At 35.0% G+C, this 72,089-nt stretch overlaps 5 protein-coding genes and 1 non-coding gene across 10 annotated transcripts; 3 read left to right on the top strand and 3 right to left on the bottom strand.

Moving 5' to 3' along the window:
- Positions 1–1,591: 1,591 nt before the first annotated feature.
- LOC115981444 (cytochrome P450 85A1-like) lies at positions 1,592–8,278 on the top strand (the record flags this gene model as incomplete). Its single annotated transcript, XM_031103593.1, has 9 exons — positions 1,592–1,779; positions 3,533–3,854; positions 4,414–4,563; positions 4,819–5,064; positions 5,157–5,243; positions 5,612–5,690; positions 7,821–7,927; positions 7,998–8,122; positions 8,191–8,278. Coding segments are annotated over 9 exons (1,392 nt in total), but the record flags the coding sequence as incomplete, so codon positions are not given.
- Positions 8,279–12,905: 4,627 nt separating this feature from the next.
- On the top strand, positions 12,906–17,881 carry LOC115982460 (probable UDP-arabinopyranose mutase 2). Its single transcript, XM_031105068.1, has 4 exons — positions 12,906–13,289; positions 16,393–16,643; positions 16,746–16,914; positions 17,456–17,881. Exons 1-4 carry the CDS (start codon positions 12,966–12,968, stop codon positions 17,780–17,782), a joined length of 1,071 nt encoding a protein of 356 aa, XP_030960928.1. The 5' UTR covers positions 12,906–12,965; the 3' UTR covers positions 17,783–17,881.
- Positions 17,882–37,307: 19,426 nt separating this feature from the next.
- LOC115979046 lies at positions 37,308–48,609 on the bottom strand. 4 transcript variants are annotated; one of them, XM_031100996.1, is made up of 14 exons: positions 48,346–48,606; positions 47,073–47,180; positions 46,832–46,963; positions 45,595–46,200; positions 44,889–45,033; positions 44,419–44,742; positions 43,754–44,269; positions 42,453–43,375; positions 42,248–42,333; positions 41,952–42,170; positions 41,024–41,170; positions 39,280–39,642; positions 38,546–38,661; positions 37,308–37,707 (listed from the first exon to the last, which is right to left on the bottom strand). In XM_031100996.1, exons 1-14 carry the CDS (start codon positions 48,448–48,450, stop codon positions 37,595–37,597), a joined length of 3,903 nt encoding a protein of 1,300 aa, XP_030956856.1. In that variant the 5' UTR covers positions 48,451–48,606; the 3' UTR covers positions 37,308–37,594. The 4 variants fall into 4 exon arrangements, with proteins under 4 accessions (XP_030956856.1, XP_030956857.1, XP_030956858.1 ...); XM_031100997.1 differs by having other exon boundaries at positions 41,024–41,152; positions 48,346–48,605; XM_031100998.1 differs by lacking the exons at positions 37,308–37,707; positions 38,546–38,661 and adding an exon at positions 38,675–39,162 and having other exon boundaries at positions 48,346–48,608.
- Positions 48,610–48,713: 104 nt separating this feature from the next.
- TRNAD-GUC lies at positions 48,714–48,785 on the bottom strand. Its single transcript has one exon. It is a non-coding gene; the product is annotated as a tRNA-Asp (tRNA).
- A 10,195-nt stretch (positions 48,786–58,980) lies between these two features.
- On the top strand, positions 58,981–61,966 carry LOC115982988 (protein CRABS CLAW). Of its 2 annotated transcripts, none has more exons than XM_031105758.1 (7): positions 58,981–59,206; positions 59,782–59,910; positions 60,364–60,469; positions 60,569–60,617; positions 61,327–61,402; positions 61,553–61,609; positions 61,741–61,966. In XM_031105758.1, the coding sequence occupies exons 1-7, from the start codon at positions 59,114–59,116 to the stop codon at positions 61,744–61,746; spliced, it is 516 nt and encodes a 171-aa protein (XP_030961618.1). In that variant the 5' UTR covers positions 58,981–59,113; the 3' UTR covers positions 61,747–61,966. The 2 variants fall into 2 exon arrangements, with proteins under 2 accessions (XP_030961618.1, XP_030961619.1); XM_031105759.1 differs by having other exon boundaries at positions 58,988–59,206; positions 60,373–60,469.
- A 4,564-nt stretch (positions 61,967–66,530) lies between these two features.
- LOC115979044 (squamosa promoter-binding-like protein 6) lies at positions 66,531–71,768 on the bottom strand. The gene is made up of 5 exons (XM_031100993.1): positions 71,607–71,768; positions 70,319–71,056; positions 68,927–69,063; positions 67,396–68,166; positions 66,531–66,894 (listed from the first exon to the last, which is right to left on the bottom strand). Exons 2-5 carry the CDS (start codon positions 70,999–71,001, stop codon positions 66,890–66,892), a joined length of 1,596 nt encoding a protein of 531 aa, XP_030956853.1. The 5' UTR covers positions 71,002–71,056; positions 71,607–71,768; the 3' UTR covers positions 66,531–66,889.
- Positions 71,769–72,089: the final 321 nt, after the last annotated feature.

The raw sequence follows: 72,089 nt of genomic DNA, 5'->3' as shown, positions 1-72,089 counted from the left end.
AAACTTGGGGAGAATTTAACCTAACTATTCTCAAGGTAAACTTGAATCCACTATGAAAGAATCGAAGTTTTACAATAGCGACTTAGACTACTAACATCCTATTACTACCCACTAGTAGAAAACTTACTAACATGATCATGTGCAAGTTTCGAGACCACAGACTCCTTCTTTCTTGGATTCTCCAGCCAGTACAAGCACTCCCGCTTGTATATCTTTAAGCTCTTAATGCAGCAACTGAATCGGTCACCAAGTTCTTGACATAATCTTGAATCTTGGAAACCCTAAGTATGTGTGAAGGCAACCACCTCATAATCTCACAAAAGATTCACACACACAGCATAAGGAGCAACCACAAAACGTGGCTAGGTTTTTCTCTTTTATACTTAAGACAAAACATAAAACTCTACACGTCAAACGGGCTTGGACTGAGTTGGAAAATTCTGTAGAAAAAAATTCTGCCCAAGTTTCGATCAATCGAGTTTAATTCTCGATCAATCGAGCCAGACAGAATTGCACAATAAATTCTGCAGTAATTCGATTTCAACTTTACATAAAACGCATACACTTTGAGCAAGTCTAAACAAGACTAAAACCTGTTTCGATCATGGTTTGCCAACAATACAAATTAGAGTTCTAATACATTAGTTCTTAATCCTTAGAACCTAACAAATACTCTAAAATAAATCTTGATAAAGTTTAGATTATCCACAATTTTATTGTTATCCAATTATCTCCTTTATTCCTATGCAAGCAATCCTATTTTAAACACTAATTATCAACCAATCACAAAATTATTTAATTAATTTTAATTGTTTAACCAATCAGAATTAATCTAAATTAATCATGCTTGGTCGACTCTACCTATACACAATGCATGCTGACCGTGCAAATTTGATCTCGTAATATCTTTCAATCCGACGATCCGATTTGGAAACCGAACATACCTTCGCGACCATTAGAATCCTAAGATTATTTTTATGATATGCAATAAATGAATTAATGCATGTAATGCAATCATGATTTTTGGGTACTTGGATGGTCACTTTAATCATTCTCCTTGATTAAATCATGGGTGCAAAATCGAGTGTCTACAATTATTAATTTAAAAAAATAAAATTAAATTCTAATCATCATTTAGCTAGTGCACTTGATATTGGTCGGTACCACTTGATATTTTAACCAATACAAAACATAGGGTTCCTACATATTTTGGTTCAACATTGGTACAAAAAATATTGGTTGTACTAGTTAAGATGAAGAGATATATGAAGGTTTCGTTCGGAAAAAAAAGGTATGCAATTATTGTATTTGTATATGATGTTGTCGCTAAGGATAAGGCTTGGAGGTTAATTTTGTTACACAATTAGTTCTGACTCATCTAAGTTTAGACTTTAGAAAAGTTTTTCTAAGTTGAATACATGAATGCCAAGTATAGCTCATACACGGGAAAAAAAAAAGGCGCATGGCTTGGCCTATTTAAACTGCAATACTCTCCTTTTATTTTCACATAGTATGAGTTGTTCAGAGACCACAAAACACACACCATTGAAGAAGTAAATCCTGATTGTTTGGTACTATAACATCGAATATTCAAATGACAGTCTTGGTGTTTTGGGGGCTAATTTTGGCCTTCTGTATTAGCTTTGCTCTGCTGAAATGGAGTGACTTAAAATATAGAAGGAAACGCTTGCCACCAGGAACAATGGGGTGGCCAATTTTTGGAGAGACTGTAGATTTTCTCAAGTATGGACCGGATTTCATGAAGAAAAAAAGAGCAAAGTGAGCTTTTTATGATGAATTTCTTTTTGTTATTATTATTCTAGATTTTATTATAAATATTATTAATTACGAGTGGAATGTCACCCCATCTTTCATAGATTTATTAGTGAATGAAAAATCCCACGACAATGCATATAGTAAATTAAGATCTTCTCCATATCAAAAGGAATGGACCTTAATTCATGGTCAAGGACAAAACTAAATTTTAATACATATATATTTTTTAAATAGTACATATAAACATATATGTTTTCAAGTTTGAATCTAAAAAAATTAATACTTAGTCCCCAAAACTAAAAGTTGACCTAAATCTCTCTCTCTCTCTCTCTCTCTCTCTCTCACACACAAAATTAATTTCTTATTTATCTAATTGTCTCAAATTTCATTAAATACACACAAATGACTTATATATGACAGTGTGCTTGGAGAGGAGGCATCTTAATTATGAAGCAACTCTCATCTTCTCATAGATGTGTACATGCTATGAAAGAGTGGCTTTATGAAGCCATTTCAAAAGATAATTTTTGTGTTAGATATGTCACTTTGACTATTTTTTTGTCACTTTTACAAATGCGTGTTGTACTCAAGGGAGTCAATACCATATCGGAAGCTGTATCGGTCTGACCATCGATACGATATATTTCAAATACCGGTCAATACCGATGTACCGTTTCGGGTTTACCTTTAGTGCAAAAATATTATAATATTAGAAAAGCTTGTGGGTGGTAATGAGATATGAGACACTGCTTGTGGGTGGTAATGGTAAACCCAAAAAAATAAAAATTTAAAAAGCTTCCTATTCTGCCGTTGGAACTCACAAAAATTGAGGAAAAAAAAAAGAGCCAACCTGTCATCACGGCTTCCAAAGTTTATCAAGTTTTTCTATGTTCACACGTTATTGCTTGTATACTTCCCACTTCACATTTTCAGATCTCAAAACACACTCTCTCTTTCTCTGTGTTCAAGTTAAAACTTTTAGTTTCAGCCTCTCTTTCTCTATCTATTACTCTAAGCTTTAAGCCCCATTTTGCAACGTCAACGAATCGATGGTGCCACCATTCACCTCCAGTCAGCAATATCGTCCCAGTGTTAAGCCGGAAAAATCAATGGCGTAAAGGGCAAAGAGCTGGAGAGAGTCTATCCGGCGTGAAGAGGAGAAAACCAGTAGATTAGATGGCGTTTTTGGGTCAAGTTCAATACCGGCCGGAATCCGATATTTACCCCGGTACGGCCGAAATGATCCCGGTATGACCGATATTTAATCCGGAACGAAATCACTACATTTCTGTACCGGCCAACCTATCAGAACGGAAAATACTGGCAGTATCGGCCGGTATGGTACGAAATCGTCTTCCTTGGTTGTACTTGTATATTACATGTAAATGGTGTAATAACTAACTTTACGGAGGTTTTACTTAAAAGGTTGTAATAATAATAGTAACAATAATAATAATTACAAATTATTAATGATGTTGTGGAAATCATGTCCACATCACATGATTAATCCATTTATCTTTGAAGGAAAATATTTTTTAAAAAAAGGTCTGATTTGTCACAAATTAATACAATGTTCTCGGGTATAATTGCTTGAATCAAAAGTCCAAACTCCAAACACTAAAATGACTTTCATGTCAAATTCTAAGGTAATTAAAAAAAAAAAAAAAAAAAACATAAAAAAGGGAAATTAATTAGATTTATGTTGATAACGATTTGACAAAAACGAAAATACATTTTGTGATTTTTGTGTTGACAGGTTTGGAAGTGTATTCAAGACCCACATATTGGGTTGTCCTACCGTTATCTCTCTGAATCAAGAGCTCAACAGATATGTCCTTATGAATGAAGGAAAAGGACTTGTTCCTGGATACCCAAAGTCCATGCTGGATGTAATGGGGAAGACCAATATTGCTGCTGTGCATGGTTCTGCTCACAAATTCATTAGGGGGTCATTGCTAACTCTTATTGGTCCTGAAGCAATTCGAGATCAACTTCTTCCAGAAATTGATAAGTTCATGAGAAATTTTATCAACAACTGGGATGGCAAAACCATTGACATTCAGGAAAAAGCCATTGAGGTATATAATCACGATATATCTCTAGAAAGTAGAAACACAAGTTTTCACCATAGTGGTCCAAACCCGTTCCATTGTTCTTGGCGTATTTTAACCAAGTATGAAATATCAAACCTACTTTTGGCTACAAGAAAATTAGGGAGAAGTATATATATATATTTTTAAACCTCATAGTTTAGGAAAGTAATAAATTAAACCCTATTGTTTAGAGGGTAACAAATTAAATTGTGAAATTTCAAAAAATAACAATTTTTTATTTATTTGAGAAATACACACACATATATAGGAGAAGGAGAATGAGATAAAGGAATACACTCGCACGCACATATAAACTCTAACCCATTTTAACTGGAATGATGACATGTTTGAAGTTTAATATGGCTGAGGTTTAATATGTTTATTTCCGAACCTTGTATTTAATTTGTTACATTTGAATTGAAACTATATGATAAAAATTGATATATGCCAAAAGTATAGGATTTAAAATGTATTTTTTTTTCCCAAAAAAATAAAAAATGATGGCAACAATTCATACTTTTCAAAAAAAAAAAATTTTATGCAGATGGCTTTTTACGCAGCCTTCAGACAGATTATAAAAGCTGAATATGATTTAGTTTGTAAGGCTTTTAAAGCGGAGTTTGATAAGGCAGCAACAGCATCACTTTCTTTGCCTATCAACATTCCAGGCACAAATTACTACGAGGGTTTACAGGTATGTAATTGAAGATGCATCATGTCACATAATATTTCTATTTCATGTACATGTATATATATATATATATATATATATTGGAATAGACAAAGTTTGGCTCTAAACAAGTTTAGAGCCTTAGATTCCGATCACCAATAGGAAGATAATACTAGTAAGTCATGTGAATTACATATGATGGGACACATGTCATATTCTTATTGGTGGATATTTTTGGAACATTTTGACCATTGTGAAATTGAGATTATTCCTTTACAGGCAAGGAAGAAGATCCATAAACTTTTGAAACAAATTATGGAAAAGAGAAGTGCTTCTGGGAAAACTCATGATGACATGTTTGCCGAGCTTATAGGAAATGAGAAGTCAAGATATCATCTATCCGAAGAGCAGATATTTGATCAAATATTTGCAATACTGTATTCCGGTTATGAAACTGTCTCCGTTACTAGCATGATGGCCATCAAGTTTTTACATGATCACCCTAAAGCTCTTCAAGAACTTAGGGTGAGAGTTTTACTAATCAGCTATGGTTTATAACTTTTTTTTTTTTAATCATGAAAATGTTCATAACTCTTTTTTGGCTGAATCTCAATCAGGAAGAACATTTAGTAATACGAGAAAGAAAAAAACCGGAGGAGCCAATTGACTGGAATGACTACAAGTCTATGAGTTTCACTCGTGCCGTAAGTAAAATTGAAATTTAATTAGAGTTTTCTTCCAAACTGATCTTGGAGAAAATTCTTTCAACTCACTATATGACGATTAAAATAAGTATCCAAGTGTATTATAGGTCACAAAACTTATTTAATGAGTCATTTGATTTAATACATACATACATATACATACATATATATATATATATAATTTCATCAATTAATGCTACATAATGGGTAGAAAATTCCTTCAAATTGGTTTCAAACAATGTTACATATATGCTTCTTTTCATTCAAATAAAAAAGAAAAGAAAAAAGAAGGACCCCCATTTAAAAAAAAGTCTTTTTAATTTTTTCAATTTTTAATAAAAAAGATATTTCGTATTTTCTTCATATAGGTGATCCTCGAAACCTCAAGGTTGGCCACTGTTGTTAATGGAGTACTAAGGAAGACAACACAAGATTTGGAATTGAATGGTATGTTGAACAAACTTATAACTTCATTTTTAAGCCTTTGCAATGTGCAGCGGTAAAACTGAAAGAAGAAGTTTTTTTTGACAATATTTTTCATGTTTATCCATATTTATATATATCTAAAAACTTAAATGTAACATTTATAATTACTACGCTCCTGTTGAGTCACATCATCCACTTATTTTCTATATTTTCTTTTCTCTATTTAAACTTTTCTTCCCCTATTCTCAACAACAACAACAACAACAACAAAAAAAAAAAAAAAAAAAAAAAAAAAAAAAAAAAAAAAAAAAAAAAAAAAACTCTTCTTCTCCCTATTAGTTCACACTTACAATTACATTTCTTCCAATATTTTCCCTTCTTTTTTGTCTCTTTCCCACTACTCTCTATTTTATTGATACACTTCCTTCTTCTTTCTTTTGTTTTGACTTTGCTTCTCCCCATTTTATTTTCCATAAATTTGATATTATTTTCCCAATTCAATCCATATTTTTCCCACAAAAAACTGTGAGCTCTCTCTCTCTCTCTCTCTCTCTCTCTCTCTCTCTCTCTCTCTCTCTCTCTCTCTCTCTCTCTCTCTCTCTCTCTCTCTCTCGGTGGATTTTTGTTATTTCTTATAACTCTAATTAAGGTTGATGGTTCTCTTTTATTTTCTTTTTTAATATGTGTTTTGGCATTGTATGTGTGTGTGTGTGTTTTTTTTTTTTTTTTATAATTTCTCATCAAAAAGTCTTTTCTTTCCCTTTTATAACTTTGGTTAAATTTTGGTTTGGGTTAATACTTAATTTTTTTTTTTTTTAAATGGGAATTTGAATATGCCTACCAATTGTTTGAGTAATAAATTATTATAAAGTCTATTTTTTATTCCTTTAGTTTCATTTTAATTTTGGCTAAGATAACATTGTAATTTTGTGATGATTTTTTATTATTATGATAATTTTCTTATTTCTTAATAGATGAGAAATTTGAAACTTATAAAATTTAGTTGTATATTAGGCAAATATAATACACTACAAATGATATATTTGTAGAGAGAAAAAGATAAAAAAATACTTGTAAAAGTCCTTTTTTTTTTTTTTTTTAAATTCTTCTTCTACTTGTTAATTCACATCTACAGTTACACTTTTTCAAAACTTTCCCCTTCCTTTTTGTCTTTTTATCTTTTTACTATTCTCTACTTTACCGTTACACTTTCTTTATTTTTCTTATGTACGTTTTGACACTTTTTCTTCCCATTTTTTTGGTATAAATTTGATATCATTTTCCCAATTCAATTCGGATTTTCTCCACACAAAACTGTGAGTACTCTCTCTCTCTCTTGGTGGATTTTTGTTATTTCTTATAACTTTCATTAAGGTTAATGGTTCTTTTTTCTTTTCTTTTTTAATGTGTGTTTTGGTATTGTGTGTGTGTGTGTGTTTTAATTTCCCATCAGAAATTCTTCTCTTTCCCTTTTATAGCTTTGATTAAACTTTGGTTTTGGTTAATATTTAGTTTTTTTTTTTAAAAAAAATAGGAATTTGAATATATGCCTACCAATTTTTTGAGTAATAAATTATGATAAAGTCCATTTTTTATTCCTTTAATTTCATTTTAATTTTGGCTAAGATAACATTGTAATTTTGTGATAATTTTTTATTATTATGATAATTTCCTTATTTCTTAAGAGATAAAAATTTTCAATAATAAATTTGAAACTTATAAAGTTTAGTTGTATATTAGGCAAATATAATAATACACTACAACAAAAGTTATAATAATAAAATGATATATTTGTAGAGATAAAAAGATAAAAAAAAAATATTTGTGGAATTCATTTTTTTTAAGACAATACTTGAAGTAACTTTTACTTTTTATATATTATGCCTCATTATATGATATTTATATTCCCATGCATTGCATGGATCTGCGACTAGTTTTCATAATTATTGATATGGTATGTTATGATGTGTGCATATATATATAAAATAAAAGTAGTGTTATTGATTGATCCATATAAAAGTAATGTTGCTTTAATCACAACATATCGATAATTGTGAAAAAAAATGTGAAGAATGTTATGTCCCTAGTATCATTCAAATCATTGTGGGAAATGTTGTCTAACCAGTTTATAACATTCTATTGGATTTTCAGGATTCTTCATTCCAAAAGGATGGAGAATATATGTTTTCACAAGGGATATCAATTATGATCCACTCCTCTATCCAAAGCCTTTTACATTCAATCCCTGGAGATGGATGGTTAGTTACTTAAGCCAAACATTTCATTTCTATATTCTTAAAAAGTAATTATTAATGAAATGGAATACAGGATAAGAGCTTGGAGTCTCACAGCTATTGCTTCTTATTTGGAGCTGGAGGCAGGCTGTGTCCAGGAAAGGAATTGGGCATGGTTAAAGTTTCTACATTCCTTCACTATTTTGTTACTAAATACAGGTTTGTTGCATTTTTAGTTTTCTTTGGAAAAAGTGAAACTTTTGCTAAAGAAATTGTCCTGGTTACAGATGGGAGGAAGTTGGAGAAGTAGAGATCATAAAATTTCCCAGAGTTGAAGTACCAAATGGGCTGCACGTAAGGGTATCAAAGCACTAATGTTTATACAGTAAGGATATATGAAATATTAGAAGGAACATAAAGATATGAACAGTTTATCCAAAAAATGTATGGAATAAGTTTTTTCTTCCTTATGCATTGTACTAAATACTAATGGGAATCAAGATTTCCTTTGTTTTGCCATTTTTGAGTTCAAAGCTTTAAAATTTAGGCCATTTTTTATATATCTACTTTCTTTATGTAAATTATAGAGGATCAAAATTAAAGTCCCACCTGTTACTAGACCTACTGGACTCTCTCACTGAAGCCATTGTCCCTTCCAATGTTATATACTTGCTCCATCTTTCTTTCTTTTTTCTCCCCCATTCTAGGTTCCCCCCCCCCCAAAAAAAAGCAGTCTTTGTTTTAGAAGTCAAATTGATTAACTTTTCTAAACTTATTCTTTACTTTCTTTGAAAGATTGATAAATATTTTACTAGTTTTATTTGAATTTAATTTAATTTAATTAAAAAGTGGCAAAAGTTTTGTAACTTAACTGATACTTTCTAATATTTTTAATGGAGATGTCCATTTCATGTAATATAAAGAAAATTCAAAATTATCTACCTGCATTTACAATAGGAATCACCCGTAAGCATTCAATTTTTAGCCTAAAGTGCAATTAATCATACCACAACTCAAATGGTAGAAAATCCACAATTTATAGTGATCAATACTTCAACCAAATACTTTGGGATAAGGGTACATCAATATGGATAATCATGAACATACATTAAAAGATGATTTTCTATTAAAATTAGAGTAAAAGGAAAAAAAATAAAATAAAAAAAGAATGGAGCAGCAAGCCTTTGATGCTGAAGCGATAAAATCGGAAAGCAATGAGCTATCATGGACAAAAAAGAACGACAAACAATTAATTTTTCATTTAATTGAAGAGATGAAGAGTCAACCGAGAGAATTAGGAGGCTGCCAAGGAAAAAAAATAGAGTTACTATGTTGGTTCATACTTTAAAACGATGTATTTGTTATCTATTTGAATTCAAATACTTCAATTATCTTTTCTTTTAAAAAAATACAAAATGATTGCTTCAAAAAAAAAAAAAAAAAACCTACCTTACTTAAATAGTAAACACTATTCATTCTTATCCTAAAATTTCTATGTTTTTTTTTTTTTTTTTTAATTCTTTAAAACATTTTAAAATTTTTGTTATCCAAATTATATATAGTTATCATAGATCTCCATCTATTCACACTAAAGTATATCATTTTTCTTTTGTTCAAATCTCTTTTTTTTTTTTACTTATAACAATTCTTATCTTAATCAATAAATTCAAATATCTCATTGGGTTTCAACAAAAAATACACACGATTATATATATATATATCACTTTTAAGCATTATAACACTAAACCAAAAAAAGAGAGCATCTAGTATATATATTTACACATGGACAAAGTCTTGTGTAAATATTAAATTTGATAATTATGATAATTATTAATAATTAGGGTAAAACTAAGCTGTTAAGCATAGTACCTTAGGTGTAGTACATGAGGTTTTCCAGTTAACTCAATTAGTAAAGTCTCTGATGACTGAATAAGAGATCTAAAATTCAATCTTTGCCTATAGCAAAAACCAATTAGTGTCTTGGTCTAATAATAAAGAATTATTATCAAGAGCGGACGCCATAGGTCAAAACTCTCTAAAAAATAAAAAATAAAAAAATTTTCCAATTTAATTCAAACACTTTGTTGAATTAACCAATAAGACACAAATAATATTATCTTCTCAAAAAAAAAAAAATGGAAACCTAATGCATTGCACACCTAAGGTGTTATACCTAACTTTAACCGTAATAATTAATAAATATATAATATAATATAATATAATTAGTTTAACAAGATAATTAATACATGATAATATATGTATTTATCTCATTAAAACATAACAATTAATTAGTAATACTTCTCCCATCCTTCCAACTACCATGGTTTTTTAGTAGAGTTTATGGTGTGTTTTTATGTTAGAATTTTGTTCAATCTCCCTTGTGTGAAGAAAAAAAAAAAAAGTAATTCTACAACCACAAACTATTTTATAATATTTTTACCTTATTGGTTTTCATCTAGGCCTGCCAATAATATCACTTTTTCATTTACCAATAATTACTCACCATATCAGCAGTTTGTAAATTTTTTTGTAAAATAGTTTGTATCCTTAGTGATATTAAAAAAAGTAGTAATTAATGCATAGTTATATATATTTATTGGGAATAATAATTCATTTTGATTAGAGAGGATCATATTCCAACCGATTACACCTTGAAAGTTTTCCATAATTATTTCATAGGTGAGATAAAAGTATTAGAAGTGCGTATCCTACACTCATAAGTATCTCCATTATAATGGTAAAGTCAAAGTAAGGAAGTAATAACTCAAGTCATCCTCTCCTACCGTTTTTGTTTATGGCACATAGTTACTCCAGACATGTTAGGACAAAGTCTAATTAAGGAAGTAATAACTCAAGTCATCCTCTTCTACCATTTTTATTTATGGCAAATAATTACTCCAGACATGTAAGCTCAACATCTAATTAACGTCAATTAGACCAAATAGTTTTATATATTTATATTAGAATTTACTAAATAGTCATACTAAATAGTAAATACCTTCCATTGTTACAAACCCTTCGTTTAGGTTACTATCAAAAAAAGCTTTTCATGTTCGATCATTTATGTGGTGAGCGTTTTTTTATTAATCTTTTAAGCCGTGGATGTGTAGTATTTTTTTTTTTTTTTTTTTTTTTAAATTGAGAAGTACTATATTCATAATATTTTCACAACAAATTCTATGTAATTAGTTGTAACGTTTACAATTTGAATCTACCACTTAAATTACTTTTTTGCCAATGAGCCAGACTGAGCTAGCAACAACCTACCATTTAATATTTATAGTAAAATTGTTATGAAATTGTTGTGGATAAAACATTTATTTTTATTTTTATTTTTTTATATCTTTGGTAGTTTTGTTTTTGGGTGTTGTCACTAGTTTTAATGAGCAGTTTAAGAAATAAGAATCACACTTAAATGTCCAAATTAATTTAGACAAAATCTACCAATTTTTGGGAAAAATTAGTGGAAATTGAAATTTGGTAAGAAATTACAAAAGGTCTTGTAATGGAAGACCTTATGGGCCCCTTTTTTTAGGCGTTTAGAGAGCAAAAAACGGTAGTTTAGCAAAACACAATTCTAATGATACATTTGGCTAGGCAATATCTGTGGGATTGCGTTTTTAATTTCGTAGATTTTCTCAATGTAAAAAATGCAAATTTTCTCTGCTTTTTAAGCATCAAGTGATTTGCAAGATTGCGTTACCGCTCAAATTTATGGCTAAAAACCTAAATTAGCCTCAACTCCATGAGAAATTATTATTTACATTGGGAGGACTGCTAATGGGGTCCTCCCTGCCCAATGAGATGATGTCATCTAAGCAAATGTATATGTGAACTTCCTAATCATCATAAAGAATAAAAAATAAAAATTATCAAATGATGTCACATTTGCATAAATAATAGCATTTTATTGGTTGGGAGGTCAAGGAGGACCACAATAGCAGATTAGCAGTCCTCTTGGTGGACCTAATAATTTCTCCAACTCCACACTTAATGCACATTTATATATATTTATTGGGAATAGTAATACATATTGATTAGAGAGGATCATATTCCAACCAAATAACACCTTGAAAGTTTTCCATAATTATTTCATAGGTGATATCAAAGTATTATAAGGGCATATCCTGCACTCATAATTATCTCCATTATTATGGTGGAGTCTAATTAAGGAAGTAATAACTCAAGTCATCCTCTCCTACCAATTTCGTTTATGGCCAATAATTACTCCAGACATGTTAGGGCAAAGTCTAATTAAGGAAGTAATAACTCAAGTCATCCTCTTCTACCATTTTTGTTTATGGCAAATAATTACTCTAGACATGTTTCGTCTTCAATTTTTGGCAGACCAAAATATCCTCATACAAATTCTGAAATAACATATCATTTAGTTTAATTTTTTTCCTACAAAAAAGTAATAAAGGTTAAAACAGTAATACTATCTCAAGTACAAAAGGAAAAAAAAAAAAACCGTCATTCTCGCCATCAATTTGTATTCAAATGTCTAAATCCTATCTATATTTGTTATTTATTTGAATTCAAATACTTCAATTATCTTTATAAAAATATACAAAATTACTACCAAAAAAAAAAAAAAAAAAACCTACCTCACGTAAAAAGTAAAAACTACTCATTCTTATCCAGAAATTTCTATGGTTTTTTTTAAAAAAAAAAAAATTCTTTAAAACATTTCAAAATTTTTGTTATTAAAATTCTATACAATTATTACAAATCTTCATCTATCCACACTAACGTATATCACCTTTCTTCTGTTCAAATCTCAAATTTTTTTACTTATCATAATTCTTATCACAATCAATAAATTCAAATATCCTATTGGATTTCAACAAAAAATACACACAGTTTTATATATATATTACTTTTAAGCATTATAACACTAAACCCAAAAAACAAATAAATAAATAAAAGAGCATCTAGTATATATATATATATATATATATATATAAACACATAGACAAAGTCCTGCTTTCCTCATCCAACCCAACTGTCTTTCTCTCAAAACCTCTACAACTCTCTCTCTCTTTTTATCTGTTACTTACCAATGGCAGAGCCTTCGACAAAAGTCACACCCCCCTTGAAAGATGAGCTAGACATAGTGATCCCCACTATCAGGACTCTAGATTTCTTAGAGAGTTGGAGGCCTTTCTTCGAGCAGTACCATCTGATCATAGTGCAAGATGGTGACCCATCAAAGACCATAGAGGTCCCAGAAGGCTTCGACTATGAGCTATACAATCGTAACGATATTAATCGGATTCTAGGTCCAAGGGCTTCTTGCATTTCTTACAAGGACTCAGCTTGTCGTTCCTTTGCCTTCCTTATCTCCAAGAAGAAGTATATTTTCACTATTGATGATGATTGCTTTGTAAGTTTTTTTTCCACTCTTTCTCTCCTTGTTTCTCTTTTGGTGGCTAAGAAATTTTTTTAAATGTATGCCTTGATATAATTAAGAGAAATTGGTTTGTTGAACTGACTTTTGTGTGATCGTGTTTTTGTTAGCAAAATTGAGATATATGAGCATATAATATTCGCTAAAAATCATGAACATGGGCACACATATAGATTCTGAAAAATTAGAATATGACAAGGTGGTGATACATACATACATACATATATATATATAATTATTAGATTTTTTTTATGTATTTTTTTTTGTCTAATATTTTGGATATATTGTTAAGCATTTATTTTTCATATATTGTTAAACATATATCAATTTAAGAGTACTAATGGATAATAAAGTGAATTTATGACTATTAAATGATGTTTAGAATATAATTAATTTTATAAAAAAAGAGTCTAACCCGTCAAATACAAACAAGACCATCATTTATTAATAACCAAATCTTAACATTTTTAACAATTAAAAAAATATTAAACAAAGAATTGAAGTTAAAGTTAGTAAAATAATTTTTGAAAAAAAATTAATTTTTGGCCAAATACATTGGGGACATGCATGCAACCATGTTCAAGGTGTATTCATGTCAGACAAGGACACAAAAGGCGTATTCGTGTCTGACACAGACACACAATTGAGGTTGGTTTTAAGTTTGGTATGGAGTTTTTTTATTTTTTTTAGATAGTTACAATATGGTACTAACCCTACAACTTGAACTCTTTTCCTCTAGACCCCTAAATATTTTGTGCATGAAGAGGTGCCAATTAAGCACTTTGTACTTGGTACTTTTTTATTAAAAGAAAAAATTGCTTGTTCATGGTATTTTATTTAGTATGTGATATAAAAATTATGCTTTTCTTTGTGGTTCATTTGGATTGTTAAAAGTATTAAGCCCAAATATAGACAAGACCTAAGCCTAATCCTTGATGTTTAAACCAAGGATATTACGTATACTACTGGTCCATTAACCATACTTTATTTTACGGTTAATTTAGTATTTAGCTCTAAATATCCTCACATTGGATTTATTGTAACACAAAATTGAGGATACTGTAAAGACGTAGCCCTAAAAGGTTTTATCTCCTGGATGTAGGTCGCTAGGCTGAATCACATAACCTTCACGATCTCTCTCTTCTCTCTTGCTTCCACTTCTCTACATCAATCTCTACAATTTAATATTTAAATTTTATCATTAAGAAAGGAATTTTAAGATAAGATTTCGATTTCAATCTTTAGTTTAAATGACTTGAATAGGTATAAGATGACAATAGATTTTTTTTATAGTAATGAAATTTATAAAAGGCTTTGTTATATCACTAGGTGTAAGATGTCACTTGAATTTCATAATATCACAAATGTTTTTTTATCTAGCAAAATTTTGAAAGCTTTTAATTATAAATTGCAGTTTATAGTAGCAATATTCTTCAAAGAAGAGAATATATATAAATATGTGTGTGTGTGTGTGTGTGTGTGTGTGTGTGTGTGTGTGTTCTCTGTTGTCTATCTGTGTCTACCCAAAACTTTGATACTCCTTTGTTGTGTTCCTTTTTTACCATCATTGGCGCCATCTTAGTCGGAAAGTGAATTCCTAGAACCAAACAGTAAGGCCCGTTGAGCTAGAGAGAGCGTTAGGGCATGAGAGGTATAGGGTTGATTAGGGTATGTGTTACGAAATGCAACGGTGTTAAGAAAAACATGATAATTGAGTATTAAAACTAGGATAGTATGGAAAGATTGTGGAGATCCAACTCCTTTGTCAGCTCCAGGACTGATTTTCCTCCTGATATTGTAAATGAAGAGAATCACACTATTGAAGAAAATGAGTTTTCGGATTTCCGAAAATGGAATATCCCCAAAGTTGATACTAAAACTGTTTACAAAACTAGTTGGGCTGAAAATACTTTCTGTTCTGCTTACAAAGTTAGAACCGTTGAACAAACATTTTATATTTCAAAAACTCATGAAAAATATTGCTTGTTTACAAAAATTACCCATTTCATATTTAGCTTTTCTTTTATTTTTCAATTGGTATTTTAACAGTTTTTCATCATTACACATATTAATACCAAGTTTTTTAATAGTGCTAAAAATATCACCATAAGTTAAGCTATCACAATCAATAGAATCATTTTTGCCAATTAATTCTTGTTTTACCTTATGAGCAACGATAGGAGGCAGACCATCAATAAACTTTTCTTTCCAATAAGGCTTGTAGCAATCTTTCCAAAGCATAACTCTGGAAATGAAAACATCTTGGTACCATCTGTAGTCAGACATAGTAGGACATCTCAAATTATTCAGATAATTAGAAATCCGAGACGAATATTAGATGGAGTACCAACAAAGTGTTTAAGAACAGTATAGATTAAGGTATTGACACCATTAGGAATACCCCATGTTAAATCTTCAAATCCAAACACAGCATTGATTTGCATTGCTGCAGCTTATGGCATTGTCATGTCTTGAATTTGCCTTAGATAATGGCTTCTTGTTTTTGGTCCTCTATTCATATGCAATTGAGTACAATTCCAGTATTTGATTTTTTTTTTTTTTTTTTGGGTCTTTTTTTGGAAATAATGGCTGGTTCTACTTGATGGAACTGGTGCATATTGAAAATGCTTTCATGACATTTTCAGCATTCTTTATGCTTCGGAAAAATCGCTTAAATGGTATATCAAACTTAGATCTCCATTATTCTCGTTCCTCTTTATATTTTTTATGTGCTTAAAAAATGTACCTTGAATTTAAATATTCCTTCTTCCTTTTCTTCCCCTTAATTTGAATCGATGCAATTTGCTAATATGGTGTAGAGTGGACAGGCAATCCTCCAAGTTCCATGATCCATCATTGGTTTACAAATTTATGATAACCTTTAATCTCCTTTTCATTTGCTTCTTGGATGGAGATAGTCTTATAGCCATTAACCAGATCTCAACTACTTGATAATGAGCTAGATCTTTACAACATGCCCCTTTCATGCTCAAGAAATCTTTTATTATTTTCATCATGAATCACATCTGGTTCTTTGCATTATCTAAAGTTGTTGTAAGATTTCACATTTTATATGCAGGTTGCTAAAGACCCATCTGGGAAAGACATCAACGCGCTTCAACAGCACATAGAGAATCTTCTAACTCCATCCACTCCATTTTTCTTCAACACTCTTTACGACCCATACAGAGAGGGTGCTGACTTCGTCCGTGGATACCCTTTCAGTCTCCGCGAGGGTGTCCCTACTGCTGTTTCTCATGGCCTCTGGCTCAACATCCCTGACTATGATGCTCCTACCCAGCTTGTTAAGCCAAGGGAGAGAAATACCAGGTATATGTATACATCTGTCTAAACACTCCATTTGTTTCGCTGTAAAATGTTTTCAATGAAAATTTGTTTAGCTATGTATGCCTTGACCAGTTTTCTCCCTAGGTATGTTGATGCTGTGTTGACAATACCTAAGGGAACCCTATACCCCATGTGTGGTATGAATCTAGCATTCAATCGTGAATTGATTGGACCTGCAATGTACTTTGGACTCTTTGGTGAAGGTCAGCCAATTCAAAGATATGATGATATGTGGGCTGGCTGGTGCTCCAAGGTACTTTTCTTTTTAGTCGTTATTCATATTATTCTCTCACTTTTTTCCTGTTCATTATTTACCATGGTTCTATTTGAAAATCTAGTAAGTTTAGGATGATTATTTCATCAATAGTCTTGTAATTGAAGAGTTTTAAACTTTAAATAACAAAATTATTTAGAAATAAGGATTTGATAGTGGGTTTTGATCATGACAAAGTCTTCCATTGAAGTTATTTCTTCAATCTAGCAGGAAATCTGTAGTCATCATAATTTTGTTAGTGTTTGAAACTACACTAGTCTCTTTCTAGATAACATACATGACCTTGTTTAGACATAAAGTAGTACTAATAATTCCTATATTTCATCTCAACAAGCAAAATTCTCATGATCGAGTTTGTCCTCATTATGGTGTAAAGTATTTTCCTAGTCTTTTAAATGATTACTAGGTTATATCGCCTAGCTCAATCTAATTTCCTTTTCAATATATTGTTCAAATCTAATGTGTCAACCTTTAGGCTTACTTCTTCACTAATATACTCATCATATTGATGCACTTGTAGGTTGTATGTGACCATTTGGGGTTGGGAGTCAAGACTGGTCTCCCCTACTTATGGCACAGCAAAGCCAGCAATCCATTTTCTAACCTCAAAAAGGAGTACAATGGTCTCTTCTGGCAAGAAGAACTGATCCCATTCTTCCAATCTGTCGTTCTTTCTAAGGAATCCACAACTCCTCAAAAATGCTACATTGAACTCTCCAAGCTGGTCAAGGACAAGCTTAGCAAGCTCGATCCATTTTTTAACATGCTAGCAGATGCCATGGTGACTTGGATTGAAGTTTGGGAAGAGTTTAACCCCTCTGGAGAAAACTCAGCAGCTAACCCTTAATCTTGAAAAGTAGAGAACTATTTATTAAAATTGCAAGTTGCTTAATTGCTATAGTACTAGTTGTGGTAAAGTTGATTGAAAATAAGACCTAATAATAGCTTGGTTTTTTTGTTTCTTTTTCTATTGAATGTCTTTCTTTTTTTCGTTGTAGTTTGAGATGCTTTTGTAAGTAGATTTGTTTCAGTCGTTAAATATTAACAATCAAATGACAAGCAACCAATTTCAAGAAGACAAAAAATTTTAAGAGTAAAAGTCCCTTAAGTTATTCAAATGAGTAAAGAATGGTTTCATGGAGGATATTTCATGGTGGGAATTCGGCTTAGTCAATGCTCGAACCACTAAGTCCGTAGTGTTCTTCACCATTCTATAACAACAAAAAGGCAAACCATCATTACAAAATGACATAAGTATATGTCCAACTTAATCAACAAACCTTAAAATTTAGTCTTATAGAAATCTTGATTTCTTTATTATATATATTGATAAGCGAATAATGGAGGAGGGAAATGCAAGTCAATCCTCAAATTTATTATGAAATATATTTATAGTTATCCTATATAAATATGTCAACATGAGTCCTAAATAGTCATTTCAATTAACAAAAACTCAAATAAGTTTTCTTCTAGGACACAACTTTTGTCACAACTCTGATTTGACCAATTGTGAGTAGTTGTCTATCAGTTTACATAAATCAACCACTTTTTATCCACCACTCATAGGTTGTCATATCAAAATTGTAGCAAATGTTGTAACATAAAAAGTAGGAATAAGACACACTAATCGCACACCCAATTTTACTACTTGCTAACTTGTGCGACTATTGGTGGTAGACACTTTTTGTGATATGGACCTACTACATTTTGTCAACCACTTATATTCGCACAAATTACTAAACTATAAATTTGGGTGTGGAAATAATTGTATCCTTAGTATTGCTTTAAAAGTTAAGGGATAAAAGTTGTGTGCTCATCTTAGATATATACCAAACTTTCCATAATTTGCTTAAAACTCTTCGAATATAATAATAATTGACCTTAAGATTCACATTTTGATACTGGTCTACAAAGATTCTTACGGTGCGTGCAAATCTGTAATGGGCATGGGTTTCAACGGTTCAACCACGCATAAAATTCATAACTCACTAGCCCCAAAAAAATATATATATAATTGTGGAGATGTAATTTTGTTGTTACGGGTACTGCTTTATTTTTCATTTAATGAAGATGACAATTTTATTGAGATTGACAGGGTGATAGAAAAAAAAAGGGTAAACTACATATTTGATCCTTATCATTTAGGTCAAATGTCAATTTGATCTCTAACTTTTTAAATGTGTTAATTGGGTCCTTAACCTTTTGATATTGTGTTAAAATGGTTCCTGCCATTAAGTGATGTATGGAAAATAGTGTCCTGACTAACTAACAAAATAAAATATAAATTTATTGCCACTTGGACTACTACTTGTCCTAAACTAAATAATAATAAATAAATAAATAAAACTTCAATCTCATTAATTTTTTCTTTTTGCACTTTCTCATCTTCTTAGTAAACATTTCTTGGAAACAAACATATAAAAAAAATTTAAAAACCCAAACTCAAACCCAGATTCTCTTCGGTCTTCACCACTTCCCTCAAATCCAAAACCCATTCTCTTTACTCCCCACAATTGCACTCATAGACCCACACAGCCACACTCCTTCACTGACTCAACCCACCCACTCACATCTCCCTCTCTCTCTACCTAGACTTTCCATCCTCCACCATTCACCATCCACACCGGTCCACTCTCTCACCATCCATGGCCCTCAATCCCACACGCCCATCTTCTTCACTCTCTCCCCCAAAGAAGGCCCAATCAAAGGTCGCCACATCAGCGTCCACATCATTATCATTTTTTTTTCCAATTTTCCTATAATTTTTTTTAACATTTACTCATTTTTTAAATATTTACACTTGCACTAACCTTTCTTTATCCCTTACCTTTGCATCTCCCCACTACCCTCTACCTCACCTTTTTATCTCCCCACTACCCTCTACTTTAATATCACTCTTCATCTTTTCCTTCATCTTCCTTTTTTTTTTTTTTTTGTCATTTCTTATTCACACCCTCTTACTATAAATTTGTCATTCTCTCTTCCATTCTTTACATACTTTTCCCTCACAAAAAAAAAAAAAAAAAAAAAAAATTTCTCTCTCTCTCTCTCTCTCTCTCAATTTTTTGGTGGATTTTTTATTTTTCTTGCATCTCTACTTTAAGTTGATGAATTGTTGTGTTCTTTAGAACTTTATATTGAATTGATGCGATTTAGTTTTGTTATTTAAGTTTTTTTTTTTCTCTTTTTAATTGTTAATTTTTATACATGTATTTTTCTTTAAATTCTTAGTTTGGGCTTTGGATTCACCTATTTAGTTGTTCTACATATGTTATTTTTGTACAACATTACATTTGTTCTATGAAGTTCCTTTCGGACTTGATATGTTATCTTTTTTTCTTCTTTTTTCTCTCTTCATGTGCGGAGATTGACTTCTAACAAAAACTATTCTATTTATATATTTAAAAATCTATTTCTTCTTAATTCCAACAGTTTAAATTTTGTATGGGCCATAAGGAACAAAGGGGTCCATAATGCATTCATGTTCTCCTCATATTGTGATAAATCTGAGTAGTTAAATAGTATTGTTGTTTAATTTATCACTACTACATATTTTTTCCTGAAAGCTACATACCATTAATCGTAACACCAAATGGATATTTCAAAGTTCATTTGCATGATTACTTTGCTGTGTGGTGAGTTAAAACATTGTTGAGTAATGATGGACGTTAGATTGTATGTGTAGCTTCTTGATTTGCAAAGGGTAAGTACTTATTTATGCTAAGTTTTTGTTATTGGTATTCTTTAGAGCTATAATGGTTGATAGGTCTAATGAGGCCCCATTAATTTATGCGAGGCTTAAATCTCACCCAGATGACAAGCAATAAAACAAGACAATTCATGTTCAGCTTTCAAGTTTATTATTTTTATAATAAAAAAAAATAATGTTTAGCATTCTGGTAACCACAAATTCGTTTTGTTAACTTAACATCATAACGTAACTTTAATTTAGTTATATGGATAGGCTTTATCATATTTCATGTTGCTATATATATATTCAAGTTAACATCAACAACACTACTACAATTAACCATTTAAATTCAGCCATATCCTCCATAGCATTAAATTATTAATATTTTCTCTCATTTTTTTTATTTTTAAAAATTAAACATATAATGTTTTAATTAAATACAAATAAATAAAAATTTCCTTATAAAATTGTACCCATTTTTTTTAACATTTACACTTTTTCCAACATTTCTCATTCCTTTCACAATTTATCTATCCACTACCCTCTATCTTAATATCACTCTTTATCTTTCCCTTTATATTCATTTATTTTGTTTCTTCTTCTTCTTATCCTCCTATTATAAATTTTTCATTATCTTTTCTATCCTATATTTCTATATATAATTTTCCCTTACAAAAAAAATGTTATTTCTCTCAATTTTTTGGTGGATTTTTTTTTCTTGCATCTCTGCTTTAGGTTATTAATTTTTTGTATTTTTAAGAACTTTAATTTGAGTTGATGCAATTTAGTTTTGTGTTTTAAGTTTTATTTATTTATTATTTTTTGTATTTTATATGATAAAATTATCTGTGGGGCCAGAGAATTTATGTCCCAGCCCATTTTCCATTAGGACCCAAGGCCCGTGCCGAGGAGAGTAGTTGCCGAGGACAAGTAATGAAAGACCAAATAGCCTAGAGATGCAGCCGAGGATGACCCTGTCCTCGGCATCCCAAGGCTTAAAAGGGAAGAACGACATGTCATCAAAGGTAGCCTCCCAAGCGCTCCCAGAGGAAAAGGCGAGTAGAATGGGACTCGCATAGGGATACGGAGTTGGAATGGTTCAAGGAAAAGACGTCACCTCCGCATTGAATGCGCCAACAAACGTCCAAGCCATATTGATGGGAAAAGACTCCTGAACAGTGTAGCTTCGGTTGTTACAACTAACAGAAAGTAGGGGGAGGCGGCTGATGGGACAGGTACTTGAGTAGTTACCTACCTGATCAACAGATGGAAGGTCAAGATCAACAAAAAAAAGGCTATATAATGTAAAGGCTTATGTGCCAAAAGGGGAGGCCAAAAAAAGGAGGGTACCCAAAAAAGGGAAAGAAAGAATAAGAACATTAAGCTCCATGGACAAGATCCACGGACAACCTTAGCTCACTTCTATGCGTCCACCATGAGCACCATGACCAACCACCGTCCGGTGACTAAGGCCTAGCCTTTCAGCCCACGCTGTACAAATTATATTGTTTGGGCCCTTAACGTACGGGCCCAATACCATTTTGGGGTCATTACAAATTGTGTCCCTACAATTGGCGCCATCTATGGGAAAGGCTTGTACGTTGGCATAGGCGGTGGATCGAGAAAGTCCCTCCATCACTTCTAGCAGCCCGTTGTTATTGCCCTAAAATAAAGTTCCATTAGGGGCTACGCTTCGAAGCGTCAGTGGTGCGGACAGCTCTAGGAGCTTCCAACGTCAGTTCAACGCCCCGCACCTTGGCCGAGGGGCTAATCCCCCGAACTTAAAGAAAATCCAAGTTTTGGACAGAATCCAGGCATTGCATGGTTCTCGGACTCAAACCTATGGGGAAACCAACTACTTAAAGAAAACCTAAGTTTTGGACAGATTCAAGGTATTGCATGGTCCTCGGACTCAAACCTATGGGGAAACCAACTACTTAAAGAAGATTCTAAGTTTTGGACAAAACCAAGGTATTGCATGGTCCTCGAACTCAAACCTATGGGGAAACCAACTACTTAAAGAAAAATCCAAGTTTTGGACAGAACCAAGGTATTGCGTGGTCCTTGGACTCAAAACCTATGGGGAAACCAACTACATAAAGAAAATCCAAGTTTTGGACAGAACCAAGGTATTGCATGGTCCTCGGACTCAAACCTATGGGGAAACCAACTACTTAAAGAAAACCTAAGTTTTGGACAGAACCAAGGTATTGCATGGTCCTCGGACTCAAACCTATGGGGAAACCAACTACTTAAAGAAGATCTAAGTTTTGGACAGAACCAAGGTATTGCATGGTCCTCGGACTCAAACCTATGGGGAAACCAACTACTTAAAGAAAAATCCAAGTTTTGGACAGAACCAAGGTATTGCATGGTCCTCGGACTCAAACCTATGGGGAAACCAACTACTTAAAGAAATTCTAAGTTTTGGACAGAACCAAGGTATTGCATGGTCCTCGGACTCAAACCTATGGGGAAACCAACTACTTAAAGAAAAATCCAAGTTTTGGACAGAACCAAGGTATTGCATGGTCCTCGGACTCAAACCTATGGGGAAACCAACTACTTAAAGAAAATCCAAGTTTTGGAAGTATTTGGACGGAGGGGAAACCAACTACTTAAAGGTATTGCATGGTCCTCGGACTCAAATCTATGGGGAAACCAACTACTTAAAGAAGATTCTAAGTTTTGGACAAAACCAAGGTATTGCATGTCCTCGGACTCAAAACCTATGGGGAAACCAACTACTTAAAGAAAACCTAAGTTTTGGACAGAACCAAGGTATTGCATGGTCCTCGGACTCAAACCTATAGGGAAACCAACTACTTAAAGAAGATTCTGAGTTTTGGACAGAACCAAGGTATTGCATGGTCCTCGGACTCAAACCTATGGGGAAACCAACTACTTAAAGAAAATTCCAAGTTTTGGACAGAACCAAGGTATTGCGTGGTCCTTGGACTCAAACCTATGGGGAAACCAACTACTTAAAGAAAATCCAAGTTTTGGACAGAACCAAGGTATTGCGTGGTCCTTGGACTCAAACCTATGGGGAAACCAACTACTTAAAGAAAATCCAAGTTTTGGACAGAACCAAGGTATTGCATGGTCCTCGACTCAAACCTATGGGAAAACCAACTACTTAAAGAAGATTCTAAGTTTTGGACAGAACCAAGGTATTGCATGGTCCTCGAACTCAAATCTATGGGGAAACCAACTACTTAAAAAAAAATCCAAGTTTTAGACAGAACCAAGGTATTGCGTGGTCCCTGGACTTAAACCTATGGGGAAACCAACTACTTCAAGAAAATCCAAGTTTTGGATAGAACCAAGGTATTGCATGGTCCTCGGACTCAAACCTATGGGGAAACCAACTACTTAAAGAAAACCCAAGTTTTGGACAGAACCAAGGTATTGCATGGTCCTCAGACTCAAACCTATGGGGAAACCAAATACTTAAAGAAAACCTAAGTTTTGGACAGAATCAAGGTATTGCATGGTCCTCGGACTCAAACTATGGGGAAACCAACTACTTAAAGAAAAATCCAAATTTTGGACAGAACCAAGGTATTGCGTGGTCCTCGGACTCAAATCTATGGGGAAACCAACTACTTAAAGAAAATCCAAGTTTTGGACAGAACCAAGGTATTGCATGGTCCTCAGACTCAAACCTATGGGAAAACCAACTACTTAAAGAAGATTCTAAGTTTTGGACAGAACCAAGGTATTGCATGGTCCTCGAACTCAAATCTATGGGGAAACCAACTACTTAAAAAAAAATCCAAGTTTTAGACAGAACCAAGGTATTGCGTGGTCCCTGGACTTAAACCTATGGGGAAACCAACTACTTCAAGAAAATCCAAGTTTTGGATAGAACCAAGGTATTGCATGGTCCTCGGACTCAAACCTATGGGGAAACCAACTACTTAAAGAAAACCCAAGTTTTGGACAGAACCAAGGTATTGCATGGTCCTCAGACTCAAACCTATGGGGAAACCAAATACTTAAAGAAAACCTAAGTTTTGGACAGAATCAAGGTATTGCATGGTCCTCGGACTCAAACTATGGGGAAACCAACTACTTAAAGAAAAATCCAAATTTTGGACAGAACCAAGGTATTGCGTGGTCCTCGGACTCAAATCTATGGGGAAACCAACTACTTAAAGAAAATCCAAGTTTTGGACAGAACCAAGGTATTGCATGGTCCACAGACTCAAACCTATGGGGAAACCAACTACTTAAAGAAAATCCAAGTTTTGGACAGAACCAAGGTATTGCATGGTCCTCGGACTCAAACCTATGAGAAAACCAACTACTTAAAGAAAAATCTAAGTTTTGGACAGAACCAAGGTATTGCATGGTCCTCGGACTCAAATCTATTGGGAAACCAATTACTTAAAGAAAACCTAAGTTTTGGACAGAATTAAGGTATTGCATGGTCCTCGGACTCAAACCTATGTGGAAACCAACTACTTAAAGAAGATTCTAAGTTTTGGACAAAACCAAGGTATTGCATGGTTCTCGGACTCAAACCTATGGGGAAACCAACTACTTAAAGAAAACCTAAGTTTTGGACAGAACCAAGGTATTGCAAGGTCCTCGAACTCAAACCTATAGGGAAACCAACTACTTAAAGAAGATTCTAAGTTTTGGACAGAACTAAGGTATTGCATGGTCCTCGGACTCAAACCTATGGGGAAACCAACTACTTAAAGAAAAATCCAAGTTTTGGACAGAACCAAGGTATTGCGTGGTCCTTGGACTCAACCTATGGGAAACAACTACTTAAAGAAAATCCAGTTTTGGACAGAACCAAGTATTGCATGGTCCTCAGACTCAAACCTATGGGAAAACCAACTACTTAAAGAAGATTCTAAGTTTTGGACAGAACCAAGGTATTGCATGGTCCTCGAACTCAAACCTATGGGGAAACCAACTACTTAAAGAAAAATCCAAGTTTTGGACAGAACCAAGGTATTGCGTGGTCCTTGGACTTAAACCTATGGGGAAACCAACTACTTAAAGAAAATCCAAGTTTTAGATAGAACCAAGGTATTGCAAGGTCCTTGAACTCAAACCTATGGGGAAACCAACTACTTAAAGAAAACCTAAGTTTTGGACAGAATCAAGGTATTGCATGGTCCTCGGACTCAAACTATGGGGAAACCAACTACTTAAAAAAAATCCAAATTTTGGACAGAACCAAGGTATTGCGTGGTCCTCGGACTCAAATCTATGGGGAAACCAACTACTTAAAGAAAATCCAAGTTTTGGACAGAACCAAGGTAGGTATTGCATGGTCCTCGGACTCAAACCTATGGGGAAACCAACTACTTAAAGAAAACCTAAGTTTTGGACAGAACCAAGGTATTGCATGGTCCTCGGACTCAAACCTATGGGGAAACCAACTACTTAAAGAAAAATCCAAGTTTTGGACAGAACCAAGGTATTGCATGTTCCTCGGACTCAAACCTATGGGGAAACCAACTACTTAAAGAAAAATCCAAGTTTTGGACAGAACCAAGGTATTGCATGGTTCTCGGACTCAAACCTATGGGGAAACCAACTACTTAAAGAAATTCTAAGTTTTGGACAGAACCAAGGTATTGCATGGTCCTCGGACTCAAACCTATGGGGAAACCAACTACTTAAAGAAAACCTAAGTTTTGGACAGAACCAAGGTATTGCATGGTCCTCGGACTCAAACCTATGGGAAAACCAACTACTTAAAGAAGATTCTAAGTTTTGGACAGAACCAAGGTATTGCATGGTCCTCGAACTCAAACCTATGGGGAAACCAACTACTTAAAGAAGATTCTAAGTTTTGGACAGAACCAAGGTATTGCGTGGTCCTTGGACTTAAACCTATGGGGAAACCAACTACTCAAAGAAAATCCAAGTTTTGGATAGAATCAAGGTATTGCATGGTCCTCGGACTCAAACCTATGGGGAAACCAACTACTTAAAGAAAACCTAAGTTTTGGACAGAACCAAGGTATTGCATGGTCCTCGGACTCAAACCTATGGGGAAACCAACTACTTAAAGAAAACCTAAGTTTTGGACAGAATCAAGGTATTGCATGGTCCTCGGACTCAAACTATGGGGAAACCAACTACTTAAAGAAAAATCCAAATTTTGGACAGAACCAAGGTATTGCGTGGTCCTCGGACTCAAACCTATGGGGAAACCAACTACTTAAAGAAAATCCAAGTTTTGGACAGAACCAAGGTATTGCATGGTCCTCGGACTCAAACCTATGGGGAAACCAACTACTTAAAGAAAACCTACGTTTTGGACAGAACCAAGGTATTGCATGGTCCTCGGACTCAAACCTATGGGGAAACCAACTACTTAAAGAAGATTCTAAGTTTTCGACAGAACCAAGGTATTGCATGGTCCTCGGACTCAAACCTATGGGGAAACCAACTACTTAAAGAAAAATCCAAGTTTTGGACAGAACCAAGGTATTGCGTGGTCCTCGGACTCAAACCTATGGGGAAACCAACTACTTAAAGAAAATCCAAGTTTTGGACAGAACCAAGGTATTGCATGGTCCAAATCTATGGGGAAACCAACTACTTAAAGAAGATTCTAAGTTTTGGACAAAACCAAGGTATTGCATGGTCCTCGGACTCAAACCTATGGGGAAACCAACTACTTAAAGAAAAATCCAAGTTTTGGACAGAACCAAGGTATTGCATGGTCCTCGGACTCAAACCTATGGGGAAACCAACTACTTAAAGAAAAATCCAAGTTTTGGACAGAACCAAGGTATTGCATGGTCCTCGGACTCAAACCTATGGGGAAACCAACTACTTAAAGAAAACCTAAGTTTTGGACAGAATCAAGGTATTGCATGGTCCTCGGACTCAAATCTATGGGGAAACCAACTACTTAAAGAAGATTCTAAGTTTTGGACAAAACCAAGGTATTGCATGGTCCTCGGACTCAAACCTATGGGGAAACCAACTACTTAAAGAAAACCTAAGTTTTGGACAGAACCAAGGTATTGCATGGTCCTCGGACTCAAACCTATGGGAAAACCAACTACTTAAAGAAGATTCTAAGTTTTGGACAGAACCAAGGTATTGCATGGTCCTCGAACTCAAACCTATGGGGAAACCAACTACTTAAAGAAATTCTAAGTTTTGGACAGAACCAAGGTATTGCGTGGTCCTTGGACTCAAACCTATGGGGAAACCAACTACTTAAAGAAAATCCAAGTTTTGGATAGAATCAAGGTATTGCATGGTCCTCGGACTCAAACCTATGGGGAAACCAACTACTTAAAGAAAACCAAGTTTTGGACAGAACCAAGGTATTGCATGGTCCTCGGACTCAAACCTATGGGAAAACCAACTACTTAAAGAAGATTCTAAGTTTTGGACAGAACCAAGGTATTGCATGGTCCTCGGACTCAAACCTATGGGGAAACCAACTACTTAAAGAAAAATCCAAGTTTTGGACAGAACCAAGGTATTGCGTGGTCCTTGGACTTAAACCTATGGGGAAACCAACTACTTAAAGAAAATCCAAGTTTTGGATAGAATCAAGGTATTGCAAGGTCCTCGGACTCAAACCTATGGGGAAACCAACTACTTAAAGAAAACCTAAGTTTTGGACAGAACCAAGGTATTGCTGGTCCTCGCTCAAACCTATGGGGAAACCAACTCTTAAAGAACCAAGTTTTGGACAGACCAAGGTAATTGCATGGTCCTCGGACTAACTATGGGGAAACCAACTATTAAAGAGTAAGTTTTGGACAGAACCAAGGTATTGCGTGGTCCTCGGACTCAAACCTATGGGGAAACCAACTACTTAAAGAAAAATCAAGTTTTGGACAGAACAAGTTTGCATGGTCCTCGACTCAAACCTATGGGGAAACCAACTACTTAAAGAAAAATCCAAGTTTTGGACAGAACCAAGGTATTGCATGGTCCTCGAACTCAAACCTATGGGGAAACCAACTACTTAAAGAAAAATCAAAGTTTTGGACAGAACCAAGGTATTGCGTGGTCCTCGGACTCAAACCTATGGGGAAACCAACTACTTAAAGAAAATCCAAGTTTTGGACAGAACCAAGGTATTGCATGGTCCTCGGACTCAAACCTATGGGGAAACCAACTACTTAAAGAAAACCTAAGTTTTGGACAGAACCAAGGTATTGCATGGTCCTCGGACTCAAACCTATGGGGAAACCAACTACTTAAAGAAGATTCTAAGTTTTGACAGAACCAAGGTATTGCATGGTCCTCGGACTCAAACCTATGGGGAAACCAACTACTTAAAGAAAAATCCAAGTTTTGGACAGAACCAAGGTATTGCGTGGTCCTCGGACTCAAACCTATGGGGAAACCAACTACTTAAAGAAAATCCAAGTTTTGGACAGAACCAAGGTATTGCATGGTCCAAATCTATGGGGAAACCAACTACTTAAAGAAGATTCTAAGTTTTGGACAAAACCAAGGTATTGCATGGTCCTCGGACTCAAACCTATGGGAAACCAACTACTTAAAGAAAAATCCAAGTTTTGGACAGAACCAAGGTATTGCAAGGTCCTCGGACTCAAACCTATGGGGAAACCAACTACTTAAAGAAAAATCCAAGTTTTGGACAGAACCAAGGTATTGCATGGTCCTCGGACTCAAACCTATGGGGAAACCAACTACTTAAAGAAAACCTAAGTTTTGGACAGAATCAAGGTATTGCATGGTCCTCGGACTCAAATCTATGGGAAAACCAACTACTTAAAGAAGATTCTAAGTTTTGGACAGAACCAAGGTATTGCATGGTCCTCGAACTCAAACCTATGGGGAAACCAACTACTTAAAGAAAATCATGTTTTGGACAGAACCAAGGTATTGCGTGGTCCTTGGACTTAAACCTATGGGGAAACCAACTACTTAAAGAAAATCCAAGTTTTGGATAGAACAAGGTATTGCATGGTCCTCGGACTCAAACCTATGGGGAAACCAACTACTTAAAGAAAACCTAAGTTTTGGACAGAACCAAGGTATTGCATGGTCCTCGGACTCAAACCTATAGGGAAACCAACTACTTAAAGAAGATTCTAAGTTTTGGACAGAACCAAGGTATTGCATGGTCCTCGGACTCAAACCTATGGGGAAACCAACTACTTAAAGAAAAATCCAAGTTTTGGACAGAACCAAGGTATTGCGTGGTCCTTGGACTCAAACCTATGGGGAAACCAACTACTTAAAGAAAATCCAAGTTTTGGACAGAACCAAGGTATTGCATGGTCCTCGGACTCAAACCTATGGGAAACCAACTACTTAAAGAAGATTCTAAGTTTTGGACAGAACCAAGGTATTGCATGGTCCTCGGACTCAAACCTATGGGGAAACCAACTACTTAAAGAAAAATCCAAGTTTTGGACAGAACCAAGGTATTGCGTGGTCCTTGGACTCAAACCTATGGGGAAACCAACTACTTAAAGAAAATCCAAGTTTTGGACAGAACCAAGGTATTGCATGGTCCTCGGACTCAAACCTATGGGAAAACCAACTACTTAAAGAAGATTCTAAGTTTTGGAAAGAACCAAGGTATTGCATGGTCCTCGAACTCAAACCTATGGGGAAACCAACTACTTAAAGAAAAATCCAAGTTTTGGACAGAACCAAGGTATTGCGTGGTCCTTGGACTTAAACCTATGGGGAAACCAACTACTTAAAGAAAATCCAAGTTTTGGATAGAATCAAGGTATTGCATGGTCCTCGGACTCAAACCTATGGGGAAACCAACTACTTAAAGAAAACCTAAGTTTTGGACAGAACCAAGGTATTGCATGGTCCTCGGACAGAACTAAGGTATTGAAACCTCGGACTCAAACCTATGGGGAAACCAACTACTTAAAGAAGATTCTAAGTTTTGGACAGAACCAAGAATTGCATGGTCCTCGGACTCAAACCTATGGGGAAACCAACTACTTAAAGAAAAATCCAAGTTTTGGACAGAACCAAGGTATTGCGTGGTCCTCGGACTCAAACTATGGGGAAACCAACTACTTAAAGAAAATCCAAGTTTTGGACAGAACCAAGGTATTGCATGGTCCTCGAAAACCTATGAAACCAACTACTTAAAGAAAATCCAAGTTTTGGACAGAACCAAGGTATTGCATGGTCCTCGGACTCAAACCTATGAGGAAAACCAACTACTTAAAGAAAAATCTAAGTTTTGGACAGAACCAAGGTATTGCATGGTCCTCGAACTCAAATATATTGGGAAACCAATTACTTAAAGAAAAAGTTTTGGACAGAACCAAGGTATTGCATGGTTCGGACTCAACCTATGGGGAAACCAACTACTTAAAGAATCTAAGTTTTGGACAGAACCAAGGTATTGCATGGTCCTCGGACTCAAACCTATGGGGAAACCAACTACTTAAAGAAAACCTAAGTTTTGGACAGAACCAAGGTATTGCATGGTCCTCGGACTCAAACCTATGGGAAACCAACTACTTAAAGAAGATTCTAAGTTTTGGACAGAACCAAGGTATTGCATGGTCCTCGGACTCAAACCTATGGGGAAACCAACTACTTAAAGAAAATTCCAAGTTTTGGACAGAACCAAGGTATTGCGTGGTCCTTGGACTCAAACCTATGGGGAAACCAACTACTTAAAGAAAATCCAAGTTTTGGACAGAACCAAGGTATTGCATGGTCCTCGGACTCAAACCTATGGGGAAACCAACTACTTAAAGAAAACCTAAGTTTTGGACAGAACCAAGGTATTGCATGGTCCTCGGACTCAAACCTATGGGGAAACCAACTACTTAAAGAAAAATCCTAAGTTTTGGACAGAACAAAGTATTGCATGGTCCTCGGACTCAAATCTATGGGGAAACCAACTACTTAAAGAAAATCCAAGTTTTGGACAGAACCAAGGTATTGCATGGTCCTCAGACTCAAACCTATGGGGAAACCAACTACTTAAAGAAAAATCTAAGTCTTGGACAGAACCAAGGTATTGCATGGTCCTCTGACTCAAACCTATGGGGAAACCAACTACTTAAAGAAAACCTAAGTTTTTGACAGAACCAATGTATTGCATGGTCTTAGGACTCAAACCTATGGGGAAACCAACTATTTAAAGAAGATTCTAAGTTTTGGACAGAACCAAGGTATTGCATGGTCCTCGGACTCAAATCTATTGGGAAACCAATTACTTAAAGAAAACCTAAGTTTTGGACAGAATTAAGGTATTGCATGGTCCTCGGACTCAAACCTATGGTGAAACCAACTACTTAAAGAAGATTCTAAGTTTTGGACAGAACTAAGGTATTGCATGGTCCTCGGACTCAAACCTATGAGGAAACCAACTATTTAAAGAAAAATCCAAGTTTTGGACAGAACCAAGGTATTGCGTGGTTCTCGGACTCAAACCTATGGGGAAACCAACTACTCAAACCTAAGTACCAGGCTCGGCCTAACAACACACTCGGCACCTCGGATGATACCTTTGGCTCCCCAGAAGTATGGTCAGATACAAGTTCAATGCCCCATGGGCATGGGTAAGTTAGAACTCCGAGATGTAATCCCAAATAAATCATATGTACAACCATTCATACATGTTAAAATAAGTAGTTCAAAAACTATGAGATTCGCAACAATAGTAAATATCGGCAAGGGCAACGAACATGTAATTTAAAAGAAAAAGGAAGAAAAAGAATTTCATATAAACGGTCAAAGAGTATAACTGCAAGCAAACTCTAAAGTCCTCAAAACAAAAGCAAAACTAGTTAACAGTTAAACTAGAAACAACTAAAAAAGTTGTTCAGGGCCTCTACTTCTTCGATCTCGTTTTGGCCACATCCTAGGAAGGCCGAGCAGGATTAGCTTCGGGGCCCTGGGAGACATCCCCTTCTGGGGAAGGCTGAGCGGGATCAGTTTCGGTGCTCTTGGAGACATCAGTAAGGGGAATGGCCTGTAGGGGCTGAACAAAGATTGCTGGCTCCTCGACACCAGAGGTCTGAGCACTGACCATAGGCTCAGCACCCTCTTTAGGCATCTCGGGATTTAGACCTTCAGGCGCTTCTGTCGCGTCATGAGGCTCTCCTCCTTCAGTCGACTCGCTAGGAGTGACGATGATCTGAGCAGCTTCTAACTGAGTAGCCTCAGCTTCCTGTGAAGCGCTTGTAGCCTCGGAGCTGGCGGAGGTGGTCTCATGGATGGTTGGAGGATAAAATACGCTCTCCGCCTTCCACAAGTCGAACGAAGCTTCCACCCCAGCTCGTTTGAGGGCCTCTTCCCAAACCTAGGAGCAGTATAACCTGCATACTCCAGGGATTTAAGCTTTAAGGGAGGCCTGGGTTTCAGCCACCCCCGCCTCGTAACCCTCCTCCTCGGCCTTGTCCTTAGCAACTTTGGCCTCAGTTCTGGCAAACTCAGCCTCCTGCTTGGCCCTCATGGCTTCGTTCTTGGCAAATTCCGCCACGCCCTTAGCATTGTCTGCCTCGATCAGTTTTTTCTTTAGATCACCGATCTGCTCCTTAGCAATCTGCAATTGCTCCTCAACAGTGAGTAGGCGCTTTGTCTGTTCCTCGGCCTGTTTTTGGGCGCCAGTCAAACCTGCTGCGGCATTATCCCTAGCTCAGGTAGCCTCTTTTAATTCCTCCCTGGCTTTCGCGAGGTCAGTCTCGGAAGTTTTAAGGGTCCGCGCAGCATCTATTCGTTTACCGCGCTCAAGCTCGGCGGTCTTGCTCTGTCCCTTAACTTCTTCCTCCATCCTATAGGTAGCCTGGATTGCCTGTTAATTGAAACAAACACATTATGAACGAGAATCTAGGAGCAAGAACCGACGGAATTATAAAGTTTAGGAGTCTTACCATACCCAGGTACCTCTTTGCGCTGAGGAAAACCTCCTGCATCCTCATATTCTTCAACTCTTCCATATCAGTAGGAAGCAGCATGGTTCTCCCTAACGCATCGGCCACATAACCGCCATCGCCGTCTCAGAGGTTCCTTATGGACGCATTTTCCAGCAATGGCTCCCCGTGGAGCATTGAGGCGGGAAGCCAAGCACTCGGCACGGATTGGGCTTCAATCCCTTTCCCCTTTCTTTGGTGCCCAATCTTTAACTGTTTTTGGGCTCACGGAGCTTCATCCCTCTCCTGAGAGGATTGGGATTTTCTCCCATCCATGGGTTCCTTACCCTTGGGACTCCTTTTTCTCTTTAAGTCAGCGGGCTCCAGTCGAGGAGGCAGAGCTGATTGAGGAGAAGCAGGAAGTTTGGGACGAGGAGATTGTGGCTGTGACTTAGTAGATGAGGACCTAGTCTGGATAGGCTGGGGCTGAGGTGGGGGAGTTGGAGCACTGGATTGCGGTTTTCCCTGTGTACCCTTCCCCGGCTGACCCTCAATGAGTCCCTCCTCGGACATATCCAAATCACCTTCGTCCTCCGCTGCCTGACGAAACGGGGAGGAGTCCACCAATGGGATGCCCTCGAGGACAGGAGATCCTTCGGAGATCAAAAACCCTTGTTCGACTACGGTGATTTTTGGAAGCCGAGGATTGTTAGCACTGATCACGTGCTTCGAGTCGGCAAATGACTTCTAGATGGGATCGTATCCTAAGATTTTGTGAGCGGCTCTGACTTGACCATCCTTATCATTTACAAAAACCGCCGCTTGAAGAACAGTCTCCAAATCAACCCGGTTAACCAGATGAAAGCGCCGGTGAAAGGCGTTTGGATCTGCAAAAAGAGGCATGTACATGGTTAGTAACTGAACCACACCAAATTGAAACGGCGCAAAGGATTGGCACTCTCCTACTCTCTATACCCCACCTGGTTCTCCCTCCACCATTGGGTAGGGAAGGCCATCATGCCATTCCCCAGATACGATAAGAAAGTCTTTGTTCAACCCCTTGTTGGAGTCGGGGAGGCACTGGATTAGCCGAACCCTATCGTCCCTCGTCTTCATGTAGTAGGATTTGCCCTTCAAATTTTGGAGATTGTAGCACCAATTTACGTCATGAAGGGTTAGTCTTAGCCCCATTTTTTCGTTTAAGGCATCCACACAACCCAGAATCCTAAACATATTTGCAGCGCACTGGGTGGGAGCTAATCGGAAATGCCTAAGGTAACTCCTCATTACCGGCCCCATGGGGATTCTCATACCCCCCTCTACGAAGGCGAGAATGGGAATTACCACCTCACCAGTCCTTTTCTGAAGATGCCACTCCCTCACCTTGCAGTGCCTCAGAGTTACGTTGGGGAGAATCCTATAATCGGTGATGAACTTTTCCATCGCCTCTTCAGTCTTAACCAATTTTCTCAATTTAATCATCTCCAAGAACTACTAAACAAACTCAGAGGATAACGGGAGAATGAGAAGAACAAGAGAAAAATAAATCCAGAAAAGAAAAAACACGAGTTAGTGAAAGCAGAGCACTTACAGAAAAGAGGAAAGGTGCCTCGGACAGGCTTTTTGTGCTGGAGATAGACTTGAATTTGGATGAAAGTTTGGATGAACCCAGGATATATGCGCTAGAACTCTTAAGTGCAAAAGTGAAGAGACAAATCAGTTCCAAAAATCATTTATACCTCCCATCGAAAGTAACTGCACGAATTTTCCCGCCCATAAAGGTAAGGAAATCTCCACCGTTAGATCACCATCGTGCCGTTGAACGTGGGAAGCACAGAGCCGCCCGCATTTAATGTAGACACGTTTCACCTTCCAAAGGCTCCAAGAACGTGTCTCGGGTAGACGAAGAGTCTCGAGAACCGATAGGTGACAAGGATTGACAAGCTTTGACAGAGGCCTGATGTCATCAAAACCCTCATATCCGTCCGAGGATCCGGACAGCAGGATTTTGAGGGGCTATTGTGGGGCCAGAGAATTTATGTCCTGGCCCACTTTCCATTAGGACCCAGGGCCCGTGCCGAGGAGAGTAGTTGCCGAGGACAAGTAATGAAAGACCAAATAGCCTAGAGATGCAACCGAGGATGACCCTGTCCTCGGCATCCCAAGGCTTAAAAGGGAAGAACGACATGTCATCAAAGGTAGCCTCCCAAGCGCTCCCAGAGGAAAAGGCGAGTAAAATGAGACTCGCATGGGGATACGGAGTGGGAATGGTTCAATGAAAAGACGTCATCTCCACATTGAATGCGCCAACAAACATCCAAGCCATATTGATGGGAAAAGACTCCTGAACAGTGTAGTTTCGGTTATTGCAACTAATAGAAAGTAGGAGGAGGCGGCTGATGGGACAGGTACTCGAGTAGTTACCTGCCTGATCAACAAATGGAAGGTCAGGATCAACCGAGAAGGGCTATATAATGTAAAGGCTTATGCGCCAAAAGGGGAGGCCAAAAAAAGGAGGGTACCCAAAAAAGGGAAAGGAAGAATAAGAACATTAAGCTCCATGGACAAGATCCACGGACAACCTTAGCTCACTTCTATGCGTCCACCATGAGCACCATGACCAACCACTGTCCGGTGACCAAGGCCTAGCCTTTCAGCCCACGCTCTACAAATTATATTGTTTGGGCCCTTAACGTACGAGCCCAACACCATTTTGGGATCGTTACAAATTGTGTCCCTACATTATCCAAATCATGTTATATAATAGAATAATATTATATTTTTTCTTTTTTCATTTTTGTTCTCTTTGATGTTAAATGTTATCCTATTACATTATAAAAAATATAATATTATTCTATTACATAGTATGATTTGAATAATTTTATCATATAAGAATTTTACATAAGTTACATAAACAATAGTAAAATAATAATAATAATAATAATAATAATAATAATAAATAACTCTAAAAAAAATTATCATGCGCAACGCGTGGATCTGCAACTAGTATTGTCATAAAAGTTACGGCATAAAAGTTATCCATAGCTTTTCTCCTCAAATAAATCACAAGGGGACATTTGATATTGTTATATTGAATCACAAGGGGACATTTGATATTGTTATATGCAATAGGAGATTCTTGGTCAGTGGCCCAAGGGTTGGGAACTTGAATCTTGAAACCCTTACCTATAGATACCAAGCTTCCATACAATTGGTTAAGACCCTTTGAATACAACAATAATGACCTCTCAACTTTGATCACATTTTGATACTAGTGTACAAAGTTTCTTACAGTGCATGCAAATCTGTAATTGGTGTGTGCTTCAACCACCCCCGAAATTTCTTAATTCAGCAGGAGTCACTTCCAATGGATTCATCCTTTGAACCTCAATTAATTACTATTGCGGTCATGCTGTAAAAGATAAGAATCTGAATTCCATCAGGGTGCTTCAGTTGATATGACCATAACTCCTGTTTCAGTTTTTTGTCAAGAGCATCAAGATTAATACTAATCAGATCATCAACTATATTCCTGCCTCTGATTCACATGCATTTAACTTGGGTGCAATCACGATTCACGACAATCACGGCAAGACCCTCCAATCTGTCTCAAAGTACCATCAGTTAACTAAATTACAGCCAACAATATGTTCGATGCTCATCATCAATTTGCTGATACAACTCATTCTTTTTTCTTCTCTTTTTATTGGTAAGTTATAGAGGCCCCAATAGTTTTTTAACCCATGACCTCACCCTTTATCTAACACTTATAAGTGTACAAGATGCTAGTTGAGCTAGAGCTCATTGGTACTGATACAAACTCATTCCTCAACAGAAAAATTCTAACTCAAACAATCACATTGATATGGTCTGGAAAGTACTGCTCACAATTATGGATCAGAAAAGGGAAATATTAAGGGAGAAATTGATTGTTTGTGAAAAGAAAGATAGTGAACTTTATACCCCATTTTCAAAAATGGATACGGTTTGATCCAGTATCTCTTCAAGATCAATGGAACATATGAACAAATTGAACAATGTACATTTGTAACCAAGCTGAACCGAAGCTATAGGAATCTAGGCTGCACTGCCTGAAGAATATTAATTACAGCTCACGGAACAAAAAAATGGCATATCTGTCCCCTTGTTAAGATGATGAATTTCTTTGAGTGTGCTGATAAACCAGCAACTGTCCATCACCAGCTACTGCCAAAGCACCTGCCCTTGAATCATCAGTAGCAACACATGAAACACTGCCACCTGATACAATAGGAGAAAAAAGAATACACCAATCAAAATTTAAAGGAAAAAATATATCAATTGAACAGTTGAAACTAATGGCTTATAACCCAAGCCTGAAATATTCAAAACAAAGCAGCAAATTTGAAACCAAACCAACCCTGAGGAATATGACAAATTTAGGCCTTACTTTTTTTTCTTTTTTTTTCTTTTTTTTTTTTTTTTCACTTGAAAAATGAGTCCATGGTTACTATGATTACTCCTGATGCTGTGCCGAAGAGCAAATATTCAAGCTTTGCATTAATAAGAGGTGTACATTAACATGAGATTGTTCTGTCTTCCTTACAGGAGAAACTAAACTCTGCAGGTCAATAGGAGGCACTCTTCAACCCAAATACACTGTTAAAAACTGGATTATAGCACCTTCCTTTCTTCTTCTTTTTTGGATAGAAAGGATGTAGTACAATATGCAATAAACATGCAAGAGCAATTCTCAAATCAGAAAACTAACAAAAGACTAAGAATGCATAACAATTGCCCGTTTTACCAAAAAAAAATGTCAGTTGGCAAATGAACTGAAAAGATATGCATATACATAATTACAGTGTACACAAACTTTTTATACAAGTGCAATGCACAAGTCTGTGTGTGTGTGTATATATATCCTCTCTTGGACCTTGTAGAACAATAGTCTTGTGCACTAGATACTACCTTTTACAGATATATACAATAATAGAAATTTAGATTGGAAAGCTACACATGCACCCATTGGATTTTAAACTCATAATTTCACCCTCCAGTCCTTTCTCCTTTTGGAGGATGGGGGAAGGAAGTCTTCTTTGCCAAAATGGAACCATACCTTTAAAATGATGCAACATGCCAAGTTTAGTTCCTGTTGATAATTCCCACATATACACTAGTCCATCACATGTGCCAATAATCCCATGACCAGCTGATGCACCAATAGCAACAGCCCTGCACAGTAAGTTCTAACATTCAGACATTCTTGGCATGATATAACATGGAGTTTCACATATGAAAAGAAGTTTCCTGCAGTCAACTAGCCTTAAAAAGAAGATTATTTTCCAAATCTGAACTACAAATGCATGAATATTGTGAAATATGTTTACCCTTTCATAAATATAATTCCTCAAACTAATTCCCAGAAAAAAAGAGGAATGTCCGGTTCTAGTATTTTAACTTCTGCACTGATCTTGTATTAGTACAGTTGGTAAATGGGTATTCAAATAATAATTAAAAGCTATTAATTAAAGGCATCTGGATGTTGCATAGAAATTTAAATGATCCCTACTGTTTGCCATAAGAATTTAACAGCACAAATCCTTCCTCTTGTAGCCATCACATGGCCACATCAACTAGTAGGAGAATTGAGGGATTAACATCAATCATTTCAGTCCTATGTGAGGTCATTTGCACGCCTCAAGAATAACTTCATTCTACTGACCTTCACCAAAACTAAATTTATGACAATATTAAACAAAACACATTAGAATGATCTATTCTGACATTCTTATTACCCTCCAAAATTCGAAAATTTTAAACCCAATATTTGAATTCAATAAAAATTAGCACCTTGGATCCAATGCACTTCCCAGCACAACCATATCTTTCACCAATAAAGCTAGCCTCCACCATCCTACCGAATCATTTTGGCACTCACTTGGTATAATTTGAGCATCAGAGTTAGAAATAGTTGAGACAAGGAGCCAGACAGCTATATCTTCCCCATTTAATGGAAGAAAAGAGCTATTCTCACTGTTATCTGAGAACCGCATTTTTGTTGCAGCCATAATCCCTTTGGCATTTTCATCAACACTAGAATTGCTAAAAACAGGGCCTTTTCTTTTCCAACTAAACAAACTGATTGGAAAGAATTGATAAATTGTAGAGCTTGGAGCAGAGAAACTTGACAGAAAGATACGTTTAGAAATATCCCTGGAACAAAAAACAGCAACCTATCAGAAGGCAGAAAAGGGACATCAATGTAGTTACAAGCTGTCAAGCTGATTAAAACTGCCAGTGGCAGCAGATACAAAGAAAATACAGGATATTCAGCGATAAAAAAATAAATACAGTATAACACCCAAAAAGAAAAAGAATAAAATATGGAGTATCAGATTAGATTATATGTAATTTAATCCAAAAGTAGTAGTATTAGAAATAGATGGGAAACTTTTACAAACAGCTGAAACATTTCCTACATCAGAGGAAAACTAATAAAAATATGTTAAGCATGTGAGTTAGAAAAATTTCCTGTAGTAAAACCAACGGCCCAAAAGAATATCTTTAATCATACCTCTAATGTGATTCAGACTTGATGACATGAAGATCATACTGTATATCCTAAGGTTTCTAAATTTTAAATATAGCAGTCAGTGCACATGTGATTAAATATCAGTTTCAGCATTGTTTTAAACCAGGTCAAGATCAAAATAAATCCCAAACTTTCTCCCAGAAAATGAGTGTCTAGAAGAACTGATTGAAATTGAAACATTGAACAAAATTAGAATGATATAACGAACTCAATGTTGACCAAAACACATAGCCATGTTTAAGAAAAGCCAACAAAATTACTCAGAATGCATTCAAGCAATCAGAAAAGACAACCTTGAATCCATAATTGCTCAAAGAAAGCTTAGAATTCAAAATTATTATGTTATTATGCATATGATTACCAAAAACTAGTAAGACTCCACTAGACTGGGAAGTAAATTTAATTATATTCAGATTCCTTGAAACCAATTAAAATGGATCTATAACCAAAGATTCTAGGCTAATAGAAACTTGCATATATCTGGTATTTTGTGAGATTAAATTCACTAAAAAAAACCTGATTACCAATGAATGCAAAATTTTACTACTTGAAAGTGCCAAGACATGGCCAATAGCCTTAAAGTTCAACTGCTTAGAACCTCCTAGTGTTTCCATAGGAAACATCTAGGGTTCAAATCCCCCCTTCACTAATTATCAAATTATCAACAACAACAACAACAATAACAATTAAACTAAAGAAGATGCAACACATTTCATGTGACAGAAGAAGCTGCATTTGATGTGATTGGTACCAAATGATGAAATCCAAGGTAAGTAACACAACTACGATAAATTATGAATCATCAAGTTAGTAAAGACTCATGCAATGCTGTCTACAAGCTAGAGACAAAATATACCCTCAAGAATTACATATTCATGATCTTCTAATTGACGAATCTGTGAGCAGAAGCCCTTCAGTACAAGTGCTAGGGGGAGGGGGGAGGGGGGGGGGGGGGTGTGAAAGTGGGGGAGGGTGTGGGGAGAGAAGAATAAGAACACATACCATATACTAAATTCCCCAAAACCATTATGACCCACAACTAGCGAAGCGCACTTTGGAATTCTCTTCAACTCCATTATGCCAGGAGAGGCGGTGTCGCGAGGTGGGAAAATAAATTCCTCTGTCCGTGCACTGCAAATGGTGTATTTACTATTTTAAACATATTTTCATAATGAGAAACGGAAAGTTAGAAAGAAGCTGCCAATTTGAATATGCATAAACATAACTAATTCTGACTAACATTAAAATGTAGACGTCAAGGTATATTAGACTTAAGAAACTCTCACGTCTGAACAAGTTCATACGTGTGTGCCCATGTGCATGCATGCCTGTGTAAAACAAGCTTTAGTCAAATCCTATATTAAGTTTGGAAATGAATGCGTAACAGTAACAATTCCATACTATTTTTTTCCCTTGAAATATCTCCTACCAGTTACTTTGCACAATACAAGGAGCTTCTCAATCACCAAAATTCACCATTTGGATGTTAAATTTTGCCGTCCCCTTTAGAAATAGCCCATGGTAAAGTTCTCAGAAGATAATATCATGAAAAAAGATATAAGCAGGGTTATCATGAATAGATTATATTGATAAAAATAGCTGTAGACACCAGGCGGTACTGTAGGGTGGTCAGATGAGTTTTCTTCATTATCCTCGTTAAAACCGTCAAAGTGTCATGGATGCACATGTTGGAGGAGAACAAAGGGTAGAAGCATGCATTGTTATATTCATTCATATAATAAAGGACCAATAACTGTTCAAATCAAAGAGAACAAGCCCAGGGTGCAACTAAAGCAACTAGTTGCTTCCATCTAAATGCAAGTCAAATATTTAACTACCTGAACATTAGAAGCAACACCATAGCAATTTCTCAGAGAAAGAAAAGAAAGTTAAACCAGATAGACATGACATCAGTAAGAGACTGACTCACCTCCATGTTGAATTCATGACACACAGGTGCAGTCTCCCACTCTCTCCGACAGTGACAAGATAATTAGGTTCACAAACCAATATACACTGCAAATTGTCAACTGTTGTCAATTTTACAATAACTGAAACATAACCAAATTTTACTCGCACAATCTTTACTGCATTGTCCTTGAAGCAGTCTGATTTACATGTTGAACACAAGCACTGGATTTTCCCTTCCCTGAGAATAAATATGGGAAATCACTACTTTTGTTTCATGTAATTATTCTGTAAAATTAAAATCCATAGTAATACAACCTGCAATAAGGTGTTTTTATGCTGTCAAATAAAACAAGAAGCTGGCCATCTGGAGTAAACTGCAAACCAGATCTTTCCAGTTCAACCTAGCAGAGTAATGCAAACATGCAAAGTCAACAATGAGCAGGAAAGGTGATAGGTGACCACCCGAAGGACTTTATCACAATAAAAATGAATTCCTGGAATTATACATATAAAAACTTACTTCTCTACCAAAATAATCTTTCAGACTCGGCAATGTTATGGACGTGTGACCAACAAAAGAAGGGCATCCTACTCTTGGTTCCTCTTTTGATAACTTATAGATGAATAGGGTTTTGTCTCTATCCACCAGAAGGCCACATAAAACACAAATGTAGATTTCATTATCCTTGGTGCTCAAGAATACTGAAGAAACAGGCATGGGGTGGACATAGCATCCCACAAGCTCAACAATGCCATTTAGCTCACTATTAAGCTCCAAATTCCTGTGAAGTTTAATGTCTAAACTAGTTGGAACACCTTTGACACTCGAAGTGTTATTTTCACAGAAGCTGGTATTCTGATTCAGAAATAAAGTAGGACTATTTGGATCCAAAGGATCCCGGTTCCCAACCGGCTTGTCGTCAAAATGAACTTGAGATTTTTCTACATGTGAACCAGATGGTTGAAAAACATATGAAGTATCCTTGTCATCAGAGGCAAAAGACATTGCTTGATTTTGTGACATAGCAGCAGCTGTATTGTATTTTGCAATATTGGTATTAATAGTCATATTCTGTGTGTGTGAACCATGCAATTGTCCTCCAAGGCTGACTTGAGCTCCAAATAAGTCCCTTTTACTTGATTTGTCATCAGAAGAATTCAACTGATGAATCTCCGACGCAAGCAAAGTTCCAGTGGCAGGATCTGTTTCAGGGTCAAGATGCTCTCCATGGTTTCTGCATATGATACTTTCTGAGAGTGGAACAATATTTTTACTTGATAACGGAGATATCTTTTGGACCTTTTTTCGGTTATACACTTTATTTGGTGTTTGAGTAAAGAATGTAATGCCAGGTTCAGCAACCCCTCTCTTGACACTGATTTCCTTGGATGATATTTTTGAATTAATCACGGCTCTTTGGTTAGTGTCACTTGTATTATTATCTGTAGTAACACAAGAAGTTTCTGGGTGAGTTTAAATTTGTAAAAATGAGGATTAATTTGAACTGAAAGATAGGTATCTCAGAAGTTTCAACTACTTTAAAAGTTCATAGCCTGATATTAAATAACGTCTTAATTCATGGTCTACAGCTCCCAAATAAATAACCAGCACATATATATTACTTTCCAAGATCCCTCTTTCTTAAGAAAAAGGAACTAACTTACAGATCATTAATAGTTATTTTCTTTAGAGGCTAGTACAAACTATGGTATCATGCTTCGTGGAATAGACTGAAATTGGGTACATCAGTTTGGGACTTATTCTCATCACATGAGGACTGAACACAATTTACTGGAAAAAGCATGGCATAATGACATTACCTTCAGTACAATCAGGTACAGTATTGAGGTGGTTTTCCTTGGAAAGGATTTCAACTTCTAACAGGTTCTCATCCAAGGTAGCACAAGAATTAATGTTTTTGGGAAGAATTTTATTGCCATGTGATGTGCAAGCCAAAATGGACTCAGATACACATCCATCACCCTTCTGAGGCTTTTCATTCAGAGTCACGTGCACTTCATTGTAACAAAGGATGTCTTTGCTCCCATTGGTTTCAACATGAGAGCCTGATGGCTTATTCTGCCCAATAAGCTGTCCCCAAGTGTCCCAAGCGTTGGAAGGACAGGTGTCTTTATCAAAAGTAACTAGATCGGCTTCACCAATATCAGAAGACAGTATCACCTGCTTAGTTACAAGATCCCCACATTGTTCATCCTCATAACTGTCAGGAACAACAGACTTGGTATGTTCAAAACTTGGTCCAGACCCAAGAGCTGTACTTTGGATATGCATCCTTTCATCCTTTTCCAAATATACATTGTTCGTAAGTGTTACAGCTGCAAGTTTAAAAGAAAGAAAATGATGCAACTATAAGATAAAAAGGAATACCACAATACAACAAACAAACACTTGGTATAGATATGCTAAAGCTACTATGCCAGATGTTGGAAATTAAAATAATCAGCAAAAGGTCCAACAACTGTACCAGGTGGAATATCTTCAAAGTATGCGCCTTCAGTATTTTCCCCCTGAGACTTAACTGGAGCCTTTTTCTTCCTAGAGGAATTCCTGAGCAAAGGAACTGCTTGTGGAAGCAGAAATGTCATCATTGACTTGACCATTTCCTGACCAACGGAATCACAATCACTCTTTTCAGAATTCGCATTGGAATTAGATGTGACTATTTCTTCCTGTAGATGTGATTCATCTACCAACCCCTCAGAAATGATCAAGTCAGCTGCAGTTAACGCTTCTTTCACACTGTATGTACTCTTATCCTGGGAACTTTGAGCAGAATTAGAAGTATTATCTGCATTGAACCATTTTCAATTTTTATTAAAAAGAAAAAGAAAAAAAAAGTTAGATGATCAGTCATCACTGACAGTTGAACAGAAGAGCTTGGGCATTAACTATGGGCCTATTTAGCTTAAGCACAGTAAACAAGCTGAGGATTACCTTGCATACACTCAAAGGTATCCGGTGCACATAGATCAACACCCTGAACACCTGGAGAGTCTTTTGAAATAAATGCATTTCCATTTTTGTTTTCTGTTGCAATTTGAAAATTGTACTCCACCTCAGTATCTAGCAACCTACCAAGCTGTAAGAAGTTAAGAATGTTTCCCATGCTGTACTTGCTGACCATAGAACCACAAATTTACATAAATGTACCACAAATGGCAAAAGCAGTGACAACTTAGACCTCGGGGGAGCTAAGTACATATAATTAGCACATAAATATTATGGAAGTTTTAAAAAAAAATAAAAATAAAAAAGCAGTTTTACAGGAGTTCAAAGTAACCAAGAAATTATCAGCTTCTAGGGCAAATCACTAAGATTAAAGTACCATTGGAAAGGAAGGTAAAATGTGTTGAAAACTGTAGTGGAGAGAGAAGTTTGAGGTTCACTTCCTACATGTTTTGACTTTTGAGTAGTTTTTGTCACACAAATATTCCTTTCAGGGACGGTTGTATGACAGGATGCCTGCTGTTCCACCAGTTTCACATCTTTATTGATTTTTCTTGACTGTACAAATTTCAGATTTTAATTCTTAATGGGACCTTCTTGTACACTTCCTGTGAACTAGATTGTCTCATTTTGGTAATATACTCATCCCAAAAAAAAAAAAAAAAAAAAAAAAAAAAAACTGAGATGAGCTTACAGGTTTCTCCTCTGCAGGCAAGTTGTTGGTGATTCCGGCAGATTTACAATTCTCAGAATCATCGAGCTCCCTCTCTTCTTGAGTGGGGACAGCTTCCTCTCTGAGATGATCAGAGAAGCCAATAGAATCCAATGGCATCTCATCTTTGACTGATATGTGACTCTTTTCTCCTCTGCTTCCAGATATTAAGTGCACTGATGCTGGTAAAGCCCCTGGATGTTTACAAACGTCATACTCTTCTTCTGAAGCAGAGGCAGGCATGAAACACCCACGATTATAATTCCTCTGATTCTCTTGTGTTAATCTTGAAGTATCAGTATCAGAAACTAGATCCTGAGGTCGGGATCTTTTAAGTCTAGCCCCATTAACTGCCTTTGCACTTATGATTTCACGTTTCCTACTTCTCTTTCCTGTGTTCTGTGGTTTTGCCAAAAATGGTAGCAAATCAGGAACTGTACACACATCTGGGTGTCGAATGTCATGATCAGTTCTAGAAGCCCCATTGCAGAAGTTGGAGGAAAGCAAACTTCGCTCTGCAGTTCCATTGACATTTGCCACCAGTTCCCGAAGTAGTCTTTGGACTAACTGATTTTTAAACCCAAAAAACTGCACATAACATGCGTGCACAATGATTTTAATCTAGCACAACAAGCTGGACTACCAATCTTAATTTGTTTTAATTTTGCTTGTAGGAAAGAAGGATGAATTTTCTGCTTGCCAGTTCACTTAAAGTAAAATATTATGCAGCATAAAGATTAATTCAAAAAAGGAAAATGAATAAAAAATTCATAGATTCAACCATAGTCAAGAAAATGAGGTTCTGATTGAACTAAGAGACTGCAAATGACTGAAACAGAAGATCCAGTCATAGAAAGGACAAAAATTATGTTCCTAACTATCATCTATATACCACGTTTTATTAAGAACATAAGAGCTAATTTTTCCTCCAAATTAAAAAAAATATGGGAAAAAGTTAATGGATGCCCTAAGGGCATTGGTTTAGGAAATATTTTTAGAAACTTTTATGGAAAATGAAAAAAACAATTAATTTTTTTGACAATTTTTTATATTTCCCATGAAAGTAGTGTCAAAACTTTCCTAAAATGATTTATTAACAATTGCCCTAAGGGCACCAATTAACAAGACCCAAAAAATATATGCATAAACGTAATGACATCATAATCATGTTTTTCTGCATTGAAACAAATTTAAGTGATTGAAAGTCACCAATATCTACCTCCACCCCATCTATTTTGCTTGAAAATCTCTTGCCATTCAATGTCTTTGTGCGAGGGCAACCATTCTTTTGAAATTTCCCCCATGCAATATCTGGAGTTTGCCCAGAACATGAATGTCCATCAGAAGAAATCTGCACAATCAGTATGGAACTTGCATATTTCATTAATAGGCTTAAAATACATCGCAGCCCAAAACTAGTTAGCACCACAAAATAAGAGCAACAGGACCTGGATACATACCACAAACGAAGGCCCCTTGGGACCTTCATGAATTTCAATTTTATATGTGCTCCCATTATATGCTCGAACAACTTGATACCCTACAGGATAAGGATATCGATCTTTTCCCTATAATACAATAAGATCCAGTCAATTTCAAGTGTGAACAGACTGTAACCCACAAAAAGAAAAGTGACACAGCATGAGTTCTAGGCAGCGGAACCTATTGCAGTGAACAACAACCATGTAGTTATTCCTTATTCTCAATGCACCATATGCAGTAGACCTTTATTAGCATCTAAAAACTTAGCAACAAGCTTTCATAATTACATGATCATTTGTTGAACCGATTGGGAATCATAAACTAACGCAATCCATAAATGTTTGTTCATAAGAGAATTGCAACTAAGTTAATAATGATGTGAATCATCAAATGTAGCACTCTAACAATCCAAAGCCTTTTATTTGGGATAATATTCAAACATTTAGTTAGTTTGCTTTTGGCTCTGCTGAATCTGACCAAAACCCTCAACAACTCCAGCTCCTATTTTGCTTAAACAATCTCTCCACGTTTACTTAAAAATGCATACACTTGAACCCATCCTATTCAGGCATGCTAGAAAAATTAGTTCATCCTCTCCATTTGAAAAAAAAAAAAAAAAAACCCATTTCATCGTCTGAATTAAATATTACAAATTTAAAGGCGTATCATCATTTAAAACGTTAAAACAATATAGCACAGTGTACACTGTTAGATAACATGAAATGGACCATTTCTGCAGGCAAAAAGCTTGAAAAAGCCCAACATTCAATAATTACAGCTTTGGTATATCATCTTCAATTCTTCCACACTCCATGACAAGTAAGCTAAACATGTACACTTTTCAAGTATTACCATTTGAGACATGGCTCATTGGCACTATAATTACCATTTTTCCGAATCACAATTATTCTTTCCATGATTTTTTAAATACAAATTTCACATGATTCTCCGTAATCAAGAACCACTACACCGCTTTGTCGCATACCTTCCAAAACCCTAAAAACCAGCACTCTCCATTCAATCACTGAGTAAACGTTTTAAGCCTTCAATTCCTCTATGAGTTTTAAATAAAATGTATAAAAAATATATATCCATTTCAAATTTTTTTTTTTTTTTTAAACCTTAATACACCTTAATCTACTTTCACAGATCAAAAATTCACAAACAAAGCAAAAATGATTCGAAGAGAGAAATTAGGTTGGAATTGAATCTGACAAAATTTGAGAGGGAGAGAGAGTGAAAAAATCGAACCCTAGAGCTGCTCCAGTACTTCTTGTCCCAAGTCCCGCTGTACAGAGATCCAATGGAGTTGATTTCCAAACCGTCCAATTTCTCGTCTTCCTTAGGTTTCGCCATTAAAATGCGAGAATGAGTTTCTGAGATTTTGGAAAGAAAAAGAAAAAATGAAGGAAATGAGCAGTGTTTGGTTTATAAAGGCCTGAGCGCGGCAAGAGAGAGAGGGTTTAGAATTTTAGATTGGCGGGAACGACTTACTTATTTTGAGTAGTGCTAAAATTACTGGGATTGGGGTAGTTTTTACGTGACAGGAGAGTCTGATTGGTTAGGAAAGGACAGGTGGTGCAAGGAGAAGTGGACAAAATGAGATTAAAATTGCAAGACGCCGTTGCCGGGGATCGAACCCGGGTCACCCGCGTGACAGGCGGGAATACTTACCACTATACTACAACGACTTTGTTGATTGGTGGAGTAGCTTATACACTCCTTTAAACCTTTGCGTTATATTTAGTTATTTATATATGTCAAAAATTTCACCAAATTGAAACTCTAAATCCACAAAATTTCTTATATGATATTACACACTAGTGATAATCTAAACAACTAATCATGATAATCTAAACAACTAATCATGATGGTGCAAACACCATTAAGCTAAAAAAAATTTAGGACAAGTTGGGGATATTGTTCGATTTGATCAATTTAAAATTCATAATAATAAATATATATATATATATATATATAAAATATAAATCAATTAATTAATTAAGAATGATAAAATCCTAATTCATATTAAGGAGATGTTAATAAAATTTAAATACAAAAATTTAATTTTTTATCTCAAGAAGTGAGAATAATTTAAATGTTTTATTGATATGTAAAATTACTATATATTTAAATATTTAAAAAAAATGCTCCATTTAAAATTATCATCTTAGGCCTCTGTAAGGACACAATTTGTAACGACCTATAATAATGTTGGGTTCGCACGTAAAAAGGCCCAAACAATATTATTTATAGAGCGTGGGTTTGAAAGGTTAGGTCTTGGTCACCGGACGGTAGTTCGGGTTGGCTCCGGTCAGTGAATCTCGTCCGAGGAGTCTGGGGAGCTCTATGCTCTTCTTATTCTCCTCGTTTCTAGGACACCATGGCTGGGAGGACGGGTTGTCCCCCCACCCTCACACTGCCTCTTTTATCCTTTTATACGGGCATTTATCCTCCCACCAGCGTCCACGTATAAGCTCAATTTCCTAAGACTTAAGACTTGTCCTGTCAGCCCATACCCAGAGTGGTTGGGGGTGGTTGTAAAAGCTGAAGAGTATGACTCTGTCAGGTGCAAAGTATTGAATGACAGTAATGACAACTTTCCCTTTGTCCTTAGTCGTTATACTATCCAGCGTCTCCTTCTCTATTGACATAGATATTTTAGATTTTTTCCCCTAATTGTTCCTATACCGTTTTTGCCCTTTCTTCCAGGGGGACCTTGGACATGCCGAGGACAGAATCATCCTCGGCTGTGTCTCAAAACTATTTGGACTTTTATTACCCATCCTCAGCTCGGGCCTTGGGCCCCAATGTAAAAATGGGCCAGGGCCACAAATTATTGGGCCCCACAGCCTCAAATTGTATTAAATTGGCCTTGAAATTTAGGAGTTGATTATAACAATTTTTCTTTTTTGTTACTATAACTTTTTAGGTGGAAATGTTGAATCAAGTAATCAACCACTTCGGATTATGATGCTGTCGAGACTAGCAACAAATGTATTTTGATGTGTACCTCTTGCTTGGTTGGATTTTTCAATTTGTGTTTGAAAAATCGTAAACTTAGCTGAATTTTGAGAAACAATCCTTGCATAGTGTCGAGGGATCTTTTTAAGTTTCTTGTACCTTAGACATGCGCCTTGATGCTATTAGATAACACTTAGTTTAGGCTTTTTCTAAGAAGGAAGTTGGGCCTGATGCTTCACGAAATGGGCTCCAAAGTACCATTCTACCACTGCCAATTTGTGTGCAAACATTGAGTCCAAAGTCCAAGGGAAGATGCTACAAAGTAAGCTTATCCTCTACTTTTACCACAAGACCGACTTTTCTGCTGTGCAGTAAAACTTTCTGCTATGCAATAAAAACTTATGCTACGCAGTAAAACTTTTTGCAGTGCAGTAAAGCTTTCTACTATACAATAAAACCTTTTGCTATGCGGTATAGCTTTTTGATGCGCAGTAAAGCTTTCTGATGCGCAATAAAGCTTTCTGCTATGCAGTAAAACCTTTTGCTGTACAGTAAAGTTTTCTACACTTTTCTGCAATGTAAATGACTGCTTTTCATTTTTTACTACAAAAATACTTTTCTACTTCCTGCACATAAACAAATCTAAAACCGAAAGAAAATATCCATCAAGCAAATGTTAGTTTATATGAGTTAGCATATTCTCAAATATATATATACATATATGCATATATGTACTTATACGTATTCACATATACATATATAAAATATATTTTGCAAAACATGAGACACAAGATATATGTATATATACTTAAATTATGGCAGGATAATGATTAGTTTGTGTAAAAAAAAACATGTAATAACAAAGAAATAAGAAAATTTCAGCAGAAAAGGTTTAGCTAGTATAATAGGTAACACAGTAAATATAATAAAAAGGTGTTATAGCAGAATAACTAGTACAATAAATAAAGATACCATAGCATGACAACTGATGCAGCGAACATGATAAAAAACGTGCTACAACAGAACAACTAAATACAGCAGATATAAGTTCTAACGAGTGAAATCAAATATATATGCAATTGAAATTAAGTATTGAATATTCCCATAGAATAAGTAAACCAAGAAAGAACCCAAACCCCAACTTGAACAATTTTGTCATAAGCTTTTGCCATTAAAATTATGCATTTTAGAAAATAGGCATAAATGGCTACTAGCTATTACTTTTGAGGGACTTCAAAGAGTGGGTTTGCTAAGAGGGAGGGAAAAGATAGTCTATTGATGCATGCCCCTATTCTTGCCGTGTTTTCTCTTGTCTTTTTACCACTTTCTTTCTTTCTTTCTCTCTCTCCATTCTTTTTACTCTTAGTTTCTTACTACTCTCTTGTCGTGAGTTGTTCCCCCTTTTGGTCTTTCCTTTTCTTAAGTCCCTCTCTCTAGGTGCCTCTCTCTCTCTAAGTGTCTCCCTTAGGTGCTTACTACTCTCTTACCATGGGTTCCCCCCTGAGATGCTTCACCTCCTTTTATAGTGAATCGATTCAATGGGATTTCTCCATTTTACCACTAAGGTTTCACCAACTATTTTTGGTTTGTTGTGGGCATTTCTTCAAGACTATCCACCAACCCATTGATTGCCCAGCCACTACCTCTGCTTAGAATATGTTTGCTGCATCACTACTCATTTCATGACAAAATTCCATTTTGTTTGTTCTTGCTGTATACCTCTACCTCTAGGTTCAAATAGATAAGGATTGGACTACCTCACTACCTAACTCTATGGCATGCATCAGATGGTCCCAACCATCTATTACTTCTTTTGGGTAGGATACCATCCCAACAAGGTTTATTCCCAAAAGAAATTACAGCTAGAAACCAAATATAGACCCCTTTTCCCCTTACCACCAAATCACACCCTCTAAATCCCCTTGACTGTGAGTCCACCTCCTTTGTATTGGCTGGGTACAGGTTGGTGGTGTTCCGACCCTTTTGTGCTTGCTCCACTATCTTCTGTTTTTGTCTTCTTTCATTCCCACGCCATTTCTACCGTAACAAATTAGTTTTGTTTCATTCTGTTGTGTGTTTTTGTCTTATTTCTTCATGCGTTTCCTGCTATGTTTGTCATTTAATTTGGCTTGACTTTTCTTTCCTTCACTCAATTCCTGTTGTTGACACTTTTTGCTGTTCCTTGTTTCTTTTCATCGTGCTTCTTCATATTAGTTTCCACGCCTATCTTTTAATACAAAAGGATTTGGGCCTTCGTGGGCCAAATAATGTTGACTGGATCAAAAGGGTCTTGGGCCCAATTTGTCTTTATTTGCCAAAGCCATTTTGTTAAAGAACTGTATTCTGCAACAAAGTTGTATTATGTTGCAGATTGTTTTCCCTTTCATTTCTTTCTTTGGACCTCTCTTGCTCTTTAGTCTTCTTGGTGGGCCTTTGGGCCTTGCTTTTCATTGGGCTTTCCTCCATATGGGCTTTTGGGTATGGATCAAAAAATTGGCATCAACACATGGCTTCTTAAAACAACTACAAGTAGGGTTTCAAAAGAGAGAAGAGGAGGGAGGAGGTAGAAGATGAGGAGTTATAAAGGCTGGGAAGAAATTAAAAAAAGTATACATGTGTGTGTGTGTGGGGGGGGGGGGGCAAATAATATGTAAATAGAATAGAAAAATAATATAAAGTCTAGTGCAGGTGTAGGTTAGCTAAAATTTGGAAAAATAAAAAGTAAAGGTTTTAGCTAGAATTTATCTAATGGTGAGACTAATGTGAATATATAAACTAGAAATCAGAAGATTCATAACCCACTAAGATGATGGATTTCAACAACTATTTAAAAAACAAAAGCAATAAATAAATAAAGCCTTTTGACAAGAAATTATAAGGTACTTATAGTGGATAAGTGATGTGGTCCACCATTCCAGTAAAAGACTCTTACCTATTTAAAATTGTGGAATTTCAAATAAAAACTGAATACTAACTCAACAATTTTAAATAAATGAGAGTTTTTTACTGGAATGATGAACCACATCACTTGTCCACCATAAGGACCATATAATTTCTCTTTTTGGACTCTTAGGGTCCATTTGGTTGGGAGGATATAAAATATTTAATTTTCTTTCGATGTGTGTTTGGTTAATTGGAGGGATGGAAACTTTTTTTATTTTGTTGTGGAGAAAAGTGTAAGGATAGAAAATGCAGTTTATATAAATTTACTGTTATGTCTTTAGTACATAATATATAAGATATAATTTCTTTGTACTCAATAAATAAGAAGAAAATATTAATTATTAAGAACTAAAATTAATAAAGTAACATTATATATAATATAATATATTAATTATTATTTTTTGTGCTCATTTTATTATTTTCCTTTATTATTATATATAATATAATATAATATATTATATATGATATATTATAGGCTCAAAACAAAAAAGAAAAAAGACCTTGGCAAAGAACAAATTTGGATATGTTGTTGTTTCACGTGGTTGTGGTTATGGTTGTGGTTGTGGTTGTGGCTGTGTAGAGAGCATAAAAGAAACAAAAGAAAAGGAATGAGAGAGATATCAGATATGTCTTTCATGTGCTAGAAAAGTGTAGGTGAGACTGGTTAAATTGGGGCAATTTGGTAATTGGGCAGGCAACAACCTTTTCACGCTTATTTTCTCTCCAATTCGGAGAGATTGATTTTTTGTGGGCTCGGGTGAAAAATGTCTAGCTCCAGCAAAAAAATTTCCTCCCCTTCTCTCCCTATCAAACAACACCCACTCCTATTTTTTTTTCCTTATTTTCTCAACTTTATTTTTCATCCACCCTATTCCACCTCCAACCAAACATACCCTTAATCTAATCATAGTTTTAAATCTTGGTGAGAGTTTCTAAAATCTCGGTTTTAGGGTAAAAAAAGAGATAACTACTAAAAAGTTTGAAAGGAAAAAGAAGAGGAGATTATGACTTTCTATCATTTGGTTGGGGTACCTAAAAAGATAGAGAGAAAAGAAGATATGGTGTTTAAGGATTTTATGTACACCCAACCACCATTCTTGTCCCTTCCAAATTAGGGAGAATGGGAGAGAAAATACTCTATATTACCCCCATTATCTCCATTGTTTCAAACTACAAGCATAATAGTTTTTTGATTTTCAACCCAAAAAAAAAAAAAAAGCATGATAGTTATTTGATTTTTATTCATCCACTTTTTCACCCCTCTTATAACTTATAACTAAAGACATATGAGGGAATCCCAACATTTGCTATCCACTCAGATCAAGGTTTTATTGATTAAAATCCCCAAAAAAAAAAAAAAAACTATCAATTATTATTGTAGAAAATATCAACCGAGATATCGTGTCTCTACGAGATCTAAGTTTAGTTGGGCTCCTAGCTATTTCAAAGCTGTCAATAACTCAATATTAATTTCCAGTATTTACAAACTTTTGGTCTAATGGAGAAAGAGAGAGTTGTCTAATCAAAATTTCCCAATAAGGTGCAAAAGAAAGAGGAGCATAGGCAAAATGAATGTGTCCAAATCCGTTAATAAACAGAACTACGCAGAAAACAAAGGTGTGAAATGAATTGGGACTGTCTGCAATGGTTCAAGGGAGACATGGGAATCTCGTGGGCATCAAAAGTTCCCTCCCATAAATTAAACTTTGTATCACAGAGAGACAGTAAAGTGTGGTAAATAAATCAACTAGTACCAGTACTGAATACTGATGAGAGCTAGCTTAGGCCTGGAGGGAAAGTGAGCCTTGGGAGAATAGTTTTTTATACTAGCTGAGAAAGGTGGAGATTCCCAAGTGTGCAAATAGCTTTGTTTCTTATTTTGGCAATTCAGGAATCGTCCCATCACTAAAATGACACCCCAAAAAACACCCATCTACTGGTCCTTGCCCTAGCTCCCATTTTCTTTCACTATGTGACAGTGACATGTGACTTCAGCACCTGTCTACTTCAAGTTTCCTTCTTTTACATTGCACCCACAAAGGAAGGAATGGATTACAGGACCTATTCTCTTGTCTATCTTTTTCATTCTTTTTTTTTTTTTTTTGGCTGAATGTATCTTTTTCATTCATTGAACTTTTCTCAAATGTTATTGAAATAATATTATATTTTTCATAACCATTGACATGATTGTTATGATTGTTTTCATTCATTTTTTGGCTGAATGTATCTTTTTCATTCATTGAACTTCTCTCAAATGTTACTGAAATAATATTATATTTTTCATAACCATTGACATGATCGTTATGATTGAAACATCATTTTTACTTTGTTTTACTATAGATATTATTTTTATTATATACATATCAATTACAATGTAATAGACGATGTAACAAATTATATCAACAGTTATATTTCAATTATAAATGCAAGTGAAAGTGATGTTTTTCCAATCACAAAAGACTATGGTAATGGAAAAAAAATTGTAAAAAAATGTTGCATACATAACCTTGTTATTAGATAATTTGGACCCATTATGCGTCTTTTTATTTACCTGGAATTACTTGATGTTGTAGTCGCTATCTAGCTACACATATAAGCTGTGTTTGATGTGGCTGGACCTGTCAATGATTCCATTTTTTTTTTTTTTTAAGTATTTTATCTTGTTGTATCAGAAGGGTATCTCAGTCTCTGATAGCAGTTTTTAACAACTTTTGCTTCTAGTTCTACATGCTACATTAAAAACAAGTTTAGGTAGTAGGACATGGTTGCAATCATGGATATCAAAAAATTATGAACAGTTAGTAGGAGGAGAAAGTTAACTATTTCATAGAATGCATGGATTCATATAGTGAAAGTTTTGAGTTACATGCAACTTGTTGACTCTTTTAACAATTTGAAATCACGTACGTCAAGTGGAATAATGATTATGGATGAGTAGTCAGAGTAGTGTTTAATGTTCACTGAAAAAGTTCATCATTTAATTTTGATTGAATATACGATGTTACATATATATGGTGATTGTTGGATACCATGCAACTTCTTAACATTAACAATCACAAAAGCATGTCAAGTTGTCTGCAGGCTTGTTATTACAAAGGCTGAGCTTGGTTTGAAAGTTTATATTTCTTATTTAAGATGAGTGACAACCTTGCTTGTAATTCGTTCTAAACTAAGCTAAGTGCGTCCTTATATTATCATAAATACATGCATATATATATTGAGAACTGAATGAAATTCATAAGTTGAAATTCAGAGACTAGGAAACTAGAGGAAATTGGTGGTGTTTATATATATATAAACTGCAAGTATAAAAATTTTACTCAAAATCATGTGCAAAGTATGCAACCCAGTACCCCTGCCTGCCTAGTTGAACCCCTTTGTTTTTTTTTTTTTTTGAGAATCACCCAACTAGTTAAACCTAATTAACTAAACTGAATGGGTTTGATTCTTTGATTATATGATGCTTAAGTTGGTGCTTCTGGTAATATGTCCAATTCCCGGCTGTGCACATTTGCCAGATATTGTAAACCCACAACCCCACATGCATTTCAGTAAAAAAAAAACAGTACCTCAGCTAAATGAACAAGCACAATTTGACAATTTGAATGGCTTAGTTGAGGGAGATCCTTAGTTTCTTGCATTTCAATCAATGAAAATTCTAAGTGATCACCATTTCATCTGGGATTACTTTTCTGTGGAAGAGACAAACCTGCACCTGACTACATATAAATTCCTTTGAAAGAGCATGCATACACCATCATCTATGAACTGAACAATCAATGACCACTCAAGTATAGTCCATGGCGCTTCAGGACAAGCAGAGCTAATGTCCCCCTCATCTTCAAAGTAGATTCACTTTGCCTTAGCTTTGCAAGCATGATATTTCAGTGTCATAAACTTAATGGGGCCAGGCATCTATGTACAATTGGTACGTATGCATTATATACAATCAAACAGGTTTGGATTAGAAAGTTTGTAACAAGGTACCACTTATCCTATAACGAAGATTATAGTTTGAAATAGAAGATATAGAATAAAGGCATATATTTAGTTCAAAATCATGATGATTATGATACCATAATAAACTTTCAGTACTAGCTCCAAAAACCTAAAGTTATATAAGAAAAGAATTTAAATATCATTTAATTACACGTAATCAATGATCTTCTATAACGATTAAGTTTTGAGAGATACTTAGATATAAAAGTTGACAAAGCATTAGGTCTAACTACTTTGTTAATTTGTCATAACATTAGATAATTTGCTAAGGCAGATAATCAGCTAATTAAACAAAATTCCAAGGAAGTGAAAGTCAGTAATATACCCTTGGTTCACGTGGGCAGCTGGGAAGGTAGCATTTATGGACATCTCAATTTCAATGGGAACTATATGTGTCCCACATTTTTAACAAACTGACGAGAAACACAACAGATTTTGGATCAACGTGGTTTTGGATTGTTGTTTATGAGTGAAAATGAAAACAAGGGTTAAAGAATCAAGTTACTCGAGGTAGATAGGCTTGGAAGCTCCATAAAATGTGCTCAAACAATCCATTAAAGGAGTCAAAAGATTAAATTTATGCCACTAAATTATGTTCACTTTTTTTATATTTTAAAACCCAAATTATTCGAGCCCAATTCATGTTGTGATAGTTTCTCAAAAAAAAAAAAAAAAAACTCATGTTGTGATAACGAAAACTTTGATAGTAATTTGTTGTGAAATAATACAAAATAATGCAGACAAGCAACATAAGACTACATAACCATGCATACAACCTCGTCGCACAAATCCCCAATACACTTATAGTCTTATAGGTGCTCTCATATTAACACACTAAACAAAACTTAATCTTAACTTTCTCACTATATAAAGTTATGTTTTCTTACTCTCTCTCTCTCTCTCACACACACAAACTAAAAGGCTATACCACCACTTTATTTATAGGAGTTATCAAACCTCCTTGTTAGGTAATTTAGACCTTGTTTGTGCCAATTAACCAGTTAATAAATTAAGCCAAGTAAGTTATGTAGTCCAACTGTGCAAGAGGCTTTGGTTAAAGCCATAAAATATTGCGTATAGTAAAAATGAATATGATGTTGTAGAGAAAACAAATAGAATAACTATTCCAAAGTATGTAAAAAGCCACTGTGAGGGCTTAACCACCAACCCAAGTAAAACATATTCACTATATAGAATTGAAATTTACAAATAAAACAACCATATCCTAAATTGCTACCTCATGTAAAACTTATTGAGATTACTCAATATAGCTCTAAATTCATAAATTCTTTTATAAGTGAACTCTGTTGAATGTGAACACACTCCAGTTCATGATTTCAAGTACCCTCTGAAAGATTCATTCCAGCAACTTGATGTATACTGGAAGCAGTAACTTCACCTTGATCATCAATTTTTCAAAAACTTGAACTATGAACTCTAATTGATACTTTGAGAGACTTTGGAAATCTCCAATCTTTTGTGTGCAACACAGACATAGCAAATAGGTATCAAAGCTTTTGCTATCTCACAAAACAATTAGTGCACTTAATTTCTTATTAATTTTCTATCCGACATGGGATTTGAAAACAGAAAACTAAACTTCTCTTATCATAAGCTAAAAATGACAATTGACAACTCATGATTGATTTAGTAAGACAAATGTTCAAGATCATTCATTATAAAATCGACAAACAAAATTGATAACCTACCTTTTGGCTCAATTAAACTATTTACGGAAAGAACTCCTTCATTTTTCATTTGTCATGGCAGAATATTTTTTTATATAGTAAATTACTAAATAATTAAACAGACAACATAGGCGGAAAAGTGAAATGAAAATGAGAACATGGGGCTCTTCCAACATAGACGAGAAAATGAAGAGATTTTGGTCAGTCACTTTAGTGTCAGCTTGTGACTACAAAGTTCAGCAGTGTAGGTACAAATACATGACTAGTATAGTAAACATAGATTTGCTTTTTGACTCTACTCCAAGCACCTCAAGCTAACAATCCATACCTCCCTTATCATCACAAACCCTAGACTTTCCTCTTAGCTTTCACACCCACTTCAACACACTTTTCTTCTGCTTCCTTTTCTTCATCTTTTATTCACTATGAATCTTGAAGACAAAGTTTCCATGGACTCAGTTCCACCATCAGAGCATCTCTGCTATGTCCGGTGCAACTTCTGCAACACTGTTCTTGCGGTAAAAGATTTTTTCCAACCCAATAATCTTATATACCTATACAGAGATCATTATAGTCTTTTTCATCTAATGTTTCAACAAAATAGAAACCCTTTTAAATGCATATCAGAAGTGTCATTTCTGGAAGATACACTTCAAAGTTTGGGGTAGATATATTGCATGTAGAAAATGCTGCTTTTTATATAAACGACAAACAGTCATAATAACCACATGTTTTTCTGGTATGAATCATAGCACCTTGTTTTGAATTAGAGAAAAGAATACATGTCCTAACTAATCTCAGAATTTGTTGCATATAAAAAGATTAAACCAAGTCCTATATTTCTGCAAGATTATAGCACTTGTTGCTAATTTTTTAAAGAAGGTTATATACTTATATTGTGCTTTCACTTTGTGATTTTACGAGTCTTCTGATGTTTTCTGTATACTAGTTTGGGATTCCATTCAAGCACTAGTTGTTAATTTATATGTTAAAGAAGGTTTTAGGATAAAATTTGCTTCTGATTAATTACTAGGTTATGTTGTGCTTCCACATTGTGATTTTATGTCTTCTGTCGTTGCTTTTTGTATACTAGGTTGGGATTCCATTCAAGCGGTTGCTGGACACTGTGACTGTGAAATGTGGTCACTGTAGTAACCTCTCTTTCATCAGCACCAGACCTCCAGTCCAAGGTCAATGTCCTGATCACTCACTTTCTCTACAGGTTAGTCTCCACATACTTGTGTTCTTGCAAACCCTAGCTCCAATCTTCCACATCCCGGTTCCCCAAAAAGAAAAAAAAGAAGTGAAATAGGGGGAAAATAAGAAGAGGAAGAGTAATCCTCAAATATACCCCCACATCTACACCTGCATAAAGAAGAAGAATTTGAAATGGTTTTTATTCTATAACACCAACCATACATAATAGAGTGATTAAAATTTAATGCTGACTATCAACTTAATATAACATTCTTTCTTGCTTTTTTGACTATGAACAAACTATATGACACTAAGTATGTAATTTTGATTATGAACAAACTATATGACACTAAGTATGTACAAAAGCAGAGTTAGTAAAAATATATTGTATAACCTTTCTGGAATAGCATAATTAAAAATGAAGATTGTAGGAGATTTCTCATTTCTAGTCACTAATGGAAGGTGTTTTCATTTCAAGGAGAAGCAGAGTTTTTGCAATGATTTCAGAAAGGTCCGCTCATCATCATCATCCTCATCAACATCTAGCGAGCCCTTGTCTCCAAAAGCACCCTTTGTTGTAAAACGTAGATACACTTTTCAAACACTTCTATGTTTATTGAATTCAGAAAAGTTATCCTTACTTCTCTTTTCTCCAACTTATATATGTCCAATTTTTTTTGCAGCACCTGAGAAGAAGCACAGACTTCCGTCTGCTTACAACCGATTCATGAAGTAAGGGGAAGTCTTCCTTTTGTGCGCGTGTTACTGATGATTTCGCCACTTCTCATAGCTAATAGTACTACTAGTGAAATATTAATGTTTCGAAAATGCTAAAATTTCTATTAGTTTTATTACAAAATGCCTATCAATTGACATGGTTAAAAATGTAGTTAGTACTACATCAATTATATAATAAATAAATTTTTTAACTTTCTTTTTTCTTTTGTTCAAAAATTCACACAATTTGTAAATACCATATAATAAAAGGATTGTGTGTATTACACACAAACCGTTACATAGTCTTACATATTGCATTTTTCACAATTCCCATAATCATGACTTTAAGTCACAGTTTTAGTTTAAAAATAAGATGTGTGTAAAATTATGTATAATAACTTGTGTTCAACAAGTATTACCAATAAGCCAAGATGAACTGGCACCTTCCCATGCATAAAGTGCTTAGGGCTCTAGGGGGGGAAAATGTTCGAACTACAGGGTTAGCAGCATGTTATAATTATTTCATAAAAAAAAAAAAATTACCAATAATAAAATTTGTAATAACTCTTATATCTGTCTTAATAATAAAATCTGTGCTTTAATTTGTTGATGCTATAGTTTGTTAGTATTGACTGTGACCCTAGTAACATTTGTACGTAGTTATAATTAATTGCTATTGTAGTTTCTCAAGAATGATATGTTTCAACTTATTTATATTTGAAAGGGAGGAGATACAACGTATCAAGGCTGCCAACCCTGAGATACCACATCGAGAAGCGTTTAGCACGGCAGCAAAAAATGTAAGCAGAATCATAGTCAATTTTCAGTAAAGAGTATTAGCTTTTTCCCATTAATATTTTAGTTTATTTGTTTATGTTCAACTTTTTAAACACAGACTAAAACTAAAGCATTTCATAGCCTTATCATCTAAACTAACTTTTGAGCAATAGTGGGCTAGGTACATTCCAAACTCACCAGCCGGATCAGTTTCTGGGAGCAACAACAATGTAAGAGTACATCATCATCATCTTTCTATTTTGATATTGAAAAATGGTTTTCCTTTTTCTTCAAAGTCTTAGAATTTCAAGTGCTGATCAGCAAGAAAATTGATATGTATAAGTGCTTATATATTTTGCAGGAATGAAGTTAAATATTTCTAACTGACAATGCCGTCACCCAATTGGAAAGCAGCAGTTGAGCATGTAATCAAATTGGAATTTTTCGATTTAGCTTCATGCCTCAAACTTATTTTCTCATCTTGTTTACTTCATATCATTCCTGATGTTATTTGTTTCTTGATGAACTACCTACTCCATGAGAGTTAAGACTATTTATGTAATATTTGCTATTAAGAACTGATCAGTTTGAACTAATTTTGAAAGTTTGGCTTCCTGGTACCAATTCTGCTAACTGTGGCCTTTGTTAACTTCTAAAAGTTTTATGTTTCTAGCTTGTAGCTCCAGATAAACCTTTTTTTTTTAAAAAACCTTTTTGATGGAATATTCTAAGGGATCATTAATTTGAAGCTTTGAACCATAAATGACAAAGCCCTATATGCTATATTTATATATATACAATTTTTTTTTGTAAAAAAAAAGTTTAAGTTAAGAGAGACTACCTTATACCAAGGTCAAATTAAGCCACAGGCCTTAGACAGGACTTACAAATCACTCACCAAGGAGAATTGCTGGCAGTGAGAAACGAACCTAAGCCTTTTGCGTAAAGCGTTCAAGTCTTATCAACTGAACTAACCTTGTTAGCTATATATATATGGGAAATGTTAACGAGTGTCCTTAAGACACTGGTTAAGAATTTAATTAAAGAAAATTTTTATGGGAAAAAAAAAAACAATTAATGTTTTGACAGTTTTTTTCATTTCCCATAAAAGTGATGTCAAAACTTTCTTTAACTGGATTCTTAACTAGTGCCCTAAGAGCACTTGTTAGCATGACCCTATATATATATATATATATACACAAATTTGGCTAACAAAACCTATGTATTATCTTCTTCTTTTTTCCTCAGGGGTTGGTTTAATTTTGATACTTACAACAAAATATGTATCTTCATTTTATTGGAATAGGATTTTAATTATCTATTTTAAGATTTTAGTTTTTATATTTATCAGTTTACATGATGCCATGTTATTTAAAAACTTTAAATGTTGTGACACTTGAAATAGTTTTGGATCTATAATATTTAATGTTTATCATAAAAAAATTTTAATTTGAAATAGAGAAGATTTTTTTCCGTTTAATATTAGTAGGTTATAATTCCCATCTCCAATCATACATGACTTTGTGGACCCTTTTGCATATTATTTAGCAAAATAGCTTTTTCTTTTTCTTTTTTTAAAGCAGCTTTTAGTAGTTTGAACGTGCAAAAGCCAAAATGATTAATTAATATGGTAATCTTGAAAGAGAGCAAACTGGGAACTATAATTTAAGGATGTCAACAGTATTATGGGCAGGATCAAATGATGGGTGCTTCATCCCTATCCTCTCCCTCTTTTGGGAGAAATTATAAGATCCATACGATGGACAAGTGATGTGGTCCACCATTCCATTAAAAAATTTCTCCTTGTTTAAAATTGTTAGTTAGAAAAAAATTTTAAACAGAAATTAATTACTGACTCAACAATTTTAAACAAGTGGAAGTTTTTTAGTAGAATGGTGGACAAGTGACATGGTCCACTAAAGGATTCTATAATTTCTCCTCTTTTGGGCCGAAAAATTCTATATGGGGCTAAATCAAAGCAAGTTAAGAGAGAAGCAAGTTATAAGGTAATTTTAATATTAACGAGGTAAAGTTGAAAGAGAAAAAGAAATGAACACTCCTAAGCATAGGCGGAGGGAGGGGGGCTATGGCGCCCCTGGATTTTCCAAAAATGCCCCCTCCCCCTTTATTTAATGTTAAAAGTTTTAAGTATTGAGCAAATTTTAGGTGATGGCCCCTTTTTATTTTTTATTTTTAAAAGTATAAATGCTCTTTAATTTATTGCTTTCTCCTTTATTTTCCTTCTAATATTGACTTTTTTGTCATATATAAGTCATTAATAAAAATATATAATTGAATCTCTTTAGAAAAATATTTTTGTTGTTTTCTAAAAATAGAGTCATACACATATATAGACTGAGTTAAAGCTACAGAATACAATGAAAATTTTCTAGCTTCGCCATTGCTCATGAGATAACTAAGAGCACTAGCATTGGTGGTGCTAAACACCTATATTGCTATTTTTAGAACCACCAAATGCAAAAATGAGGCTCTATTGGTGGAGTTATAGCAAAAAATTTTGGCTTCTTTGCGACAGTGCACAGCTCAAAGGTAAAAAAAAAAATAAAAAAAAATTTATTTTGCGTTCATATTACTTTAATTATTTTATTGATTTCTTTTCTTTATTTTTTCTCTTCCTTTTCTTTCATCTCTGTTCATCCGTCTCTCTCATTTTCTCTACTCTTTCATTTTCTTGTTCTTTTCTTTTCTCAAAACTTTCTCTCCTTCTCAAAATTTTCACTCAAATTCTTTTCTTTTTCTTCTCAAATTTTCTCTTTCTTCTCAATTTTTTCTTTGCTGTGTGAGGGTCTCTTCTTTTACTGTGTAGGTGTGGGTGTGGGTGTGGATGTGGTGGGTCATGCCATGGGTGTGGGTGTGGGTGTGGTGAGTCATCGGTTTCGGGTCATGCCGTGGGTATGGGCTTGTGCCATGGTGTTCGTGGGTCTTGTTGTGGGGTTTGTGTGGTGGGTCATCAGTGTCATGGTCATTCCATGGGTGTGGTGGGTCATCGGTTTTGGGTCATACTGTGGGTTATATTTTTGTGGTTATGGGTTGATTTTCTTGGATAGTTGTGGGCTGATTTTGGTAGTTGCGGTGGTGGGCTGTGTGAAATGGTGGCTGACTGGTTGTTGTGATTGTTTTTTTTTTTTGATAAATGTGGTAGTGATTGTTGTTTATTGAAGTAGATATATTATTTTATTGTAATGAGTATATTATTTTAATGTGTTGTTTATATTATTTTATTATGTTGAAAACTAAAATAAAAACACTGATGTTATGCATTTTGTAAAGTGAGAAAGTAAAATAAATAAAGCAGTTTTTGTTAGAGTCAAATAGCTAAAATTATGGCTTCACCAATATGAATGATATAAGTAATAAAAAAAGCAAGTGTTTTGCAAATATACCGCACTTAAAAAATATATAAATAAGATATGTATAAAAAAATATTTAATTATTTATATAAAAAATTATATATATATATATATATATATATATTTAATACACGCCATGCACACACATATATACACATTCAAAAAGAGACAGGAGAAATTGGTTCCCATCCCATCAGTCCATCACCTCTTTGGGTGGAGGGATCAGGTGAGAAATTTTTTTACATTGTTTAAGGAGAACCACAATCTTTTTGAACATTTTCCCAATGACATACATTACTCGTGAATAGATTCTGTGGTTCCCTAAGAAGCTTTGACAGATAAAGGTGGCACTGGAGTTGGGCATTACTCGTGAATAGATTCTGTGGTTCCCTAAGAAGCTTTGACAGATAAAGGTCGCACTGGAGTTGGGCTCAGATTAGCCCAACTGAAAGAGTCATGGGTCTATCTTTGTAGATCTTTGCTGTAGCCCAATAAATGGTGGACTAATGATCACGGAAATCTAGTCAAGATATCAATCGTTGAAAATTATCTGAGCTTTCTCTCTCTCTCACAGGGTGATTTCCTTGTTATTTCAAGGAAGTCATAAAGTTTCATTTGCTTCATTTGGCAGTAGTTTATTAGCTTATATACTTGTGTGCAGTTTTTCAAAAAGCTTTTGATCTTAGTTTATTAGCCTTATATACTTATGTTCATATTTTCAAAACCGCACATTTTCCATGCATAAGTGTATTACTGGCTTGGTGCGTGTGACAACAATATGGTAGGTATGAGAATATTGTGAGCACTACTTACCCTGATATATGCAGCCTATTATATAGCATGCTAGTGTATCTGCATATGGGTCATCTAAGAGCTAATTTGCTACCTTTTTATGAGGTGAATAACATATATAGAGTCCCTACATGAACTCACATGGATTACCAAACACATCCAAATTAATTCTAAAAACTCCTTTGATTTATGTGCTTAAGGCATTTTTAAATATATAATTAGCATCAAGTGGTCATTTAGTGCCTTCGAGATGCGTCATTGAATATGTCATTCGATAGAGACAACTACAACATGAAGCACGACAATTCGGGTGCATATGGCTGCTCAAATGCAAACAGACATGCATAAAATAGGGTTTTTTTTGCTTAAAGCCATTAGCTGTATTGTCAAAAAGATATGTAGAAACTAAGGTTATCCTTCTTTATGAACAAGTTGTAACCCCTCTGCAAATATTATAAGCAATATTCAAATGGGAATTGATGGCTTTATTTTTTGCAGCTGTTGAATGCCTTTAGTTTACAGCTCATTGAATAATGCGAATGGTGCGCTAAAGGGGGGTGTTTGATGAGTGGAAGAGGCGGCCACTCCACTTTTACTTCAATTGGGAAGTGGGGGTAAGATTAGAGGAATACCTAAGATGGAAATATATATTCTTTTAGGTATCTGTAAGCACAGTCTGGTCAAGAGTCTCAAGCCTACTCCCAGAACATGGGGATAATCTATACAAATCTAGTGGTTATATATAAAATAATTGCACAAAGGACATCATGTCACTAAGACCAAGCTCCAACCACATACACACTCCAACTGTAGCATATTTTAACAAAAACTAACAATAAGGAAAGTTACCTCATGAGTCAAAAGGTTATCTATTCATGTTCAGTATCAAACCCCATTAACAATTTTCATATAGAAAAAGATTTCTATAAGATGCTAGTTAGTGACTGTAGATTCTTGAATTGACTTTTATGTCATCTCATTCTTTTTTGCACTTTAGTATGTCCCCTCAAACCTAACTCTTCATGCAATTGAAGAGACGGTAGGACCCTGTTTAGATCAATAACAGCGAAAAATTCTCCAATAATATAGCGATTTGGTGCATCAATAATTCAAATCCTTGGATTAGCATAATATATGGAGATAAAGGGATTATGGTATATAGAGGAACTTACAGAATCTAAATTAAATCACTTTACACTAGCATAAGTCACAAATCTTTTTCTTATTTACCTTTTGGAAAAAGGAATTTTCCTACTAATGGTATCTGAAGTTACTATCAACCTTTGAAACAGAACCAAATGAAGTTAGTTGGATATTCTGATGAACCATATCTTCAACCGCCTCCCCTTAACCTGCACCGAAAAAACAGTTTTCATTTAATCTTCACAACTTTATTTAACTGACATCCAAGAGGTGACAAGAAGCTAGGCATGCCAATTTTTATTCCCTATTTTATGTACATTGATCTTTCTTATGAGCTTATCTCATTTGAAGTGGAAAGATCAAAGATAGACTTAACTAAGGTATCTTAAAATTGGTGCTAAATTTTGGATCTTCCAAAGTAAATGATCAACATATTGTTGATCTAAGAAAGTGATTCAACACAACAGCATAAGTAGCCCTCTTATTTTACTTTATGCCTATAGTATAACAAAGTTCTATTGATAGTCTTATTTTTGTCTTCATTTTTCTTCAACTTCAAGATGCACTACCATGTACCCTCATTCCAGTGCCTATCATCCATGCGTTAGCACGACATACAAGAATTTTGCTTGGGAAAGCATCAGCACTCTCAAAAGTGCAACAGAAAGGACGGATCAATAGGGCCTTAAAAGTGAATATGTTTTACATACCTTGTGGGTTGCACACTGCTCTAGTAGTTGGGAAATAGCAGAAGTCCTCATTTTCCTGCTTTACTTCATTGGAATTTCTCTGTCGCTCCACTCTTTGAAGATGTGACGACAATTGGAGCAAATTGACAGTTGGTGCGTGTTCAGGAGAAGGACAATACTTGGCATTCAAAATATCTGACTCTTGAAAAATCCCATTAGAGTGAACTTGAAAATCAGCAGCCTGATCAGTATCAGAAAGCATTACAGATCCCATCTTATCAATTTCCAACGAGTTCATCCCATATGGATATAACCCATTTGGTCCATATTGTTCCATAGAGTTTACCCTTTTGTCAGAAATTTGACCGACACTATGATGGGCAAAGCCATCTTGCATAACCTGGGGGCTAGCTATTGGAATTCCTGTCAAATGGCTTGACAAGTCCTGTGATTGAGCTGACAGAAGAGAGAGAGCACAACTGGATATTGAGGCCCCAGACAATTCCTGGACAGTTGATGCAGTAACAGCACATTCTTCAGCTCCTGATGAAGGAACCCCGGAACAACATTGTTTCCCTATGCCATGCAGATGTAGAAAAGTTTTTGGAAGCAACTGTCCACTTGTGATAGGTATTGCTGATTGAGGACCACAAATTGACTCCCCTTCTAATTTGATATGTCTAAGCCAATTAGCTTGTTCATATTTTTCTGGATAAATAACGCCAGATTGAAATATGTCTGGGAAAACATAGGGTGTTCTCTTTGTCATGGTAGTCCCTAGGTATCTCGTGCCTGCAAAACCCTTATAATGTTAAAGTATGGGTAGAATATTTGCTATTGAAACGAAATTTTATAGTTAAACAAAGATGAAAAGTAACTTATTGATCAATTACTTTGACATGATTTTAGTCATGATTCATGAAACATTTCTCCAGTGGCCAATAGAAAGATTTGTTAGAGACAATATACAACTGATGGAAGGGAAGCAAGACAGAACAAGGCAACTGCCGATATATATATATATATATATATATATATATATATATACCCTTTTAACAGCTTCCTGCTGCACTCTTTTCAAATGCAGCTTGGCTATCAATTCAGGCATTAAGAGTTTAATATATTTTAATTAAAGTACCTTGCCTTATAACTATTAGAAACATAAGAAGGAATTTCAGACAGAGTGTACATGTATAACTTTCTTATAAAAGCATAAAATAGAATTTTATAAAGTTGGAGGAACATATCCACTGGTAGTAGTACTACTTTTTTTTTTTACTGAAAGCTTTAAGTGCATAAAAGTTAAAATAACAAAGAAAAAGGAGGGGGGCAGGGGGGGTTTGGGAAACACCATCAACAGATTGCGTAAAAAAATTTAGCTAAGATATTTGCTTCATGGATGGTAGATTATAGTTGACTTAAAATCATCATCATCTTCTTTAATTGGAATTCCATTATACATTGACTATGTTTTTTCTTTTTCACTTTTCATTTTCCTTTTGGGGGGCATTTGTTGAATATAAAAGTGATTAGCCAGAACATATGTTCATACCTTGATATGACTGAAGAAACTTATGCGATTTACCAGAGAGGGTATCTAATTGAGGCTTCCTTCGACGCTCATTGTGGCCTGCTAGGCGTTTACGACAACTTCGCTTTCCATCATCAAATTCAGCCAGCAAATGAAATCTAATTAACCATAGAGACCATAGTTCATATTAGAATAAGAAGTAAGCACTTTAACTAAGCTGAGGTGGACAATGATCTATAAAACTGTATTGATAAAATGGAAAATAATAGGTTTGTATTAGATTCTACGTTCATTACAATGTAGGTTGATAAAATAGACGCAATTAAATAAATACCTATGATAAACTTGAACATGGTTGAATTAGAAAAGACAAAACCTAATAAGAGGCATACTAACAAAAAAATAAATAATCATATATGACTCTCTCTCTCTCTCTAATAATATCTAAACCTACATGTACTCTTAAACTTCATGTCCCCTTCAATAACTACATCCAAGCTCACTTGAGTGTCAACAAGGCAGATGCTCAAGGGGTTCCATGGTTTTGGGATAGATCATATCTCAAACATGGATCCTAATAAGTGTTTCTACCAAACAAAAGATTCTCAAATAGAATGCTAAGGTGGTATTCCTTTGCCTTTTATTCATGAGATGTGGTCATAACCTCTGCTTCGTTTGAGGTGGTTCAATTAATGATATTTTTTAGAGTTTAGTTTGGGAAATCAATTGGAGTAGAACATTTTTTTGGAGGACAAAACCTTTAGCATATTTTGGTTCAGCTAGAAGGGAAAGACTAATAAAGAACTTTCAAGGGTGTAGGTCTAAGTGAAAACAATTGAAGGGATTGGTTTCATTTTTCAGTTTTAGAGATTTTGGATATGTTATCACATTAGTAGAAGTAATAAAAAATGACATGTTAATTAAGGAAGTAACAGAGCATATGACTTCAGATATAATAGAATGGAGGAAAAACATACATGTGGCTGACGCTAAGTCGCTAACTAATATGTTGAGAATCCAAAGCCAACCACAAAATTTTGGGACTAAGGCTTTGTTGTTGTTGTTGTTGTGAGAAATTTTGGATATGTGACTTTCTGCTAGAGTTGTTTTGATTGCCTTCTTTCTGGCTTTCTATATGCACTATTTAAATAGAGGTGCATACCTTTTCTTGGTTTCTTGATCATATTTACATCTTAATAATTAAATAAACGTGTATTTTGCAATTGGATCACAAAGCCAACAAAGATTTCCACTTCATACTCTATGATAAACAAATAAGAATCATTATTAGTGGCCCATACCTACGCAAACTAAGAATAAGAATCTGCCCTTATATACCTATGTGCTGAGCTAACTATCACAACTTAAGAATAAGACAATCAAATCAAAAGCTAAAGGGAGAAAAAGATCAACCTGCTACACTGTTGGCAAAACCTTTGTTCAATGCCATTAACAATAACTTTGGCAGTCTTGGAGTGAACGTCACAAACTTTATGCCTTTTGTGGTAATCCTTTGAGGAGCTCAAATCCTTGTTACAACCATAGACTTGGCAGAAGGCAGTCTGACAGTATGAACTTGTTTTGCGCGCTCTCTTTGTCAGCAAGGATGATCCTTCAGACATTGACAAAATGGGTCTCTCTTTCAAAAGCTTGCTATTCTCTGCATCTTCATAATCAGCCAATCTGCCTAGCTTTAAATCAATCAGTGATGAATCTTGACTACAAGCATCCATGACAGAACTTGAAAGCTTTGCTTCAGAATCCACTTCCCCAAAACATGAATTAGAAGTAATCATACAAGTGGGAGAAACTACCCTTTTACTAGAACCACTACCAACCTCACCACTCAACATTTCCACTTCTTGGTTACCATGAAAAGGTTTTCTCACAAAGTCAGAGAATCCCAATTCCATGAATTCTGTGCTCTCACCCACTTCTCTATCAGAACCAAGCTCATTACTTTCAAAGTTATAACTATGTTTATTGTCCCATTCCATTAATGTTTTTCTACTTCTAGCAAAACCATCAATCTGAAAATCCATTTCATCAGAAAACAAAATGCCTTTCCCTTCAGAATTGTAACTCCAAGACTCCATCACATAACAGAATCAAAAGTCTCAGAATTTAATGCTATACAAAATATCTAAATGCCTGCAAAAAACATTCAGGAAAAGAAAACACATACATCACCCTTCTACACTTCAACCCAGAAGCCAAATTCCATTCTTTTATGTAAAAATCATAAGGCTGGAAAAATAAACACACACACAAACAAAAACAATTATTATATGGTGCATACAACATAAACATTAAGACATTAGAGAGACATATGGAAACACATCCACATATCATTCAAAAGAAGCATTGCAGAACAAAAATAAAAGTTAACAAGCATAAAACTTTAAAAGCATCCCAGAGCTAAAACTAAAATACAAAGAACAACATTGATCATACACAATCTCAATTCATAGAAAAAACATAAATCCCACTTCTGGGCAGTCCAAAACCAGAGGAAATGAAAGAAAAGAGCAAACAAACTCTTGGGTCACTGAGAAAATTGTAGAAAGAATTATCAAGTTCAAATTTTTATTTAAACTTTTCCTATAGTTTCTCAGGAACCAAGCAAAAAAGAGAGAGAGAGAGAGCAGAAAAGAAAGAAAGTGGGAAAATGGGTTATTTAGAGTAAAACCCTTTTGCATACCAGAGAGTGAATGAGAGAGAAAGAGTGGTTTTTATTTTTCAGGTTTGTGGTGAGGTCGAAGCAGATACACATACACTGTGAGTCAACATGATTTCCACTACACTGTCTCAAAGCATGTCGAGGTCTTTTGTAGATTTTGAGAGAGAGTGAAATTCCTGTTGTGGACAATTCTTTTGCCTATATTTACAGGGACAAATGGGAAAAACACTGTTCTTTCTTCCTTTCTTCAACACTAAATTTTGTTATGTAAAGGTTATTTAATAAACCAAAGCTTCTTTGTTTGTTTTCTACTTTTCTTGATGTGCCTGCATGATGTTACCCTTTTCTATATATATATATATATATATAGCTTTTTAATACAATATACCTACCTCCACAATTCTTTTTTTTTTTTTTTTCCACCAATAATTAAGGTGGTAAGTTTTAATAATAAAAAATAAAAAGGGTGTTTGGTATCACAACTTAAACAATAGTTTTCAGTTT

This window comes from Quercus lobata, chromosome 3, assembly GCF_001633185.2.
Source record: "Quercus lobata isolate SW786 chromosome 3, ValleyOak3.0 Primary Assembly, whole genome shotgun sequence".
In the NCBI taxonomy this organism is placed as follows: domain Eukaryota; kingdom Viridiplantae; phylum Streptophyta; class Magnoliopsida; order Fagales; family Fagaceae; genus Quercus; species Quercus lobata.
This window is presented reverse-complemented; position numbering and strand designations above follow the sequence as displayed.

Excerpts from the sequence above, each read along its gene's own strand:
- LOC115979044 (XM_031100993.1), bottom strand. The coding sequence starts at position 71,001 with ATGGAGTCTTGGAGTTACAATTCTGAAGGGAAAGGCATTTTGTTTTCT. Across the intron at positions 69,064-70,318 it reads TTTTGCCAACAGTGTAGCAG|ATTTCATTTGCTGGCTGAAT; the intron begins GTTGATCTTTTT and ends ATGGTTAATTAG. Across the intron at positions 68,167-68,926 it reads GTTTCTTCAGTCATATCAAG|GCACGAGATACCTAGGGACT; the intron begins GTATGAACATAT and ends AGGGTTTTGCAG.
- LOC115982988 (XM_031105758.1), top strand. The coding sequence starts at position 59,114 with ATGAATCTTGAAGACAAAGTTTCCATGGACTCAGTTCCACCATCAGAG. Across the intron at positions 60,618-61,326 it reads GCTTACAACCGATTCATGAA|GGAGGAGATACAACGTATCA; the intron begins GTAAGGGGAAGT and ends TATATTTGAAAG. Across the intron at positions 61,403-61,552 it reads TTAGCACGGCAGCAAAAAAT|TGGGCTAGGTACATTCCAAA; the intron begins GTAAGCAGAATC and ends TTTGAGCAATAG.
- LOC115979046 (XM_031100996.1), bottom strand. The coding sequence starts at position 48,450 with ATGGCGAAACCTAAGGAAGACGAGAAATTGGACGGTTTGGAAATCAAC. Across the intron at positions 44,743-44,888 it reads TACCTTTGAGTGTATGCAAG|ATAATACTTCTAATTCTGCT; the intron begins GTAATCCTCAGC and ends GGTTCAATGCAG. Across the intron at positions 42,334-42,452 it reads AAGATTATTTTGGTAGAGAA|GTTGAACTGGAAAGATCTGG; the intron begins GTAAGTTTTTAT and ends TTACTCTGCTAG.
- LOC115982460 (XM_031105068.1), top strand. The coding sequence starts at position 12,966 with ATGGCAGAGCCTTCGACAAAAGTCACACCCCCCTTGAAAGATGAGCTA. Across the intron at positions 16,644-16,745 it reads CCAAGGGAGAGAAATACCAG|GTATGTTGATGCTGTGTTGA; the intron begins GTATATGTATAC and ends TTTTCTCCCTAG. Across the intron at positions 16,915-17,455 it reads GGGCTGGCTGGTGCTCCAAG|GTTGTATGTGACCATTTGGG; the intron begins GTACTTTTCTTT and ends ATGCACTTGTAG.